Source organism: Cricetulus griseus, chromosome 2, assembly GCF_003668045.3.
Source record: "Cricetulus griseus strain 17A/GY chromosome 2, alternate assembly CriGri-PICRH-1.0, whole genome shotgun sequence".
NCBI lineage: Eukaryota > Metazoa > Chordata > Mammalia > Rodentia > Cricetidae > Cricetulus > Cricetulus griseus.
In genome coordinates, this window is record NC_048595.1 from 428,879,892 (window position 1) to 428,951,980 (window position 72,089).

Genomic DNA, 72,089 nt, shown 5'->3' on the forward strand with positions numbered 1-72,089 from the left:
CACTGACAAGGACCATTCGTTAGGTGGGATGCATGTCCGAGCTCCGCTTATCGGCTCCGCATGTGGCGGGAGATGGAAAAGCTGACTGGTGGTAGAATGAAACCCGGGCACCGGAGAAAATCCAGGCCTAATCCTCTCCCATAAAACAAAGTGGAAGATAAGTGGAAGGTTAAAATCTGAAAGCAGATGGCTGAGTTCCTCCATGTGGGGCTGTAAGGGGAGGACCTTTGTGACAGAGTATTTATGGATTTGGGGGAAACAGACAAGGTGTTACTGTAAATGCCAAACAGTCCACTGACTTTCGGATGGGAGCCTGTCTCATAATAACTGCAGCTGGTTTAGGTAAAGATTCCCACGTCGTTCGTGTGTGTGTGTGTGTGTGTGTGTGTGTGTGTGTGTGTGTGTGTGTGTGTGTGTGTGTTTCATGAATGCATTTGGGAGCTTCGAGACTGGTTCCTACTGTCATGAGCAAGACTACCATGGTGGACGGAGGCCAGGGCTGCTAAGTGAAATCCTTGTAAGGGCTTCCCCTAGGAACAAACTGGCCTTTTAGTCACAGAGGGGCTCTGTGTGGAGCTAGGAATGGGGTGACAGGGAGTTGGTACTCAGTACATTTTCCCTAAAGAGATGTGTCCTCCTTTTCGCCATCCCTCCCCCAAAGAAAATCAGGTCTATAGAATTGCTGAAGGAAGCAGGCCATTCCTGTTCCAACAGGATCCTCTACTGTGTGAGGCTTAATCCTTTGCACGACGATGCCTTGTATTGCAGGGCTGCCCCCTTTACAGACACCAGTCAGTAGCTGACATCTTTCAGCGGACAATCGACATTCCCGATCTTCTAAGGTTCTAGCTCATCTTTGTCTGACCCATAGAATACTTTGATGGATAAAAAGAATTCCTTAGCATACAAAGGCATAGCTAACTGGACCTTTGAAAGCTGTTCTCTCTGAGGAAAAAAAAAGTACCATATGGGCTATTTAGAAATCCATTTTTAAAACCCAAAGAGCCCTTTCTAATTGCAGTTTTGAAACAGTCCTGCAGAGCCATGTGCTTTGGGGGGAGGGGTAGGCTTTTGTCTCCAACTCTGAAGCACACGTGCTCCCTGTTTTAAAGTGGACAAATCAAGCAGGAAGATTTTCAATTGTAGTTTAAGCTGAGTGGACCCTTCGGATTTTCCTGGAGCTTGTCGGAATTCTATTTCTGGGAGGTTGCATTGTGATTGAGTAAGACAAAGTGGGAGGGCAGGGGAGAAGATTCAGAATGAGAAACATGTGAAGAGAAAACAGATGTCTCCATGTCACAGGCAGAGTGCTCGTTTGTGCTGTTCCAGAGTTTGGAGGACCAGCTTTGGACGTGAACAGTAAACATAAACAAGAAGGAGTGGTGGCCCTGGAGTCCCATTGTGGGACTGTCCCACATCTGTAGAGTCTAGCTTCTGAGAGCTCCTGCAGGTTACCTGGGAAGGAGCCAAGAGTATACCCTCCCTTGGGGCAACTGCGAAAGACCCTCTTGAATTCCAGCTGATTCTAAGTCTGACGTATGTCTTTCCCTTCGGTTTGGGAACAGGATAGATGGTGCCAAAGACACATACCTTCTTCCAGGTTGCCCTTTGCTGGTGTCCACGATTGAAATTCCCAGCTCTGGTTTCCTGTGATCTGTTTTCTGGTGATCTGTTAGTTCAATGAGACTTTCATTGTCTATTTGTGTAAACAATGAGTAGGTCTCAAACATGTGGTCCCCAGATCAAAGGCGTCAGAATTATCTGGAGACTTATAGAGATGGAAACTCTTCTAGGCTGAGGACTCTGGGAGGGACCCAGGTCCATGTGATTTACAGTCTTGGATGTTTCTGGCTGAATCCCCAGACTGGCCTCTATGAGACTGCCCTGGGTAGAGTTCAGCCATAGACAGCATTGAATTTCTCCACCTGACCTTGGAGTTGAGCAGCAGATTAGTGGGAGGGGTGTAGTTGAAGAGAAACCTGGCTCCCCTTTTGTCCCCCTATATGGATCTCTATTTTGTTTGATTTACTCTGTGGCCACTGCTAATGGAGTTGGCCTAGGGTAGTGACGCTAAGTGATGCTGGTCCACCATGGACCTTGTCAGTGTCTCTTTTCAGTCACATGGTTTAGATGTGTCCTCGGGGCTGTCTTCTTTGGAGTTGTCCTAAATGTATAGTACATACATACATGCATACATACATACATACATATGGACAGACAGACAGACATGATCAAAGGCTTGGAGAGCTTCTTTCATGCTTTCACTTTCTTTTCTCTTGGGAAATGAGCCCGAGAGAGGAAGGCAGCAGAAACTCTTTGATGAAAACTTGGTTACATGTTACTCATGGAATTGCTTTCCACATGTTTCGGCTATAGAAGCTTCGACTGCAGATTAAATAGTTCATGTGTCTACTGAGATTAACCCCTCCTTACCTTCCATCTTTGAGTCAGTTGTACTGTGTCCATGATTCCTCCCCATGAGCTTCATAAATGCTAATGTATACTTCATTGTTAGCACAGTGGACACCTCCTCCTTGGGTCTTAGGGCTAGAGTTTGTGTGTGTGTGTGTGTGTGTGTGTGTATGCAAAATATCTTTTGGGTTGCCCACACATCTGTGGCCTTCTTATGACTATAACAGGAGGAAGCCAGCTATACTCTCCCTATTCCTTTTCCTCTTCTTGGCAAGAGGACAAAATTTAATCCTGACCTTTCCTGAACAATCCATTATGGTATGTAAGGGGCAGCCATTAAAATATAAGAGTTTCTTCCTCCTGTGTTTGGCCTCTGAGACGGAGCCAGGAATCATATTGAGAGGAAGTCATACTGCATTTCCTTTTGGATGATGTTGGAAAGATTAAGTTATTAAAAGCTTGAACTGGTCCTTGCCTGTGTTATGATTCTCTTTTGTAGTGTGTCCTAATTTTTCAGTAAAGAACTTCCCAAGTCTTTTCTGAGCTTGGTGTAGAGGTTTTGGGGAGAGTGAAGAGACTGAGTATAAAATGATAGAGGGGATTTCCCAGCTCCTATTCTTTGATAACCTCGGTGGGACATGGGAATGGTGACCACCGCTTGAGTTCTCCCTGGTGTGGGCTAGAGAAGCATCACAGGTGAGGGGAGAGATACTGGCTGGGGAACTAGACACAGGCTGTTGCACACAGGCTGGTGACCTGATGCGTTGTTACATACAGTTTGGTAATCAAGTGGACAGTGCATTGGAATTCAGGCAGAAGCAATGGGCCAAGCTGTAAGATGCACAGGACCAGAGATGGAGCCAGAACCTTGAAGGTGGTATTGGGGAGCAGAAGAGTCTGTGAGCTTGGGTCTGTATTCAGCCATCTCATGGAGATTTCTGTTCTGGTCACCTCTTGTTGCTCTCTCTACTAATCCATCTTCTCCAGTGCCCCCACTTGCCTGCTCACCTGACCCTCTAGATCTACCTCCCTCCTTCAACTGCCTTGTTTTGTCCCCAAGAAGATTAACCCTGTGGGAAAAAAGCAATGATACGTAAACTGAGCTTGTTAGTTTGCCAGAGAAATCAAACCCTTAATAGGAGATTAAACCTACTGCTTTTAGGGGGAGGGAGGAGAAGATAAGAAAGTTTTTTTAAGAGTTTTTTTTTCAAATAAAAGCACCTTTTCTAAATACCAATAATGAACTAAAGAAGAAGTTATAAAGAAAATTCTAGTTATAGTAGCTGGAAAAAATAAAATGTACAAATGCATCAAACAGAATATGAGATGGCCTCTACAAAAGATCTACAAACACCAGAAAAAGAAACCTGGATGACCACTGAAATGGGGAAGGACCTCTGAAGCTTGAGGATTGATTGAGTCAACATTCTTTCTTTTATTACTTTCTTTTTCTTCTTTTCCCCTCCCTCCTCTCCTCCCATTCTCTCCCCCCCCAACTCCCCTCATGTCCCCAACCCCACCCCCAGTCCACTCCTCTGTTTCTGTTCAGAAAGGGGCAGGCCTCCTGTGGGTGTCAACAAAGCATGGCATTGTTTTGTAACACTTAGAGAGTTTCAGTGTGGTTATAGCAACTAAGGGTGAATCACTAAGATGCTTGATGGGTTTGTTCTATTGGTTAAAACAAGCCCCACTGCCTATTGGCTTGAGAAGGGAAGCACTAGCTAGGAAAGACAGATTGGGCCTTTCCAAGGTCATGGTGGGTTATTGATTTTACCTCATCGGGAGGACATTCCTTTTCTACTTGTGTGGGTTGCCCACTGGCTCTGGTTCCCTTTGCTTAGTGGAGGCAGGGCAGGGACTAAGGGGGCCAAGGAAGGTGAGGCTGATAGCGTGCTCTCCCAGCTCCTTCCTTCGGGTGCGCAGTGGGTCACCTGAAGCCCCCTCCCCCAGGACAGTTGACTCCATTCAGCGTATCTCTCCTGGTTCTGGAGTCCTCCTTCCCCATCGGGAGCAGGGGTGGTAATCACACCTGATGCTCTTTGCAGTTTCCCTAAGTCTTATCCCAGCTTTGGAAACAGTCACTTTGTGCAAACATTCTCAGATTTCTGTTTTGAGTGTGGCGTCCCTTGCCTTTTAGGAGCTGGACAGGGAAGTCTGACAGAGATGACCAGCACTGGCAAAAATTGCCACCGCCTTTTTATTCATAACATTCGCCCCCTCTCAGCTTTATCTTGAACATGGCCCGTTATAATCTCATTTGCTACATCACAACTTTGCAGCCTCAGCTCCCAAAATGGCACGCCACTATCTCTCTGCATTTCTAATTAAAAATTTTCAGTGAGTATCAGATGAACTCATCTTACTTCTAGACCATATCATAAATGATGAAAACTCTTTTTTTTTTTTTTTACATGTTAACTAGTTTATTATATGGGCCCGGCAGAGTAAGGAGACTAAGAGAGAAGAGGAACAGGGGCAATGGCTGACCGCCATGGCCAGTCGCCATAGAGAGGCAGAGAGTGCATAGGTGGGAGAAGAGAAGAGCAGAGAAGGAGTGAGCAGAGAGAGAACGGCGTAAAGAGAGGAAGCAGAGAGACTCTGAAAACTCTTAAACTGTATCATTTGTTCAAATACTCTTTTTTCCACGTCCAGTGACTTTGGCTTCAAGTAATCACATAGTACAGAATATTTATGGCAGGCTGTGACTGGGGGTAGTTCCCTTAGATGGGGAATAGCCATTGTAGGTGTTCTAACTGACATGAGATTTTATTTATTCATTGTGTATATGTCATTTATGCCTGTTTATGTTTGCGTGTATGTGTGGGTGTGCCCCCACATCTTTGTGGGACAGATGTCAACTTTGGCATCTTTCTCTACTGCTCTCTACCATATTTTTTGAGGCATTGTCCCCCACTGAACCTGGATCTCTCAGATTAGACCAGACTAACTGGCCAATGAGCCCCTGGGATGCTCCTCTCTCTGTTTCATGCCCAGCAGTGGGGTTACAGGTGAGTACCACCACGCCCTACTTTAATGTGAGTCCTGCAGATGCAAACTCAGGTGCTGGCTCAGCAAATCCTTTCCCCACAGAACCATCTCAACAGCCTGTAGTTGTAATTCATAATGGGGTGTTTTGCTGTAAGTACACATTATGAAATAATTAAATCAAGCCAATGGACATAGCTGCCACCCCACAGACTTAACGTATTTGTGGTGAGAATGTTGAAGATTTACTTGCTTAGCAATCTGGCAATGATATTTCACAATAGATCCCCAAACCTCATACCCTTTGTCACATCCGAAGCTCCTCTGTGCCTCCAGTCCCTGATAGCGGCCCCTGGACTCTCTGCTTCTTTTGAGTTTAGCATCTGTAGATTCCACATGCAGTTGCAATCTTGTGGTATTTGGCTTTCTGTGCCAGGCTTGTTTCACTGAGCACAACATGCCCTGTGTTTATCTATGTTCTTTTGGATGGCAAGGATCCTTCAAATGGTCAGTAGTGTTCCATTGTCTATACCACATTCTCTGTCAATGGACACATTTTGGCTAGTGTGAATAGTGCAGCCATGAACGTAGGAATATAGAAATCTCTTTCACATACTGATTTTATATATGCCCAACAGTGAGATTCATGGGCCAAATATTGGTTCTCTTTTTAACCACTTGAGGAAACTTTGTATTATTTTTCTCACAATGGCTGTACCTTTTTGTATCCCTACTAACAACATTTTTGTCAAAATTTGTCCTTTTAACTTTTTAATTAGTTGATTTTTACTTTATGTGCATGGGTGTTTTGCCTCTATGTATGTCTGTGCGATGAGCATGCAGTGCCTATGGGACCAGAAGAAGGCATTGGGTTTTCTGGAACTGGAACAATAGATACTTGTTAGTCACCAAGTGGTTACTGGGATAAAAAAATATAAAAACAAAAACAAAAACCTGGGTCCTCTGGAAGTTCAGCCAGTGAGCTTAACCACTGAGCCATCTCTTCAGGCCCTGTTTTAACTTTCTGAAAAAATTGTTGGCTTAATGGGGATGGGATGATTTCTTGTGGTTTTGATTTGCATTTCTCTAATGTTAGTGAGGCTGGGTTTTTTCCTCCTAAATAATTGTTGGTCATTTGTATGCATCCTTTAGAGAAGTGTCTATGTAGGCCATCCATTTTCAATGGGGTTATTTTCTTTCTTGCTGTTGTGCTGTTTAAATTTTGTATTTTGAATAGTAACGCTTTATCAGTTTTATTATTTGGAAACATTTCTCATTTTGTAGGCTGTCTTTCACTCATTTTTTTCCCTTGATGGCAGACATTTTTTACTCTGATGAAATTCCCTGCTCTACCATTTGTCTATTTCTGGTGCTTTGGGAATCCTATTTTAAAAATATTAAAACATTGCCCAGATAAATCAGAAGATTGCCCCTCTGTTTCCTCTGAGTAGTTTTACAGATTCAGGCCTTGTATCTAATCTTGTAGTGTATGTTGATTTTAGTACAGTGTGAAGCCAAAAAGGGAGCGATTTCATTATCTGACTACAGAAACCTAGCTTTCCCAATACTTGCTATTGATAACTGTCTTCTCCATTTTGTGTTCTTGCTACCTTTGTCAATGATCCATTTACTGCGAATATGTAGATTCATTTTCTGAATCTTCTGTTATGTTTTCTTGGTCTGTATGTCTGTTTTTGTGCCTGTACTTGGCTATGTTGAGTGCTGTTGCTCTGTAATGTCAGGTGGAATAGGAGTGTGGTGCCTACATGAACGGTTTTCAGTCTAATCATTTTACATGTCTAGTGGTATTTGACATGCTCACATTGTGCAGTCACTATAAATGTTAATTCAGAACTTTAAAAAAATTACTCCAAACAGAAACTCTGTGCTTTTAATGAATTTAATGCAGTGATTTCCAAATATCCCTTCTCCTAACCCTGGTAACCTCGATTCTACTTTTTATTTGTATGGGTTTGCCTCTTTATTGATACCTCATGCATGTGAAGTCATATAATATTGTCCCTTTGTGTCTGCCTTATTTCCCTTAACATAATGTCCTCAAGGATACCCACGGTTATCATATATCGGAATTTCATTGTTTCTTTGGACTAGTAAAATATTTCATAGATTGTATATATCATATTTCATTTATCCATTTATTCATTGAGGAGCATTTGGGATGCTTTCTATGCTTTGGTTATTGTTGCACAAGATGTATAACTTTGAAATCAAGTCTGTCTCCTCTCCCTGAAGTCTTTGGACCCTTCAAAATGTAGATCCCAGTTCTTTCCTCTGGGCTATTCAGGGAGCCTGGCTGAGCGAGGGGCCCCATTATGAGACCCTTCCCTCCACTGAGAGTCAGCAGGCTGCCTAGTTCAGTTTACGGAGGAGGAGAAATGGCCTTGGAAACTACCTAGTCACATTATCTTTTCAATTTCAGAAATACCTCAATCATCTTTCCCAGGGTTGGATCCAATTTCTCCCTCTCTGAAGCAATTCTGTTTTCACTCAGGCCCACATCAGGGAGCAGGTGAGCTGGCAGGACCTGGGTAGGCTGGAAACTTTGCCTTCTTTGTGTCTAGATGCTGTTGCAGTAGATACCAAAGGGGCAGTAGTTAAATGCTGGTTTGCTCTGAGCCAGCTTTGAGCCCCTGCCAAACCTTTATGAAAACAGAAGTAGCTGACTCAGTTGTGGGTGCTTTTCCAGCACTCTGCCTAATATCTCTCTTTTGATTTTCTCTTAAACCCCGTGATGCCAGTGTTGTTGCCTCCATTTTACAGATGGAGAAACTGAGGCTTACACAAGTACCTTGCTCAAATCGAGTAGCATGATTGGGACTTGGGCTCTTGACCAAGCTGTTTTCATGTCCACTGGGTCACATGGTGAACTTTGATATGGGGAATAGCACCATCCCATTGGTGACTGCTTCTCTACTCCCATCTTCTAGGGGACCTGGAGGAGTTCCCAGGGCCTGCCACCTGGGCTTCACTGGATGGTTTGGATAACTTTAGAGAAGGTCTGTCTAGTCACTTTTCTGTTGCTGTGATAAGATACGATGGTCAAGGCAACTTATAGAAGAAAAAGTTTACTTGGGGCTCATAGTTTCAGAGGGTTTGAGCATATGACCATTATGGTAGGCAGCATGGTAACAGGATGGTAGGCAAGCATGGTGTAGGGGCAATAGCTAAGAACTTACATCCTGAGACACAACCACAAGGCAGAGAGAGCTAACTAGGAACAGTGTGGGTTTTTGAAACCAAAAATCCACCCCCAGTGACATACCTCCCAAACAGTTCTAATCCACTGGGAATCATATTTTCAAATATATGAACTTATGAGGGCTAATTTCATCCAAACTACCATAGGGACCTATGACATGCATTTTTTCTTTTCTTTTCTTTTCTTTTCTTTTCTTTTCTTTTCTTCTTCTTCTCCTTTTTTTTTTTTTTTTGGTTTTTTTGAGACAGGGTTCCTCTGTGGCTTTGGAGGCTGTTCTGGAACTAGCTCTTGTAGACCAGGCTGGTCTCGAACTCACAGAGATCTGCCTGCCTCTGCCTCCCGAGTGCTGGGATTAAAGGCATGTGCCACCAATGCCCGGCCACATTTTTTTTTCTATACATCATGCAGTGCTTTGCACATAAGAGGTGTTCTATACCTTTACAGACAGTTGAGCTGCAAATGGACCAGTTGGAAATAGTTTGGATCAGATTATTTCTTTTTAGGAGAGCAGAGTAGAGGGGGGGGATGTCTATAAAATAATTTACATGCCTATCATCCCAACATTGTTCCTCATGCTTTGTGTGTGTGTGTGTGTGTGTGTGTGTGTGTGTGTGTGTGTGTGTGTGTGTGTATCTTATAGGAGTAGACATTTGATGGTCCCCATAAGCTAGAATCCAATTGAAACACTGCAAAACCCTGCCTTTTGTGTACTTTCTGAAAACCATAATTTTGAGAATTGCTTTCTTGATTGGCTATTGTGGATGGGTAAGGAGAGGCCAGTGCTCAGGTAGGGCAGCAGAACTCTTCCTGGAATTCCAATGGAACTTATTCATGAGAAATCTTTCATATGGAATCACACTTCCTTGCAAATGAAAATATTTATAGATGATAGTATTCATGCCATTTGGAAAAAAATTGCAACTTTCACTGACTTCCCTTTCCTCTGTGCCTGGCATCCCAGAATACTTTCATTCCTCTCCCAGTATTAATAAAAAAGAAATCAAACTTTTGCAGGCTTCACTTAGTTCCTGACTTTCAATCAGATAGCTCTGTGAGCTGCGTATTTCCTTCTTTTCTTTCAGTATTCATGAGGGATTGTTTGTGGCTGGGCTGGTGGGTTTTAGCATTTGTCTACATCAGGAAAGGCAGGTTTATTCTTTGGGAGTCGTGTGTAACTTACAACCTATATATTTCTTGTCCCCTCCCATGCCTTTCCCATCTTTTCCCCTCTTTGTTTGAATTTAGAAGACTTCATTCCCTACCCTCCCACCTCCGTTTGCTGTTAGTACAAAGTTAAGGAATTATGGCTTAAAATATCGATCCTGCTTCTCTACGGAGACTTTGGTATCTGAGTTCTGCATTTTGATATGGCTGATTGAAAGTGGTCTGGGTTAAATTTGCTTAATAGGATGTTGCACTCCCCTCCTGAGTCAATTTTTATCCATTTTATCAAGTTACTTATTGATTACAGCTCTCGCCACACTCACATTAGTTTTCTGGGAAACTTAAAAGAAATATTACGTTCCTTGCTTTGAGCAGGGTAGGGATGTCATAGAATCTAGCTCATCAGGGACTCTCCAGAGATCTCAATACTTTAAAGTGACTCCATTTCCTCATAGGCACTTGGCTCAGCATCATGAGGACTGTATTGGCTATTTTGAATAGAATCCACATCAGAAGTTTGGCCCTCTTTTCCTCCATTAGCTTTATTTTATGGGAATATGTAGAGGCAATCTCGTGTTTGAATGATAGGAGTCCAAAGGGAGAGTGTGACAGGCATTTTGGTTTCCCCCAGAAAAACAAGTCTGGTTAAGTCATCAGGCAAAGGAGAGGGTGGCAGCTGCTCTCCTGTATGAGCACCAAGGATGGGGCAGGCGGGTGGAGGTGGAGAGAATGTGCTTATGCTGTCACGACCTAGCCAAACTTTCAGGCGTGTCCATTCTCCTTGATTTGCAATCAGATATGGAAAAGTCCAGTATGAGGGTAGAGGACTGTAATGATTGTGAGTCAGCCCCTTAGATGGTCATGTTTCTCTAGCCTCCTATTCTGTTATTGGGATCCTCTGAGACACTGAACAAAGAAGAAATGTCTGCCTTGCTGCTGAGTTGCAGTTTTGTCTGTGCTAACAGTTACTTCTAGAGCCAAGTCCAAGTTGTGACACTAGGCATATATATGTATCTTCACACACACACACACACACACACACACACACACACACACACACACTGAAAATGCTTTATGCTATATGTAGTTTTTTAATTTCTACTTTTGAGACTGGGTCTCCTGTAGCCAAGGCTAGCCTTAGAGTCATTATATGTCTGAGGAGGCCTTGAGCTCTCTATTCTCCTCCTTCCACCTCCATTGCATAACTTATTATTTTATTTCTTTTTCAACTGTACCACCACATCTACCTTATTTGGTCCTGGGTATTGAACCCAGGGCTTGATATGTGCTTGGCAAGCACTTTTTCCAATTGAGCTAAATTCCAAGTCTGTTTTTACTTTATAGAAGTACCAACAGAGTAGAAAGCAAACCAGGTGTCTAGGACCCGAAGTGGATGTTAAAGAACTGGGCTGCCTAGTCTCCTTGTTTTGAAGAGACCTACATTTAGCTGCCAGCCTCTAACAGCCACCTTTGATCCTTGGCCTCTGTCTTGAATCCCGTGTGTAATCCCTTCCCGTGTTGTGTCTGGATTTTTCTAGGTGACCAATAGGAAATACAGAAGTGAGAGTATATGATTATGAGGCTAAGCCACAAGGAGATTCTACGCTTTCCGGGGGCTGCACTGTCCTGCAAAATCCCTGTTTGGGGGGAATTCAGGGGAGGAGCCAGCAGCCATGCTGTGAGCACACTTAAGCAGGTAGATGGAGAGGTCTATGTGATGAGGAACAGAGGGGATGAAGGATGGAGCGTTTATTGCGCAGCCTGTTTCTTTTTCTGAATCTATTGATCTAACTTGCTCCCGGAGGAGTTTATTGCCTTGTAGTGCAGGGCATGGAAGTTAGCATCTTATTCAAGTCTAGGAGACAAAGTGTTGCTCAGGAGAGGAAAGAAGCAGTTGAGATGGTACAAGGAGGAGCCCTGGTGGGGTTTTGTATTGCTAATGCACCAGCTCTGATGTATAAATTACTTACTCTCTGTGGGCTCTACTTGTTCCCCATTGGATCAGGACAGTAATAGACAAGGATCACTGTCCAAGCTTGCCACCCCATCCAAGTTCTTTATGGTCTGTGTCCTGATCCATGGAGTAAGGAAGCTGGGATTCTCATAAGTGTCAGTGTTATTGTTGTGCTCCCGCTTTCTAGAAGGCAGGTGCAAGAAGGGTCCTACCTTAAAGGGTCTTGCGTGGTTCTGTCATATAATAGTCATGTGACGTGACCTTGGTAAGTCATTCAGTTTCTTCAGGGTTTAGTTCTGTCAACTTTGAAATGGAAATCTAACATCAAGTCCACCTAGTGTAGTGAGGAAGAATGTACACACACTGATCCATGGGTGGGCATGTAGTAGGAACTTCATATATATTAGTGTACAATTTTATGGTGCTTTGAAGGTAAATGTTTTATGATAGTCCAATATATTTAAATATTAGAAACTAACTGAATTTATGCATAAATAACTTCTTTGTGAGGGACTAGTGGACAGAATGAAAACTAGGAGTTTAAGGCTGTGTATGTAGAAAGTAAACTTTTTTTTTATTAGTTTTTTTTTTTTGAGACAGGGTTTCTCTGTGGCTTTGGAGGCTGTCCTGCAACTAGCTCTTGTAGACCAGGCTGGTCTCGAACTCACAGAGATCCGCCTGCCTCTGCCTCCCGAGTCCTGGGATTAAAGGCGTGCGCCACCACCACCCGGCAAAAGCAAACATTTTTAACTAATGATAAGGGCCAACCTAGAATGCACCATGCTGATTTGCTAATTTCTGTCTATAAAATTGACCCTTATGAAGGGAAATTGCTTGATAGTGATTTCTGGCATGTCTATGCTGGGAAGACTTGATTTAGAACCATTTGGGTGTTAGCTTTTGAGAAATATCTATTTGGATCATTTGCTCAGTTTTTATTTATTTATTTTTTTTTGGTGAATTTCTTCTAGTCCCTCCTATGTCCTGGACATTAGGTTATTAGCCTTCTTCTTGAAGGACCAAAATAAATAGTTTATTCAGGAGTCAAATATGAGTGAACTTGGCCAAGAAACAGATTTAGGTTTCCCCAAATTCCATGTTCCAACATGATCACAGTTCTGCTATGTGTTTATAGTAATAGAACAAAGAAAATCACAAATCAAGACCCTTTTCAAATACATTTGTGTGTGCATCAGGTTACAGGAAACTGGGGAAATCTCATCTGTAGGCCTCAGATGCTAATCTGATGGCATCCTTAGCCTTCCGGTTGGTGGAAACTAGGGGTCTGATCATACATTCCAAGGGATTTACCAAACCATCCAATCATCACAAAGATCTTTGGCCATATAGAGAGGAGAGCAATAAATAGTCTTTAAGGATGCTGAAAAAGGGCCCAAGTTATTTGGCTCTCAACTTGGAATACTTTAACCTCTCCATGTTACTGAAGGGCTAATCTGTCAGTCATCCTTTGTAATCACAGCTTCTTCCAGGGATTCTCGTTATCATCCCTTTGTTGGATGAACAATTTGAAAATAGATTTTTTTAAAGAAATTCTGCAAGGTTATCTTTTCACTCTGTGTTGTTTTTTAACCAGCCAAATACTATGTCATGATGCACAGGTTGTATTTCGTTTCTTAGCACTTACCCTTGTAGCTGTTTCTCCAGCATTCCTCAGTTCTACAAGACATCTAAAATCTCCTAAATAAACTTATTTTCTGTTTAATCATCCAATGGCAGCTTCTAGTGCTTGCAGTTAATGACCATGACATAGCTGGACCCTGATGATCTGCACCGGTCCTGTGTTTGGTTGTGCACTCCTCCACACTTGACTCAGCCTGCAGCTGACGGAAGGATGGTGTCCTTAGGGCATTTAGTTGCCTCAGATGATTCATTGTCTCCCCTCAGACCACAGGCTCCGTCTTTAGTAACATCCTTTCTATGTCGTCCAGAATTGAGTCTCCATTTTGTACTTCAAGTTCATACCTGGCTCTATGTCTTCCTCATCCCTGAATCTTTCCCCTTATAACTCAAGGAGGATTTATAAAGAAGTAGAATTATAACTCATATAAACATAATTCCACCCAGCACTCATCTCACCTGGTCTAGTAATGCTGGCACAGAATTACATTCTGAGGAGCACACTCCAGTAACTGGAAGCAATTAAGTTATATTAAAACTGCCAGAGTCCCCGGGAAGAACATTAGGGGAAGTAAATATATATTTTAAATGAACAGTAAGACTTGTTAAACTCCCCACCTAAGATAGTGTGTATACATTCCATGCCTGACCTCACCAGATAATCTCTTCTCCACTTACCTTCTAAACAGGACCCCACCCCCAATCACCTGCCCTTGTGGACCCCTTGCCTATTCCTCTCCCAACTTTTTTTTTCATTTTTTTATTTGAATTAGAAATAAGATTGAATTACATGACAATCCCAGTTCCCTTCTCCCTCCCCTCCCCTACCATCCCCCAACTAAAACCCTACCTATCCCATATCCTTTCTTCTAATCTACACCTGACTCAACCTTTCTGCTCCCTCATGGCCTCTGCATCCTTCCTCTTCTTCCCTTCTCATTCTCATAGCTCCCTCCTCCCTCTTCCTGTGTTCTCAATTTGCTCAGGGGATGGTGACCCTTTCTCCTTCTCCAGGGGCAAAGTTTGTCTCTTTTAGGGTCCTCCTTGTTTACTAGTTTCTCTGGCAGTGTGGATTGCAGGCTGGTAATCCTTTACTCTATGTCTAAAATCCACATATCATGTTTGTCTTTTTGTGATTGGGTGACCTCGCTCAGAATGGTTTCTTCAAGTTCCATCCATTTTCCTGCAAATTTCAAGATTCCATTGTTTGTTTTCTGCTGAGTAGTACTCCATTGTGTAAATGTACCACATTTTCTCTATCCTTCGGTTGAGGGACATCTAGGCTGCTTCCAGTTTCTGGCTATTACAAATAGTGCTGCTATGAACATCATTGAACAGATGTCCTTGCTGTATGAATGTGCTTCTTTTGGGTATATGCCTAGGAGTGGAATTGCTGGATCTTGTGGTAGACTCATTCTCATTTTCTTGAGGAGTTGCCACACTGATTTCCAAAGTGGCTGTACAAGTTGGCACTCCCACCAGCAGTGGAGAAGTATTTCCCTTTCTCCAGATCCTCTCCAGCATAAACTGTCATTGGTGTTTTTGATTTTAGCTATTCTGACAGGAGTAAGATAATATCTGAGTTGTTTTGATTTGCATTTCCCTGATGGCCATGGATGTTGAACACTTTCTTATGTGTCTTTCAGCCATTTTAGATTCCTCAATTGAGAATTATCTATTTAGTTCTGTACCCCACTTTTTAATTGGATTGTTTGGTGTTTTGGAAAATAGCTTCTTGAGTTCTTTGTATATTTTGGAGATCAGCCCTCTGTCAGATGTGGGGTTGGTGAATATCTTTTCACAGTCTGTGGGCTGCCGTTTTGTCTTACTGACTGTGTCCTTTGTCTTACAGAAGCTTCTCAGTTTCAGGAAGTCCCATTTATCAATTGTTGACCTCAGTGTCTGTGCTACTGGTGCTATGTTCAGGAAGCAGTCTCCTGTACCAATTAATTCAAGGGTATTTCCCACTTTATCTTCTAATAGGTTCAGTGTGGCTGGGTTTATGTTGAGGTCTTTGATCCATTTTGACTTAAGTTTGTGCAGGGCGAAAGACTTGGGTTTATCTGTAGTCTTCTACATGTTTGCATCCAGTTATGCCAGCACCATTTGTTGAAGATGTTCTCTTTGTTCCAGCATATATATTTGGATTGTTTGTCAAAAAATCAGGTGTTCGTAGGGGTGTGTGGGTTAGTATCAGGGTTTTCAACACTTTTCTATTGGTCTACCTGTCTATTTTTGTGACAATACCAAGATGTTTTCGGGACTATAGCTCTGTAATAGAGCTTGAAGTCAGGGATGGTGATGCCTCCAGAAGTTCCTCTACTGTACAGGGTTTTTTTGGCTATCCTGGGTCTTTTGTTTCTCCATATAAAGTTGAGAATTGTTCTTTCAAGATCAGTGAAGAATTGTGTTGGGATTTTTGATGGGGATTGCATTGAATCTGTAGATTGCTTTTGGCAAGATTGCCATTTTTACTATGTTGATCGTGCCTATTCAAGAGCATGGAAGATCTTTCCATTTTCTGGTATCTTCTTTAATTTCTTTCTTTAGAGACTAAAAGTTCTTACGGTACAGGTCTTTCACTTTTTTGGTTGGTATTACCCCAAGGTATTTTATGTTGTTTGTGGCAATTGTAAAGGGTGATGTTTCTCTGATTTCTTTCTCCACAAATGTGTCATCGGTATATAGTAGGGCTACAGATTTTTTTGAGTTAATCTTGTATCCTGCCATTTTGCTGAAGGTGTTTATCAGCTGTAGGAGTTCTCTGGTAGAGGTTTTTGGGTCACTTATGTAGACTATCATATCATCAGCAAATAGTGAGAGTTTGACTTCTTCCTTTCCGATTTGTGTTCCCTTGATCTCCTTTTGTTGTCTTATTGCTCTAGCTAGAACTTCAAGGACCATATTGAAGAGGTATGGAGAGAGTGGGCAACTTTGTCTTGTCCCTGAATTTAGAGGAATTGCATTGAGTTTCTCTCCATTTAATTTGGTGTTGGTTTTTGGCTTGCTTGCTGTATATTCTTTTATTATGTTGAAGTATGTTCCTGTTATCCCTGATTTCTCCAAGACCTTTATCATGAAGGGGTGTTGGATTTTGTCACAGGCTTTTTCAGCATCTAATGAGATGATCATGTGTTTTTTTTTTTTCCTCAGTCGGTTTATATGGTGGATCACATTGATGGATTTTCGTATGTTGAACCATCCTTGCATCCCTGGGATGAAGCCTACTTGATCATGGTGGATGATTTCTCTGATGTGTTCTTGGATTGGATTTGCCAGTATTTTATTGAGAATTTTTGCATCAATGTTCATGAGGGATATTGGTCTGCAGTTCTCTTTCTTAGTTGTGTCTTTGTGTGGCTTGGGTATCAAGGCTATTGAAGCCTCATAAAAAGAGTTTGGCAATGACCCTTCTGCTTCTATTGTGTGGAATACTTTGAGGAGAATTGGTATTAGCTGTACCTTGAATTTCTGCATTGAAGCCATCTGGCCCTGGGCTTTTTTTTGGTTGGAAGACTTCTGATAACTGCTTCAATTTCATTAGGGGTTATAGGTCTATTTAAGTTGCTTATCTGTTCTTGATTTAATTTTGGTAAGTGAAATCTGTCCAGAAAATTGTCCATTTCCTTTAGATTTTTGAGTTTTGAGGAATATAGGTTTTCGAAGTATGACCTGATGATTCTCTAGATTTCCTCTGTGTCTGTTGTTTTTTCCCCCTTTTCATTCCTGATTTTATTAATTTGCATGTTCACTCTTTGCTGTTTGGTAAGTTTGGATAAAGGTTTTTCTATCTTGTTGATTTTCTCGAAGAACCAACTCTTCGTTATATTGATTCTTTGTATTGTTCTCCTAGTTTCCATTTTATTGATTTCAGCCCTCAATTTGATTATTTCCTGGCGTCTGCTCCTCCGGGGTGTATTGGCTTCTTTGTTTTCTGAAGCTTTCAGTTGTGCTGTTAATTCTCTAGTGTGATTAGTGTGATTATTCTTCTGTTTCTTCATGTGGGCACTTAGCTCTATGAACTTTCCTCTTAGCACTGCTTTCAGAGTATCCCATAGGTTTGGATATGTTGTGTCCGCATTCTCATTGAATTCTAGGAAATCTTTAATTTCTTTTTTTATTTCTTCATGGACCCATGAATTGTGCAATTGGGTGTTACTTAATTTCCATGAGATTTTAGGTTTTCTGTAATTCGTGTTGTTGCTGAATTCTAACTATAAAGCATGGTGGTCTGATAAGATACAGGGGCTTATTTCAATTTTTTTGTACCTGTTGAGGTTTGCTATGTTGCCAAGTATGTGGTCAATTTTAGAGAAGGTTCCATGTGGCGCTGAGAAGAAGGTAAATTGTTTTGTATTTGGATGGAATGTTCTATAGATATCTGTTAAGTCACTTGCGCCATAACTTCTATTAGTTCTTTTGTTTCTTTGTTAAGTTTCTGTCTGGTGTTCCTGTCCAGTGGTGAGAGTGGGGTGTTGAAGTCTCCCACTATAAGTATGTGTGGTTTTATGTGTGATTTGAGATTTAGTAATGTTTCTTTTACAAACGTGGATGCCTTTGTATTTGGGGCATAAATGTTCAGAATTGAGACTTCATCCTGATGGATTTCTCCTGTGATGAGTAGGAAGTGACCTTCTTCATCTCCTTTGATTTTAGTTTAATGTCCAATTTGTTTTGATAATAAGATTGCTACCCCCACTTGTTTCATGGGTCCATTTGATTGGAAAATCTTTCCCCAACCTTTAATTCTTAGGTACCATCTGCCTTTGAAGTTGAGGTGTGTTTCTTGTATGCAGAAGAAGGAAGGATTCTGTCTTCTTATCCGTTCTGCCAATCTGTCTTTTTATAGGGGAGTTAAGACCATTAATGTTGATGGATATTAATGACCATTGATTGTTCATTCTTGTTTGTTTTTGATTTGGTGATGGTGGTGAGATTCTGTGTGGGATTCCATCCCTTTTTCCTTTTGGCTGTTGGTAGAGTGGGGTTATCTAATGCCTATATTTTTCTGGTTGTAGTTAACTTCCTTGGGTTGCAGTTTTCCTTCCAGAACTTTCTATAGGGCTGGATTGGTGGATATGTATTGTTTGAATCTGGTTTTGTCATGGAATATCTTGTTTTCTCCATCTATATTGATTGAAAGCTTTGCTGGGTATAGTAGTCTGGGCTGGCATCCATGGTCTCTTAGTGTAGGTAGAATAGCTGTCCAGGACCTTCTGGCTGTCAGAGTTTCCATGGAAAAGTCAGGTGTGATTCTGATAGGTTTGCCTTTATAGGTTACTTGACCTTTTTCCTTTGCTGCTCTTAATATTTTCTCTTTGTTCTGTATGTTTTGTGTTTTGATTATTATGTGGCGAGGAGATCTTTTTGTTGTTGTTGTTCAGTCTATTTGGTGTTCTGTAGGCTTCTTGTATTTTCATTGGCATGTCTTTCGTTAGGTTGGGAAAGTTTTCTTCTGTGATTTTGTTGAATATGTTTTCTGTGCCTTTGAGTTGGATTTCTTCACCTTCTTCCATACCTATTATTCTTAGGTTTGGTCTTTTCACAGTATCCCATATTTCCTGGATATTTTGTGTTAGGGATTTGTTGGACTTAAGATTTTCTTTGGTTGATGAATCTATTTCCGCTAGTGTGTCTTCAACTCCTGAGATTCTCTCTTCCATCTCTTGTATTCTGTTGGTTATGCTTACATCTGCAGTTCCTGATCATTTACCCAGCTTTTCTATGTCCAGCATTCCCTCAGATTGTGCTTTCTTTATTATCTCTATTTCAGTTTTTAGGTCTTGAACTGTTTCCTTGAGAGATTTGTTGATATCTTGTATTTTTTGGTTTGTTTTTTCTTCCATTTATTTAAGGGATTTTTCTCATGTCCTCTTTGTGGTCCTCTTTCATTTTCCTGAAGATGTCTTTAAGGTTGTTCTCTTCTGGTTCATCTGTGTTCATTGTGATGTTCAGGTCTTGCTGGTATATGGTTCCTAGTCTCCGGTGGTGTCATACTGGGTTTTCTGTTGTTGAATGTGCTTTTACCTTGTCCTCTTCTCATCCTTTCTTCTGGTGGGTGTAGCAGGAGTCTCTTGCTCTCCTGGTGGGTATGGGACCAAGGTTTCCTTTGGTAGATGCAAACAGATCCAATACTCTGATGTCTGTCCTATTCTGGTAGATGGAGGTGGCACTGTTACGAGGGCCTCGGCAGTGTTCATGTGAGTTGGGTCCCGCTGGGCCAGCAGATGGAGGCAGAACTGCCACCGGGGCCTTGGTGTTTTGGATCCTACTGCCGAATTCGGATCCGGCGCGCAGATCGCTGGCATCAGATGACTCTCCGTCTCCCAACTTTTGAATCTACATTGATGAGTTTTTATTTTTGACACATATCATTTGCTGATAATCAGGGCTACTCAATGATCAGATCAACTATAGATGGAGTTTTCTTTGGGCTGCCTGCCCACAAAACATGACACAGAGACTTATTACTTATGAAAGCTGAGCCTATAGCTTAGACCTGTCCCATTAGCTCTTAGAACTTAAAACAACACATTTCTGTTTACCTACATGCTGCCATGTGGCTTGTGGCTTATACCTCTCCTCCTACATGTCTTGCTTCCTCAGGCTGGTGACCCACCTTTTTTCCTCCCAGAGCTTTCTCTGTCCAGAAGTTTCTGCTCTATCTCCTGCTATTGGCTGTTTAGCTTTTTATTAAATCAATCACTGTGACGTATCTTTATACCGTGTAATCAAATGTCTTGCAACAATCAACTCCCTTGTTAGGCAGTGATTCTCCTGCCTCTGTGATAGTTCAGGGATGTTGACAATAGGTTCTGATGATGTTGAATCAGATGAAATACTCTTGCCATATATGTAACATCCTAGGCTTACATTTGCATTTCTGCTTTAAACTGTGCTATGACACCAGAGTGTTTGCCCCTCTTTAGAAATTGCTGCATTAATGATGGGGCCTGAGTTAGATTTGACTTTGGCCTTTGCTTTAATGTGTTTGACAGGAGTTGCCTCAGTGGTCTTTTCAGCACCCCCATATTTTCCATAGTGAGGACAGATGGCCCAAATTCTCCATGCACCAGCTCTATGTATCAAGCTTTGTTCTATGATTCTGTGGACGTCTCTTTGATGGGATGAGTTGTCACCAGCTGATGTAGGAGTGGTGGGAATTAGCAGCCAGGTATGTAGACTTCCCAAATAATGGATGCAGTAGGGAAAAGTCTGGCAAGGCCCACCTTGCTCCAGGGAAGCAGAGGTAAAAGACGGAGAGTAAACACATGTGGGTTGGTGGATATGAACCAGGGGCTGACACACAAGGAATATTAGTCAGGAATTTTTGTTATGCAGGTGTCGTGAAATGTAAAGTATGGGAGACGGGAGACAGACAGACAGACAGACAGACAGACAGACAGACACACACGCACGCACGCACGCACGCACGCGCGCGCGCACACACACACACACACACCGAGAGAGAGAGAGAGAGAGAGAGAGAGAGAGAGAGAGAGAGAGAGAGAGAGAGAGAGAGAGATTTGTGAAGATTGCCCAAGGTAATGAGTCACCATTATGCCATTATGCCACTTCCTCCCCAGGCATCCACCTAGCCCTGCTGGAGAACAGGAACAGCCAGGATGCTCACTGTACCTTTGCCTGCCTCCGGCAGCCATTCCAGATTCAGTGGTTCGCCTTGGTGACAGCTCTCCCTGCCGGGCCTCTTTCCTCTCCCACCCCACTCAACCTTTGCCTACTCTTTCTGTTTTCCCACCCTTAGTTTCTCCATCTTCTGTTACTTTCTGTTCAATCTCGGTGGAAAGAATTCTTTCCGAATCTTCGACAGATTTTCCAGAGTGAAATTTCATTGACCTAGATGAGGTCACATGTTCACCCCTAAATCTGGCTAGGGGCTGAACTATGCAGATAGGCTAGAAGAGTGTTTTCTCGAAGGACAAGTGTAGTTTTGTTACTAAGGAAGAGGTTGCTGTCCAACAAACCCACTCAGGTCCATGTTGTTGTAATGCAGTCCCATGATGCCTCTGAGTTCAGTGTCTTCATGGGTAAAATGGCTACTTCGTAGAGTTGCTGTGCAAACTGTAAATAATGAATGCCAGCACCTGGCAGGTACCAGGCCTTCAGCAATTAGCAGCAATTCTTACTGTTAGATGCAGAGAACCAGATGGTGGGAGGAGAATTTTACCTAGTGGGAAGATGTGTGTGTGTGTGTGTGTGTGAGTGTGAGTGTGTGTGTGTGTGTGTGTGTGTGTGTGTGTGAGTGTGTGTGTGTGTGTGTGTGTAAGTGTGTGTGTGTGTGTGTGTGTGTGTGTGTGGTTGTGTGTATGTGAATGTGGAGGCCAGAGGTCGACTTCAGGCATTTTCTTTTAGTGTATGCAAGCTTTCCCCCCTTTCTGTGTTAAATGGCTTTTTTCTTTGCATTTTTATTTTAAATTTAAATAATCTTCTTTATTCTTGAGAATATCACACACGTCCCCCCTCCAGTTCCTTTCACATCACCCCCACATGTCCCACCTCCAACTCTGTGTCTTCTCCTTTTGATTAACCCACTAAATCCCATTTGCGTTGCCCATGTGTGCATGTGCGTGGGGCTATCCACTCTGATCAGGGGAAGCCTATCACTGGCCCCGCCCTAAACGAGAATGGTTTTTCCTCTCCTGTAGCTATCTACTGCCAACATTCCTCAGTAGGGGTGGGGCCTGGAGAGCACCTCCTTCAACTGCATCAGTTTTGGGCTGGCTTGGTCTTATATAGATCCTGTGCTGTAGGGAGTTCACCAGTGTGAAACCCAATGTGCTGTCCAGAAGGCAGCTTCCTGCGGCACTTCTCCCCATCCTGTGTCCTTGTCTCTGCCTCCACTTCTGAGATGTTTCCTGAACCTTGACCACCTTATTTCTGTGACAGGGCCTCCCACTGAACCCAGAATTTGTCAATTTGGCTAGGCTGGCTGGCCAGGGAACTTCAGGGATCTGCCCATCCTGCCCCTCCAGCACTGGTGTTATAGACACGTACTTCCACACCTGCCTTCTATGTGTATAGAACTCAGGTTTTCCTGCTGACATCGCAGGCACTTTACTGACTGGGCCATCAATATAGTTTCACTGAAGGCTCATTAGGGGAAAACTGCTTCTGGTCAAGCGAATAGAATCTGTGGCCTGGGTAGACCAGATTTAAAATTCCATTTGGGCATGTCAGGCACTTGTCCTAGAGACCACTCCTCTGGAAGGCAGGTTTACCTTAATCCATGAGAAAGAGACAGGAGGAAGGAGAAGTATATTATCTAAAGGGTTAATTGCCTTTAAGGAGATGATATAGAGTAATTTAGAAAAGCAGGCAGACTTACAAAGCTACATGCATGTTGCTCTGAAAGAGAGTGCACTAATTAAGGGAAAATGTAATTTCCCCCCTTTTCTCTATCTCCGTCCTAAGCATGTTTTCCCTAACACTTAGGGCTTCACTCTTTCTCTAAAGTCTGTCTCCTGTGGTGGTGGTGTATTTTTTGAGGCTGGGTTTCTCTGTGTAGCCCTGGCTATCTTTGAACTCACCTTGTAGACCAGGGCTGCCTCAAACTTGAACTCACAGAGACCTGCTGCGTGCCTCTGCCTCCTGAATGCTGGGATTAAGTGTGTGTACCACCGTGTGCTTGCCTTTTCCATGTGGTTCTTGTATGGCACGTGACTGTCCTCCATGTTTAACTCAAGTATCACAGCTCTCTCTCTCGTCCTCTTGTTCCCCTTCTCTGGGCAGCTGCTGAGACTTACAGCTTGCTTTGGAGTCTTTCTTTTCAAATCTAATAAGATTGTTTTTCTTTTTCTTGTTTTTTCTTTTTTTTTTTTTTTGAGTCTGTTCTTCAATGCTTTTACAAACTAGACCAAGACCCCAAGGAGGAGCCCTGGTTTCCCTGGTGAAATGTCATGACTCCACTGGGATTCCCCCAAGTTCCCAAGAGCACCATCCCCTCAGTCTCCCCTTTTCATTTATTTTTGCCTTCACATTTCCTCTAGTTTCAAATTGTTGTCCCCTCTCATTCTCCCCCTCCTCCTCCTCCTCCCATTCACTATCTAATATACACATACGTGCATATTGTTAAAATGCAGTATTTCTTATTGTTTGTGGCATGAATTGAATTTATGACATTTTTCTGTCATGACTTAAAAATGATTTGAATTATCCTCCATGATATGTGCAGCAGAACAATATAAACAGCCGCATAAATCAGGATGGATAGAATAAATACGAGAAAGTTGAATTAGAAAACAAATGTATGTTACCTGTCTCATGTGGTTGCCAGAGGTGGGATCTGTTTACTGGAAAGAAAGCCTCACATTCCTATTCTTAATTTAAAAACCAAGCCAGTCGAATATTTTCTATTTTCTCCAAAACAAGCCAAGCAATGAAGTTAGTGGTACATGCCTGAGCACGTGTGGCCCTTGATCTTCACCATGGGGCAGCGACTCCCACTAAAATGGTTCCACCCAGCTTTATTGGGACCAGAGAAGGTGTTAAAAACAAAGCAAGGTGGGGGAAACGATGGGCCCCCAGGCAGACGGGAGTCAGGAAACAGGGCATCACTCCTCTGAGGAGTCCATGGACTGTAAAGAGGAAGAGATGGCTACAACGGAGAAGCATAAATAAAGACGAAATAGAAAATCTGCCTTGACCTTTACCCCCAAAGAATTAGACATATGGATTTGCTTCTATGCTGGGCCCATCTGTAGCCACAGGCTGTCTCTTTTCTGGCTTCGTACTTTTGGGAAATGTTATTGTTGCTGGGGAAGGTGGGTCCATGCCTGAGCAGTTAGTGGAATGTGGTGGCCATCTGGACAGCTCTGTATAAACCATTCTCTTTTATACTGTCCATATACATGGCCACCTGTCCTTTCTCCTTTGAAGGGACACGGGCAGCGCTGAGAAGATGGGCAGCATGGGAGCACATGATGCGAGAGATGAAGAATTCTTCCCTGTTTCATGTGCAGAGTGGAGAAGCGCTGTTCTGCTGAGGGATGCTTGTTGAACTTGGGATGATGGGGAGGGAATGTGCTCCAAAAGAAAGGGCAGGTTTGGGTGCCAAGAGTTGTGAAGCTGTAAGATTGCAAGAGGCCTTGGCTGGACTCTAACACAGTGCCAGAACTGGCCAGAACACATGAAGATGTGGCCTTTGATCTCCTCTAATGCCATCAGAGAGCAGTGAAAGCAGGTTGGCCCCATCTCAAAATGTATCCAGTCCCTGGAGCTCTGGCTGAGTCTAGGGGAATGTCTGTGGGCTCCACCCTCCTCCTCTGTGAGTCGGGACTCTAATCTGTGTCTTATATCCTTCCTGGGACCATTGTGGGGATTCCCTCACTCGGAAAGAATTCATGGAGCCCCGACCACACATTCAGTACTGGGTGGGACACTTTGGGGAATAGGGAACACAGTTAATTCTCAGCATTATCCTTAAAGAACTTACAGATGTGGAGGGAGTTTAAAGAGCCGTTAGGGGTGCTTTAGATGAGTTATGCAGACTGAGGTAGGTTAACCAGCTCAACCCAGCCTGGGGCTCAGTTCTACTCTGCCTCTCCCTGGTTGAGGCTGGGTACCACCTCTGTAGACCTCACCTACAAAACAACTGGGAGAGAATACTTTCTCTAAGGGAGTCTTTTCTAGATCTGGACAAAACAAATCTCCTGACCATTCAAACCCTTCTCTTTTGTGGATCAGAGTAGCAACAAATGTGGACACCTCTAAGGCAGGTTCCTATCTATGGCAAAGTTGGGGGAGGTCATATCTCCACAGCCCCAAATTTCAGGTCCTCAAAGTACAATGACTTGCCAAGTTCAAATAGTGTGAAAGTAAGACTCTCACAAGAACTTCAACGAAGGAGATGCTGGGTCTGTGCTGGGGAGGGAGGGGCAGGAGCCAGGCCTTCTGGAGGTTAGCCTCTTCACTCTTGTCATGGGGAGGAAGTCCTCAATGTGCTCCCGCTTTTATAAACTTTTCTTTAAGGGTCTGACTGTGACAGCTAGAGGCTGGCAGAGCCTTTCTCCAATCAAATATTTTCAGGTTTGTTTGTTTGTTTGTTTTTTCCAGTTTTCTTCTTGGCCAGATTCTTGATGCTGTCACTCAACAGCCACGACAAGCTTGAATTCCAAAGCATTCTGCTTCTTCCACGAGTCTAGTCCATAGGCAGTCTAAGCAGACAGTTGAGGCTATTCCCCAAACTGGAATCCACATTGCTACCAACCAGGGGCAAATTCTGGACCTCTGTGCTCCTGTCTCTGCTGTCTGGTGAAGACAGAAGCTCCACAGGCCTCCTCGATTTAAGACAGTATAAAGCAAAACAGGTGCCCTCTGGTCTAGCCATATCCCCCATAAAACAGTCGGGCTCTCTACTTTTTGTGGGAAAACAGTAGAGGGGGGTTGGACTAATTAGTTTCCTCCTAGGAATGTGATTAAGGGAAGGTTGAGTGGGGTGGGAGAGGAAAGAGGCCCGGCAGGGAGAGCTGTCACCAAGGCGAGTCACTGAATCCAGAATGGCTGCCGGAGGCAGGCAAAGGTACAGTGAGCATCCTGGCTGTTCCTGTTCTCCAGCTGGGCTAGGTGGATGCCTGGGGAGGAAGTGGCACAATGGTGACTCATGACCTTGGGCAGAAATTACAGGAGAGAACCCCAGGGTTTGCCTTGACCCTCAAAGTGCCGTACAAAACTGAAATATAAGAGAGAGGATGGCTTTCCCTCCAACCCCCAAATCTGTAGTTTGCTGAATGGGTACCAAGATTTTGACTTTTTTAAAAGTATCTTTACTCTTTTGGTTTTTTTAAAACATCTTTAAACTGTGGTAAAAATGCACATAGTGTACAATTTGTCCTTTTCATCATCTTAAGTGAGCAGAGAAGTGGCATTAGGGTATCTCCACATGTTTGTCTCCATCCATGAGCCTGCTCATCACTATCACCCGGTCTAGGGGCCGGAAAGATGGCTAAGTGGGTAAGAGCCCTTCCTCTGCAAGCACGAGGACCTGCATTCAAATCTTCAGAATCCGTGTAAAACGCTGAGCATGTTTGTACTGTGGGAAGATTTGACAGGGGATCGCTGGTGCTTGTTGGTCACCAGACTGGCTTCAGGCTCAGCGAGAAGCTTTGTCCTAGGCGAACAAGGGGAGGAGCGATGGGGAGCGTTCCTGTCCTCCTCTTGCCTCCACATGCATACACGGATTCACACACCTGCACATGTATCCTACATATGTAGCCAGTAAATATACCCAGTAAATAATAGCTCCCTCCTTCCAGGCCTTGACAATGATAATTTCACTTCTGTTTATATAATTCTTTTTACTACTCTAGGTGCCTCATATTAGTGGAATTATATAGTATTTGTTCTTGTGTGACTGGCTTATTCTACTTGGCACGCTTTCTCCCACAGTCACCGTGTTGTGACATGTGTCAGGGCTTCTTTGCAAAGGCTCAGTAGAGTTGCATTGCGAGTGTGCAGCACATTGTACTTACCCCTTTGTTGGTGGACATTTGGACTGCACCTGCTTCTTGGCTACTGTGGACAATGCTAAAATGGGCACAGGTATAAAAATAGCCATTTGACTCCCCACTTGCAGATCTTTGGGCGTATTCCTAGAATCACTGGACCATGCTGAGGTTCTGAGCTAAAGTTTTAAAGGCACCACTATACCATTTTCTATATCAGCTGTACCATTTCTTTTTAGTGTATGATATGTGTGTGTGTGTACGTTCATGGGTGTGTGTGTGTTCACATGCATGCATAGCTCACATGTGGCAATCAGAAGATAACCTTGGGTATCTGTCTTCAGGTACCTTCACTTTTTTTTGAGACAGGGTCTCTCATTGGTCTAGAACACTTCTTGGCAGCCCACAAGCTTATTGGGATCATAGGTGTGTACTGTGATACCCAGCTTCCCCCCCACCCATGGTTACTGGGCACCAGAACTCAGGTCCTCACACATGTGAGGCAAGCCTTCATATAGTTATTGTCTAGGTGCCTCATATTAGTGGAATTATGTAGTATTTGTTCTTATGTGAGCTTTACCAACCAAGTGATCTCCCCAGCCCTAGTTGTCTCATTCATATTATCCCAGCAATGCACAAAGTTCCGGTGCCTTCTTTTCAGTCCCTTGACACTCACTGGGAGCCTGATGAGAAATGTGCCATTGCACTCGTGTCCGCTAGGATCACCCGAAGAGAGAAGGGGTGTCCCTTCCATCTAGTCTCCAACTGCAGGAGATTGAACTATAAATAACCTAGGAGGTGCCTAAGAGGCAAAGACAGAAGAGCAGGGATGTGGGTCTTTGTTCTGGTTTTAAATCATAGGGCTGAAGCAGTGTCCCTGGATCTCGAGGGCAAATTTGCTCAATTCACAGGCAGGCAGCAGCGCTGGTGTTTCTTTCCCTCTCTCGATTGCCTCGACAGAACCAAAGGCATCTTTAGCACCCACTATTTATGGAGCACCTGCTATGTGTCAGACATTGTGTGGGTACCATACACTCAATTCACATAACTCTCCTTTAACGTCTGGAAGATGCGTGCTTTCCCTGGAGTCACCAGATTAAAAAAAATATATCATTAGCAGATGCTGTACTTCAACTGTGTCCCAACAAGCTTGTGTGTTGGAAACTTAAGCTGTGGTACAAAAGTGCTGGCAAGAACAGGCCAATGACTATGTGGGCTCTGCCCATGGATTCACTTTGTTATCATGGTGGTGTGTCTGACAGCTTGAGGATGAGTTATGGGTTCAACCTGCAGTCTTCTCTTGTTCCTGTCCCTTCCCCTTCTGACACAGGGTTTAGTAAAAATTCCCTCAGCAGATGCGCACACCTTGAAGGTGGACTTTCTAATCCCCAGACCCATTAGGAATAAATTTCAATTGTTAAAAAAAAATTGTCAGGCTTTGGAAATCTTTTACAGGAACGTAAAACAGACTAAGACAATCACCGAATGCCTTTTCCATAAACGCAATAGGATATGGCCAAAAGTGCAAGGGAGCAATGAGGATCTTCCACAAGAGCTTCTGAGAGTGTAACATTAGTGGGACAACAAGAAGATTTAGATGCTGGGCTCTAGGCTCTGACCCTAGAGTTTCACCTTTTTTTTTTTTTATTATTGCTTAAAGAATTTGTATTAGTTGTGGCTAGAGAGCTGATTAAAAAGTTTGGCGGTTAAAAGCACTAGGTGCTCGTCCAGAGGACTTGAGTTCAGTTCCCAGCACCCATACTGGGTGGCTCACAGTCACCTCTAATTCCAGCTCCAGGACATTTAATGCTCTCTTCTGGCCTCCATGGGCAACTGCACACATGTACACATGCTGATGATAGTCACACCAACACACACACACACACACACACACACACACACACACACACCACACACGCACAGAGAGAGAGAGAGAGAGAGAGAGAGAGAGAGAGAGAGAGAGAGAGAGAGAGAGAGAGAGAGAGAGAGAGACCTTGTTCCTGCAGGGACTCAAAGACATATCCATTAACTATTATCTGGCTGGTCTTCTGTCTAGCTGTCAGCTCAGAACAAAACGTGCTTCTTCCCTGAGTCCTAAGAAGACCTGGAGCCTCCCTTACAGGCACAGAGACTTCGTGACTCAGTGGATGCTCTTACCACTTCTTTCCTAGCGTTATCTTTTTGACTGGCTCACACAAGGGCACCCACCTAGCTTCATATTCCTCTTGTCTACTTCTTTGTTCTCAGTCATCAGAGTCATCCTGGCTTCTCTTCAGTCCAGAGCTCACCTCTTCCTCTCTTGGTCTATCCCTCTCAGAACACGCTGGCAATTCTGTCTCTGCAATCTGACCTTGAGCCATTGACACAGCCAAGCCTCCCATGGAGTCCAGGCTCTGATCACCTCTCATGCTGGCTTCCACAGCAGCCTTCTTCCTGGCGGGCACTTCCACCTGCAGCCTCATCCCTCTTTGTACGCTCCATACCCAACGGCTAGGCTAATTTTCTCAGAGTGCTATTTTGATTTTGTCATTCGTCCATTCAGAAATCGGCAGGAGCTCCCATTTGCCTCCCACCTTTAATCTAAACTCCCCAGCATGAGTTTCAAGTCCTTGGCAAACTCACATTTAACTACCCTCATCTTCTGCAACCTTCTGACTTTTCATCTTAGCTCTGGCCTGATACGAGCGGCCTAAGTTGCTAGCTTTGGGGCAGTGCTCTGCTCTTGCCTCTCTGAGTCGTGTCTATATCAAGACAAAGCAAAGATGCATGAGCAGGGACCTCGCCGGATATCTTTTGGACGTTATATCTCTACTTTGCCTGAGATGGCTGCCACACAAGAAGTGCTCAATAAATATTTGTCAAAGGGCTGCTAAAGAACCTTCTCTTTAAAGATCTTTTCTTGGGTTAATCAACCAACATATAAAAGACTTCAGGCGTTTAGGCTACACAATGAATTAGCTTCTGCTCAGGGAGTGCACTGTTCAGTCTAGACCTGAAAGTCTGCACCATATTTGCTTGATCATAATACAGACTGGTCATAAGATGTTAAGTCAATTGGGAGGAGTGGGGGGAACGCTATCATGTCAGTTACACACAGTGCATGTTGAACTTCAGAAACTTTGGAATGGGAAAAATATATGTAACACAGAATAGCAATAAATCTCAGGTATTAGATGCTACCATAGAGCACGGGTCCTTTAGACTCCATGGGGACTGGGACTCAGTTGGATTTAGTGACTTCCCGTGCATCTTTCATCTCTCTGTGTTAGGATCTGAACCTTGCACTTGGGTTTGGACCGTTTTCACCCTGTGATGCCATATGCAGCTTGGGGAGCAGTTTGCTGGGTTTTAGTCCTGGCCTCCAGCTGCCAACCTGGACTTCTTTTTTTGTTTGTTTTTGTTTTTGTTTTTCGAGACAGGGTTTTTCTGTGTAGCTTTGGAGCCTATCCTGGCACTCGCTCTGGAGACCAGGCTGGCCTCGAACTCACAGAGATCCCCCTGCCTCTGCCTCCCGAGTGCTGGGATTAAAGGCGTGCACCACCAACACCCGGCTCAACCTGGACTTCTTGAGCAAACCACACATTCACTCCCTTCATGTCCCACCTTTTCCATTTGTCAATGAGAATGATCAGAGCATCTGCCCCCAGGGCTGATGGGGTTATTAAAGGATCCTGTACCTGGCACATAGTTAGGTATACAGTATAGACTTATAGTTACTGCTGTTTCCATTATCAGTGCTCATGGAGAGAATGGTGTACATAGGGGCAACTATAGAGATGAGGCGACTTCCTCTCAGAGAGGGTTTAGAAGCCTTGGCAGAGGCAGTAGGGGGCTGGGAGTGGAGAGAGGCAAGCAGATTGCTACTGTGGAGTACATTTTGCTGTTTGCTCCCTCTCTCTTCCCCTTTGGGGTCCTGTTGCCATCCCTCTGGGGTCCCTGACCTTGACTGGCATGCCAGTGAAACCCCTCATGGCTATGGTATGGCATAGAGTTCTTCTAACCCAACTCTTCTCTCTTTTTGGATGTCAGGGGCATCTGCTTGCAGGATTTTCAGCACTCCTGGGATCACACAGCAATGGGGTCTCATGAACGCACGGTCCTTCCGTTCCTACATCCAAAGACGATTTACCTAACAGATGGGCTCTTTTGAATATTTATGTCTGGGCACATCTGTTCTGGACTTGAAAGTTTAATAAAGCTTTTCATTTTCTGAAGCGCTGGTGAAGCCTGTCTGTGGTGAGCTGACAGCCCCCTGGGGTCAGCTTCTCCATGGTGACTCTGGGGCATATGGGGTTGGACTTGGGTCACTCTGTTTGGCAGGCAGCCATACTCTTCAAATTCCTACTCCCCATAGCAATGGAGAGAATGACCATGAGGCCAGAAGCAGATGGGGGATGCTCACTATGTGGACCAGTTGACCATGTTTACAGAGAGGTAAATAGCAACAGCTGTTTGCAAGCCGGAAAATGCTCTCTTATACTCTATTCCCCTCCCCACTGGGGGAGACTGGGCACTCTGGGTAAAGGACAGGACAGTCTAGACTAAGCTAGGTCTTTACTCCATAGCACACTGTGGCTTTGGGGAGATTGTAGATAACCTAATTGTTAACTTTTCTCTTTGATGTAGCACAATATCTGAGAAAAGCAGATGAAGAAAGGAAAGGTTTTCTTTGGCCCACAGTTTGGGAATACAGTCCACCATGATGGGGGAAGGAATGGGGTCACACTGCAGGAGCCATCAGGAGCAGAGAGCGGTGGATCCTGGTGCTTGCCTTACTTTCTCCTTTTCATTCAGTCCGGGACTCCAGCTCACAGAGTAGTTGCTGCCCACAGTTAGGATGAGTTTTAATTCATCCAGTCTCGAAACTTTCTCACTGACGTGACTGGAGGTCGGAGGTTTGTCCTCTAGGCGATTCTAGATCCTGTCAAGTTGACAGCCGTGTTCACCAGCACAGCATGGGTGTGCAGGGAGAGTGCCTGGGTAGTAATAGCTCCAAAGTGACAATGTTGGAGGAATTGGGGTTGAGCATATTCAGCTTTAACATGGTTTGGGTGCTGTTTGTGCCTCAGGAGTTCATGTGCTGGAGGTTTGGTTGTCAAAGCAGTAGCACTGAGGCTTAGTAGAGATTTGAAGAGGGTGCCTAATGCAAGGTACTTAGGTCCTGGTGGCACTTTCCTCAGAAGGAATTATTGCTGGTCTTGAAGAGTAAGGTAGTTATTGAGAGAGAAAACTGTTGTAAGAGAGTGGCCCTGCTCTGGTCTTTGGCTTTTTGTCACAGAGTGTGATTTCTTCCGTTCCTGCCTGATGTCCTCTGCTTTGAGACCTTCACCAGAGACATCACCAATGGTGCCATCTAACCTTGAATGTTCCTCCATTAAAATGAAGTGAATAACCTTCTGTCTTTATAAAGTCTCTAGGAGCAGATATTTAGTTATAGCAACTGAAATGGGCTACTCCAGGCTTTTTAGCTCTTGCTTCCATTTCCCTCTTGTCCAACCTTGATGGCATTCTCTAGTGTCCACTCACTTAGGCTCTGGTTTAGACAATAACAAGTTGTAGAATGAACATCTTCCAACACACACATTGAGTTTCTTACACGTGCCAAGAGTTCTTATACATGCCAAGAACCATGCTATCATTTTTTTCTCTTGTCTTCATCATGTCTAATTATCTCCATAATACCCAGTCAAAAACTTTTATTTCTATTTTCCAGATAAAGGAATTGAGGTACAGAGAGTTTATTTAATTAACTTGGCAAGTAGAGAAGTCAGGGTTTGAACCGAAGCTCTTTCACCTCAGACTCTAAACTCTTACTCCTGTCTTGCCAGCTGATTGGAAAATGTCAACCAGAATTTCCCAAAATGTGTTGTTTTGGAGCCTGTCCTGATAGGAGTCAAACAACTCCAAATGTCACTTCCCCTGAGTCAATGTAAAACACACATCAGCTTCATGGAGGTTCTTAGGAGTCCTGTAATAAAGAAACGGTTTTCCAAAGTTCCTTAAAACCACAAAATTTCCCTTTCTATAGATCTGTTCACAAACGTCTCCTGAATCTCATACACTGAGGGTTATTTGAGAAACCTTACTGAGAATGAACGTTGGCTCAAAGAGTCAGCCCTCCCTGGGACACGTGTCCTTAACAAAGCTCCTCGCTGAGGGCAGCAGAATGGGAGAATGGAGATGTCACATTGGTAGAATTTCTAGCTACCATTAGAGAGGCTTTTCCTAAGAAGAGAAACATTAGAAAGCCCTGGATTACTGTCTACATGAAATATTTTAAAATTATTTCCAACTCACAGAATTCTGTAAAGATAATACAAAGCTCTCCCGTCCTCCTCTCTCCACTCTGGGACCCCACTCAAATATTCCTAGTATCCCAGTGACTTCCTTTTCCGCAGTGGGTCTCATTTGGGGTCACAATTAGTATCCATTGTCATGTCCCACTAGGCATTTTCATCCTGAAACTGTTTGGCTTTCTTTGATTTTTATATAGGTCAGTAACTTTGTCGGATGTCTTTCAATTTACATCCAATACATAACGATTAGGTCGTCTATACAGGGGCTTGCCTTGCACCTCAGACATTTGTCAATCCCTGTGTTGGAATCAAAGTCCTGCATCCTTTGTTGTGTTTTCTTTGAGTGCACTCTTTTCTGGCATCATACACTGTCCCAGACACATTTACTTCTTCTTAGAACCTCCCATTTCTCCAGGGATCTCTGCTCTTTTACTGTGAATTACATACAGAAGCCAAGATTTGAGTGACAGATGTGTCCGTTGATGGCGGGATGTCGCTCCTTGGGCCTCATCAATGGATAGAACTGGGAGTCATGTGGCAGTACATGCCTGTAATCCTTGTAATGCAAGAATTTGAACAACCAGGAGTTTAAGACCAGCCTCAGCTATATAAGGAATTTGAGGCTAGCCTGGACTAAACAAAACCCTGTTTAAACAAACAAATGAAAGAACAGGAACTACTTGGAAACCACACATTGATTTCATATACTAGAGAGATAACCTATTTCTGGGCACTGAAACCCTTGATGGAGTCTTCCAATTTCAACCGAGCATCATGGGGCACATTCTCCCTTTCTAGAATTGTGCCTTCTCTTATGACTGTGGAGGTCTGGCTCATCTTACCCCATCCCCTTTTACGTAACAGAGCTTAGGACTCCTATTCCTACAATTCCTGACATGAATGTTGGCCTGTCTTCCTTGAGGCTGCTATCTCATTTGGGCCTGCTTAGTGATATTTTTTGTGAATGAAGGAAAAAGGAAGGGAGAATAGAGGAGGGATGTAGAGAAGGGGGCTGGGGCTGGTGGATATGTTTGGGATAGGGAAGAGGAAAAGGAAGGGAAGAAAGTGAGCTCTCTGCATTTCACAACCTGGTTTTCATACTCAAAATGAGATTTGAAAGTTTGTAGAAAACAGTATCATTTCATCTATTATGATATTAAATTACTGTGTTGTTAGTATTCCTATTAAGACCAGTAAGTAGGAATTGCATGGTATCTTTTCTCCTTTTTTCATCCCTTCCTCCCCCCTCCCTTTCTTGATGAGAAAGACTCTATGGGTCCCATGCTGCCCTTAAGATCTTCCTGTCTCAGCCTCCTGAGTGCTGGGATTCTTGTCGCCATGCCTGGCTTGGGGGCATCTTTCATCTCATTATTTTAAAAAAAATCTCTTCCATTCAGAGGCTCTTTTTGATAGAGAACCATCTTGGTTCCAGGGAAATGAATCCTGGGCAATTGACAGGCAGATTTCTAGGTTTTTGGACTGACTGGGAAAGAATTCTCTTGCATGGGAAGAGGATTTGGATTGAATGTCTAGTGTTCCATAATGCCTTGGTGATAGTGGAATCACTGAAGCCTGAATTTGATCAGACTTCCATTGAGCTGTGACCCCAAAGCAACCCCCATGTGGCTGAGGATTGGACAGTGCTTCAGGGGGACAATGTCAGCAGTCAGAAGGCTCCCAGGGGCATCCGAGGATGCACCATATGTAGGCTTCTAAGCATTTGTGTGACGAATTAGCATCTCTAGATAAAACATCATGTGGGCTGAGACAGCCCTTAGTTCTAGTGCCAGCCATCCAATGTTGGCTTCAAAGGAGAAACTAAAAATGTTCTGCTTGGATCAGGTTCTGACCCTTGGAGTTCTTTTATTGTTCCCAAATGGACCACATAGTGGGGAGACTTTGTGATGGCCTGACAACAGAAACTGTCACACATAACGAGCAAGTCTCTCACTGGGTCTCTGTCCAGGATCAGCTTCAATGCCAAGGTTTTCTGTGCTTCAGTGTCTTCATTTTTGAAGCTGCTGCTTGACCAAACCTTTCTCAGAACTTTACCCAAAAGGAAGCAGAGTTTTAATCTTTCCAAATCCTGAAGCAAACTTAAGTTTTAGAATTACATATAATGCCAGAAAGCATGGCTTCAGCTGCCTGAGACCAGTGACAATTTGGAAACATTCATTGTGCCGGCTCTTTGAGTCAGCTCTGAGCTACACAGCCATCTAGGGAGGCGTCTGAGATTCCCTTGTCTCTGGTAACCACATTGAGGTAGAAACAAAGCAAGAACAAACTTTAGGGCTGGGCCGTCTCCCCTCCTATTTCCCATGGAGGGGAGTGGCTGCCGTGGTGTCTAGAGGAATGGGATGTGGCTCACTCACCTTCCTTTAGTGGCTTTGAGTGACGGCTTTCATGACTGCCTCATTTTTTTCATGAAGGTGCTCAAATTCAGAACTGTTTTGGATCAGCAATCACCTCTTCATGGTACCCTGCATCTGGAAACTTCCCGAACACTGTCTCAACAGCCTGATGCTTTAGTGGATGGCTGTGTTCATGTAAATAGTTTTGTGCATTTGTGTTTTTCAGTATGAGGGGTGTATTAGTTACTCTCTGTTGCTGTGACAAAATGTCCTGAGGAAAAGCAAGTTAAGGAAAAAAGAGTTTATTTCGGCTTATGGTTCCAGAGGGATTACGCCCAATATGACCTTAAAGACGTGACAACAGGCAAGGAAAGCATGACCGGAAAGCATGACCGTAGAAACAGGAAGATGGCTGGTCACACTTTCTTCTACACACAGGAGGCCGGGGGTCGGGAGGGGAGATCAGAAAGTAGAAGTGAGGCTATAAACCTTTAAAATCTGATTGCCCTGATGAACCTCCTCCAGCAAAGCTGTACATCCTTAAAGTTCCATAACCTTTTAGGTTCCCCCACACTGCAGACCTAGTGTTCGCATACAGGAACCTGTGGGGGATGTTCTCATTGAAACTCACAGGGTGTTTGTGTTTTGAGTGTGTCTTCTGTAGGTAAACCAGTTAGTCATCACAGCTGGGTCCTTACAGACTAGGAATCACACGGCAGTGACTATTTGGAGATCAGTTTGTTATGTTCTCCCCTTACACGCACTACTTCCTCCAGTCTCTGTATGGTGGGGGGGGGATGGTTAATGTGCTGAGGAAACTGAGCACAGTTGTCATGTTTTGTCATCCAAAACACTGCAACCACAGAGAAGCAAAGTTAAGGCTTTAAGCTCAGAATTATCCCATCCTGAAGAAGCAATGTCCACCCTGCTATGTTGACTCTTAGAGACCACTTCTCTTTAAGCCAGGAAGGCAAACATTGGGTGGGAGCTACATAAGGCAGCACTGGGCCTGAAGACATAGATCTTATGAGCTAAAAACATTTCTACAAGGTAAGATTTTCATGTGTCTCTTTTCCCAAGGCCAGAGTTCAGATTTATGGCAATGGAATATTCATGAGTTTCTGTAGTATGCACTGTCACAGCACTATGAAGGAAGGCTTTCTACAATGGAAATTAACCCAAGGTGAGGGAGGGCTCTTTCTGAGTGGAGGTTCACACATGGCAGATGTGATTAAGGCAGTATACATACTGATTGGAAGACAGTAAATTGATATCCATCCACACATTTATCATTTCATCCATCCATCCAAATCTATCTGCTTATCTATCTATCCACTTATCTATCTACATATCAATCAATCAATCATCTATCCAGTTATCCACCTTCTCACCCACATATCCATCCATCTAATCCACATACCTTTTCATATATCCATCAGCAACTAAACCAAACCAAATAAAATCGTTGTGTTGTATTTTGGATCCTGATGTTCTTCAAAGGCCATGTGTTGGAGTCTGGATTCTTAGTCTGTAGTATTATTGGAAAGTGGCAGGAATTTAGGTTGTGATGCCTCGTAGGAACAGTTATGCTGTTGAGGCTGTGCCTTTGAAGGATATGCTGGGATCCCATCCTGAAGGATATGTTGCTTCTCTCTCCTAGATTTTCCATTGTGAAGTGAACAGGTCTGCTCCTGCCACCATGATCCATGCTGCCGTGCTGCCACAGGTCCAAAGTGCCAGTGCCAAGCAACTGTGGACCAAGACCACTCACTGTGAGTAGAAACGAACTTTTTTTCTGAATATGTCACTTCAGGTATTTTGTCAGAGCAAGAAAAAGCTGACTAATAAAGCTGTTAAGTGACATGGTGGGGGGGGGTGAGGGGTGCTGGGAAGAGTTAGGCTTGGATTAAAATAGACCACAGAGTAAAGCCATCTTGGATTGTTAAAATGAGCACTGCAGAGAGTGGTGTTTTGCAAAGGCCTAGATGAGGGAGGCCTTTAGGACATGGGGTGGCTACTTTGGCTGTTGCGGTTGTCACCAGGGATGATGGTGGGACAAGCCAGGAATCCAATTAGTCTCAGTCTTGATACTTGAGCTGAAAAATTGGATTATGGTCTGCCCGCTACTGAGATATAGTTTAGGTCTCTTTAGCTGTATGGAAATGGGATGTCACTTTAATCTTGAATCCCAGTGTGATTTCCCTATAGGATTGAAAGAAGATGAAACCATCAGGGATTCATTTGAGGAAGGCTCCTAGGCCTTCATCCCCTAGTTTCACTCTCACTAAGGAGAGATGGTGTGTCCAATCCTGGAAACTCAGTCATTCAGTCAGCAATCCAGCAGCAGGTTCCTTTGGCTTTTATGACCTCAGAGGCTATAAAGCTGACAGTAGGGGACCCAGACACTGAGGGGCCCTGAATGTGGGGTGCAGAAGTATGTGACATAATTAGGCAGCCTTTATGAGGAAAGCATGGAGAAGTCATTAAGGCTGAAGCTTCACAAAGGGAACTTCCTGCTCTGGCTGCCTGTTAAAGAGCTGCTTTTCAAGTACCCTGCACTTCTTTGATCCCCTGGGCCCTGATGCTTTGCTCACATCCTGTCATGATGTTTAAAGATGCCTTCCACGTGCAGTAAGAGCACAGCCTGACTTAGCATTGTTTGGGGAAGGCAGTCACATGACAGGTTTTGATGCGGTGTCTCACACAGCAAGGTTAGCGAGGCAGCTATTTGGGTGCCAGCAAGAGACCTGATGTCACTTGGCAGTGAAACGGGCTGAAAAGAATGATGGGAGAGACCCAACCAGTGCCAAGTGCTTTGGCATAAGCTTTGTTTACTATGGGATCCACAGCATCAGCTGGCTCACTGCTTGGGGAGAGGGGGGAGGAAGAAAGAATTTGGTCCTGAGTAATCTTTCAAAAGGCTAGAGAACGTTTCTTAGGAATAGATTTTCTTCCTACTTCACCCATGATCACACTCATGAACAGCTTCTAAAAGGAAGATTCATTAGTCCTTAGGGATTACCAGCCCTTAGCAGATCCAGGAATCCCACAAAATTGTTGATTGACTGTATTCCCCCATCTGCTTAAAGACAGAAGGAGGCGCTCTCTCCCTGGGCTGCAGAGCCCTCGTGGCTGCAGGGATGGTTGCAGGCTCTCTCTTGCCTCTTTGAGCCAGAGGTTGGCTCTTGGTAACAGGCTGCCCCTTGTCAAAGTTTATCAGAAACTCGGGGGTGCTTGCTACTGTCCTTGCCATGTTCTGGTTTCTATATGTCTGCCTTGTGTTCCTTCTTGGAGAATGCAGATGGGAGAGCACCAGTGGTTCTCGGAGCACTGGTTAACTCTGCCTTGGCCACTTGCATAGGTGCCAATCCCCGGTCTCTGAAATGGGTCTGTAGTCTCTGTATATGAAGTCAGTTTCCTAGGAGATTTCAGAATGAATCCGAGTTCATATTCCAACTGTTGGCATGTAGATATTGCTTCCCCTCTGACTATTTGGATTTAAGCATTCCAAGGGGATAATTGCTTGCACTGCTCTCTTTGGAGATTTCACTCAGAGAACCAAATGACTCTTCCCCGTGGAGGGAAGGAAAGCATCCCAGCTGCCTCTCAGTGGATGCTTCTCCATCCCTGCACTTAGTTCCGTCTGTCACTGCCACTGTCACTTCAGGCTTCAGTTACGGTGGGAGCTCCTGAGTGACCTCAACTATGCTTGTTTCTACCCCTTTCTGGTAAGTTCTCTACACAGCCCCCACAGTATATTCTTAATTAACATTTTTCATTTGTCTTATATACAGACCACAGTTTCTGCTCCCTCCTCTCCTCCTATTCCTACCCCCCTATCTACACTCCCCTCCATCCACCCCTCCATTTAGAAAGGAGCAGACCTCCCATGGGCTTGAACAAAGCATGTCACATCAAGTGGAGGCAGGACAATAGTTAGGGACCCTGCATGGGACCGACACAAGATCAGGACCTGTCCCTGGCACTTAATTGGCTTTTGGGACCCTGTTCCCCATGCTGGATTACCTCGCCCAGCCTTGCTGCAGCGGGAGGAGCTAAGTCTTGACCCACAGTATCTTCTTCATCTTTGCTCTAAATAGAGATGGCTAAAAAAAAAAAAAATAAAAAAACAAAAAACAAAAAAACAAAAAAAACCAGTTCGTGATCTCTCACTACACGTTTGCTAAAACCCAGACCTTATCTTGACCTTCAAGGATCTGGAAGATCTGACCCTGGTTTTGGTCTCCAGGGACATTTTATGCTATTTTTTCCCAAAACAATACTGTATCCATACTAGTTACCTTTCAGGTCCTTGGACACACTGGCTCTTTCTCCTGAGCTAGACTTTTACATAGGATTCTTTTTGCCTAAAATGCCCCTTCCTCACACACCTACTCTTTGCTTGGCTGGCTCCTTTTTATCGTCAGAACCTACATATCTATTTAATTTTAATTAATTAACTAATTGATTAATTTTAAAAGAGTGGGTGTTTTGCCTGCATGTATGGCAGGCTACTGCAGAGGCCAGAAGAGAATATGGGATCCTCTGGGACTGGATTTATAGTTGTGAGCTGCCATATGGATGCTGGGAATTAAACCGAACTCATCTGGAAGAGCAGCCAGTGCTCCTAACCACTGAGCCATCTCTGGGACCCTTAGACCTTCCATATTCAGACGTTTATGCTAGTTTCTCTTTGCTGTGAAAAGCAGCTTTAAAAGGAAGGGTTTATTTTGGCTTATGGTTTGAGGAGATATAGTTCATTATGGCAGCAGCTGGGTCATGGTGCATCTGCAGCTTGGCAATAGACCGAAGAACTGAACTATTGCACTCAGCTGGTGTTCTTCTATTGAATTGAATCTGGGACCCTCACCCATGGGACAGTGCCACTACCATTCAGGGCAGTCCTCAGTTATGCTCTCTGGAAACATCATCACTGGTACCTTCAAGTTATTTCTCACAAATGCCCTAGGCATTCCTAATCCCACAAACTGACAATAGAAATTAAGCATTGGCCATAGAGAGGAGCTCCGGTACCCCCAGGTCTCTGTGGCCATTGTCAGATCTTGCATTCTCTTACAGGTCTGAGCATAACTTATAATTACATATTTGTTTGTTACTTGGTTACTCTATACCTCCCTTTGTTTTCCCTGTCTCCATATAGTAACTCCAATCAGGCCATATTGTCTACCCCTGTCCCCAGGAGATGTGTTGAGTGACGAAGACTCAACGTTCACCTGATGAATGAATAATTGGGGAGGGGATGTGGTCCAGTTAGTAGACTGCTTGCCCAGCATGCACAAAGCCCTGGGTTTTCCTCCCAGTACCAGGTCAACTGGATGTGGTGCTACATATCTGTAACCCCTGCAGGAGTTTTTCAGGGTCACCGTGGATTATATAACATAGTCCAGGATAGCCTAGAGTACATGAAACTCTTTTTTAAAAAGGGGTAGCCTAAATGAGTAGGCAGATGGATGCCCGGGTGCAGTAGCTTATTTGTCTCTAGCTGTCTGTCAGCTTAAATACAAGATTCATCCTTGAGTTGTATGCATCATGTTTTAGGATACATTTGAAAGATAAAACAATCTTGCTGAAATAAGCATCCTTTTGCTTTCTTTGTTCTCCAACAAGATGAAATTTTTACAGAGTTTAACCGCAGAGCAAATGAAAGTTCCAACTGCTCTGCCAAACTGCAGATCTTCCTTTTACATTTGTATTGCTTTTATTTTTGATAGATGGGAAATATTATTATTTTTTTTACATTTTACTTTGTATGTGCATGCAGGCATGCATGCGTGAAGGGGGAATAATTTGTGGAGGTTGGTACTCTCTTTTTATCATCCGGGTCAAAAGGATTAAACTTAGGTGACAAGTACCTTTACTGGCTGAACCATCACGCTAGCCCTGAATTTTTTTGTAAGTTCCAAGACTGTTTTATTAGAATTTAAGAGAAAAACCACAGCAGGGCATGGGACTGGAGAGAGATGGCTCAGCAGGTAAGAGTATTAATTTGAAGAAGCTAGGTGTGGTCTTGAACACCGGTAACCCCAGTGCTTTGGGAGTGGAGACAGGAGGAACACTGGGGCTTTCTGGTTGCAAGCCTAGCCCCAGGCTCAGTGACAGACTGAGCTTTTAGTATTCAGTGTCTACATGGAAGCTCACAACAGAATAAAACAGAGTGATAGAGCAAAACACCCAATGTCCTTCTCTGGCCTTTCCATGGGTATGTATAGACACACATATCCCTGCATGAGCCTGGGCAAGAGCGTGCATGCACATACTTAACATGGACCCATGGCTTCCATACTTCCATAGGCACATACATGCACATGCATACACACACACGCACGCACGCACGCACGCACGCACTAAACTCTGGCTTCTAGCAATGGTTTGTACACAGTGTATTTTCTAATTTAGAATTCCTTTCATACTCTGGGAATTGGTTCTTTAGGCCACTGCAGAGGTTTGAATGGGTAATGTTTCCTGTCAGCTCCTGCATTTGAACACTTTCCCCAGTCGGTGATATTTGGGAAGGTTATAGAGCCTTTAGGAGAAGGAATTGTGTCACTGGAGTGGGGCTTTGAGGAGTCATAGCTTTATTCCTCGTCCTCCTCTCTCCTTCTGCTTCTTGTGAGTGCATGAAAATGTGACCGGCTAGCTTCTTGCTCCTGCCACCATGCCATGCCTCTCCCACCAGGATGGACTCTAACCCTCTGAAACTGTGAGCCAGAATAAGCCTTCTTCCTAACTTGCTTCTGACTATGACATTTTATTATAGCAACAGAAAAGTAAATAACACAACCACATGGCTTAATCTAGTCTGAATAATGATTAAAGTGCTTTGTGGTGGTGAGCTTTTGTTGTTGTTGTTGTTTGGAAAATAAGATATTCTCTGTTTAGATCTACAGTCCATTTGTAAAATTGGGTTATTTAGTTTCCCCATTCTTTTTGTTTCTAGAGTTCTTTATATATTCTGGATGGAATCCTCTGTTAGATGTATAGCCAGCAAAGACTCCTACTCCATGGGTTACTTCACTCAATTAATTTCATTAGCTGTGTAAAAGCTTTTAATTTGATGAGGTCCACTTGTCACTCGTTGGCCTCAATTCCCAGGCAAATAGAGTCCTGTTCAGGAAGTTCTTCCCTACACTTACATCTTGCAGGGTACTGCCTACGTTTTCTCCTTGAAGTTCCAGCATTTCATGTTTCAGATTGAAGTCTGATTTGTCTGGAGTTATATTTTTGTGCAGGGGGATAGTTAGGGGCCCCATTTCGTTCTTCTGCACATGGACATCCCATTTCCTCCGCACTGTTTTCAGCGATGCTGTCTCTTCTCCAGTTTGTAGTTTTGGATTGATGTCCAGTATCCAAGGGTGGTAGTAGGACCACAAATGTTTGTTCCATTGATCTTCATGTTTGTTTTCATGCCAGTGCCATACTGTTTTTACTGCTGTAGCTCTAGAGTATGTCTTGAAATCCGGAATTGTTCTGCTCAGGGTTGCTTTGGCTCTCCTGGGCCTTTTGTGGTGCCATTAGGATTTTAAGAGACTTTTTTCTTTCTATTTTGTGAAGAATGTGGGGATTTTGCTTAGGATTGCATTGTGCATCACATTTGTTGTTGTCCTGCTAATTATATCTATCTGTCACAATTACATTTGTTGGTGATCAATAATAACTACTCAAGCTTTCATTAATTAAAATTATGCCTTTCTCAATTTTGTCTCTGACTGGAAAGGCTAGTAACATTTGATACTCCTGTAGTGGACACAGTCTCACTGGTAGCAGCCAAGGTTGCCATGGTTATCTGGTCACAGAGCAGTGGTCCTTCATGGTGTTCTATGCCAACACAACCCAGGACACACGCACGGCACATGAGTACACCCATATTTTTACAGAATTTAAATCATTTTGAAGCAAAGTGAAGCCAATTGAATCACAACCATTTCTTTGTTCTCATTCTTTTGTTGGGGGGAGGGGTGGATAGCGTGAGGGATTTGATATTCATGAGAGCATTTTACAAGCATGTGAATAATGAACTCCGTCTTTTAAAGATGTAATGTATTTTGCAGGTTTTCTTAATCTGTCCTTGCTTTCCTTCTTCCTTATAAAAAATTTAGTGATGATTAAATTAAAATGAAAACGGAAGTCATATTAAAAACTCACAAGCACCATGATAATCTGTAATTGCCACAAATATTAATAGGACGTTCACTACTCCTGTGGCCTGCAAAGGACAGAATACGAGTGCCTGTAAATTCCTTATACTTGCTGGCTATGCCAACCCCTCCTTTCCCATTCAAGAGAATATTTGGAAGACATATAACTGGAGAACTAGAAATAATCCATTCTTAAACTGTAAAGTTAAAACCTCATCATTACATGGCCAGCTTGACAGTCCTTTAACAATGAACTTGCACCAGTCTCTTGCCTACTGCACCTCATAATTGTATGATGGCTGCCGCAGCTCTCTGCATAAGACTTCCAAGCATGAGGGTGTTCAGTTGGGAGAGTCCTTCCGCCATCTGTCTTCTCCTTCTCTTAAAGCAAGAAACCTTTTCTAAGAGTACCCAGAAAGACTAGAAAAGATTAGATTTAGAGAATATGCAATGATAATTCTGTTTACAAATCTCAGAACATCCAGGTAAAAATGACCTAGAAATAATGAGGATGCCATCATCTTAAATAAATTATAGTGGGTTGTCCCAGAGTTGGCAGATTCAGTGGCCCAAGGAAGTCAAGATCCTATTGGCTCCTTCATGGTTTTCTTGTCATTATCCATGATTGGGTTTACCTGTAGCTGCCATAGTTCAAAGTCTTGTAACATATAATGCAGGAATGTGGCAAGGTCCTTGACTCCTGATCCTTTTCTGGATGCTGGAGACTTTCCTAAGTCCACACCGGTCTTAGCATTGACACTTGGAGTGAGGGGGTACAAGGAGATCCTTGACTGAAGGCACATGGATGAATAAGGGAGAGTTGCTGCAAACATCTGGGGAATGATAGGCATCTGTTGACAAGGAAAGGAAGTGCTGAATAGAGAGCCACACATCAGAGCATTTCTCTACTGGGAAGTGTGAAACCATGCATATCATATTCAGGTTGTTCGTCACTGATTGGAAAATATTAAGGACCATGGATTTCTCAGTGAGGAATATAGCATCTATCTCTAATGGATGGCAGTAACAAGCAGAAATACTTTTAAAATGTTTTCTTTATCTCTGATCTAGAAGCACAGAGGAATGAGAATTGTTGTAGAATATTATTTTAAGATGAGTTACATTTGTTTACAGTGTAGAACATTTGTTTAATGATGCAAAGATGTGTTACATTCTCTTTTTTTAAGATTTTTATTTATTTATTATGTATACAACATTCTGCTTCCATGTATATCTGCACACCAGAAGAGGGAACCAGATCTCATTACAGATGGTTGTGAGCCACCATGTGGTTGCTGGGAATTGAACTCAGGACCTCTGGAAGAGTAGTCAGTGCTCTTAACCTTTGAGCCATCTTGCCAGCCTGTGTGTTACATTCTTTTATGTTGCATTTGTTTAACTCTTTGAAGTTACCTTACCTTTCCTGTCTAAAACACATGATTGGTCTAATAAAGAGCTAAATGGCTAGTAGCAAGGCAGGAGAAAGGATAGGCCAGGATGGCAGGCAGAGAGAATAAATAGAAGAACAGAGAGAGAGAGGGAGAGAGAGAGAGAGAGAGAGAGAGAGAGAGAGAGAGAGAGAGAGAGATTTAGGAGTGAGAAAAGAAGGGGCCAACCACACAGCCACACAGCCAACTAAAGAGTGAAAGAGGCAAAAGGTAGGTGGAATAATTTGTTAAGAAAAGCTGGTTAGAAATAAGTCAAGTTAAGGCCCAGCATTTATAAGTAATAGTAAGACTTCATGTGATTTATTTGGCAGTTGGGTGGGAAGGACCCCACCTCCAAAAAAAGAGTAAAGAGAGAATACTTTAGAAAACATAAGAGCTAGCAAGAGTTCCCCCAGTAGACCTCTGGCTTGAAGAGGCAGGAAAGGGCACTGCCCTGTCCCCCTAGCCCAGCTTCCTGATTTTCAGGGTGGAAGGGCAGTTCATCCTTGTCTACAATGCTCCTGGTACAGGAGCCTCTCCTTTCCCATTCCCACTGAATTGTCTAGAAATATCTAAGATGTGCAGGACTCTCAGGCATTTCTGTGTGAAGTGTAATGTATAACATTAGAGTTTATATTAGTATTTAAGATTGGAATAAAAGAACCATTGATCGCCAGTGGCCTCATTTGCCAAGTGAACTCAGTAATACATGGTGAATTTAATGCTATTCAATAAATTCTGACATTGTGGAAAGCCACAGACATGTCTGTCTATGTTTCTGATATGGTATACTTGTGGTACAAAGCAAATGGAATTGTTGTTTATTACAGCTTTTTATCAGTAAATGAAATAGTTACATGTATTTTTCTGCAACAGAGAAATTGTAAGGCAACCAATTGACTCTGTTTCCTGAAGCCTTCTGAAGATAGGCTAACTGAGTCGGATGGCACAAACTGACAAGAAACAGATTGATAGGCCAAACGGTATGCAATCTTATTATGTGTATGTAGTATCCCAGGAAAGAGAGTACCCAATATCCAAATGAAATTTAGAAGCATAGAGATGCGTCTTCCTAGGGAACAGGGAAGTAGGGACTGTAGACAACTCTACTAAATGATTTTTAGGGGAACAGAATGCACTTAAAGAACAGACAATAACGGGTGAAGAGAGAACTCGAACAGCAGGGCTCTTGCATCCAAATAGGCAGACATGAATTTGAATCTCCAACATTCAGGTAAAAAGCCAAGAGCCCCAATGCTGGGGGAGGTGATGATAGGATTGCTGGGACGTGCCAGTCAGCCAGTCTAGGTGAATTAGCAGGGTCCAGGTTCAGTGTGAGACTGCCTCAAATAGGCAAGGCTGAGAGTGATTGAATAAACGTCTGATGCCAACCTACTGCACACACACACACACACACACACACACACACACACACACACACACTGATCTAGAACAAAGTTCTTCTGGGCTCTGAGTATGATGTGATCTCTCGATTTCTTCCCTATTGGAGAGGTTACATTCAACACAATGGCATGTATCCATGTGGAGGAACATCCTTTAGTTAGAAAACAGAACATGAGAGAAAACTCTTCCTGAGGGACCATAGCAGGAGGTGGAAAGGTGAGGTATGGCAGTAGGACAGGGAGACAGACCCTGGTGTTATGATCGCCCTTCAATTCAAAGCTGTCTCCATATCAAAGTTGTCTCCTTGCTTTGAACTGTTGTTTTCTGAGTCCCCACATCACACCCTACATCCAGAAGTAAAACCTAACTTGGCTTTGCCAGCTTCTTCACTGTCTGGCCTGTGTGCTGAAGCAGGGTAAAACCTTACCACTCTTCACAGTCTCTTTACAACCAGGGGATCTAAATTTCTTGTCTCTGAAATCGGAACAAGCATCCCAGGCTTGATAAAAGCAACGTGTGCCGTGGTCTCCCGGAGCAAGAATCTTCCTTTTCTCTCCTCTGAGGCTTTGCCCTGCTTTCCGTGTTCTCCAGTCTGTTTGCTTGTTTGGTCAGTTGTTTACTTATTTATTTTATGGCAGTGTAAGCTGGACCTTGTCACCTGTCACCTGATGGCCAAGTTAAAAAACAACTCCTCTCTGGGCTCCTCATTAATATTCATCCAGCACAATGCAAATGGCTCTGGAGGGCTCTCCTCCCTGGGATGCTTTAATATGGCAGTTATGAAAGCAGCTCAGACCAAGCTCGATTAGCATAATAATGAAGCTTCGGCTGCAGTGTTATCATCCTCAAAGGAAATCTCTGGAGTGGTCACGGAGCCTTTAACAAGTACCGCTTTCCGATAAAGAAGGGCAGAGTGGGAAGGATGGATGGCAAATATGGGATATGGGAGGAAAGAGTCCTGGGGCTGGGCTGGGGGCTAGCAGGAGCTCCAATGTGGGGCTGGCTTGTGCCTCATTCCTTGTATCATGTGTGAATACAGAATTTCTATTAGTAATGGCCCTTTAGTGATCTGTGTTTCCAGAAAAATCTAATGCTAGTGTCTCCTCTGGCTGTAGGAGAAAAAGTAAGTTGTCTGTCATACACTAGGCTGTGTTTAATGACCCCTCAAGTAGTCTTGATGGAGACCATTATGTCTCTTTACAAATGAGTGTCCATCCATGCAGTCACCCATCCACTCATCTTCTGTCTTACTCAGGAAGTGAGTTAAGGTAGTTTTCCTATCATAGTTTCAAAGCTAGGGCAAGGCCAGGTTAATGCTTGAACTTGGCTCTCCTGTTACTCTCCACTGACTTTGTGACCCTCATAATCACTTCAGAAATCCAGTGCATTGTCAAGAACAGGTTCAGTTGGACTCTTGTGGTGTGTCCACATTGCTGCTTTCCTCTCATGTTTGCATATTCCGTACTACGGGGGTTCTCACCCCTACATGGAGTGCACCTCCACAGGGCCACTTAATTGGCCATTTATCCAATTTATGCCAGTATAACAACTTCAGTTGTCACTTATAAGTTATTGGATATTTTCCTTGGTTTTGGAACACCGGACAACAGCTGTTCTCTTGCCACATAGACACATGAAACAGCAGGAAAGCCACAGCACTCTGCATTCTCCAGCCACAGAAAGCAAGAAGGTTCAATCTGGATCATTCTGGAAGCTCTCATTAGGCCCTTCCCTCTCCTTTATTGACATGGGAGCCTAGATCCGGAAGAAAGGAAATCTACAGCAAGCAAGGAGAGGCAGCTGGGATGTCATGCCAAGCCAGTTGCATTTCACCTCAAGGGAAAGAGCTGTGTTCATGGACCCACCCTAGGGGCCTGTGTGGTGTGAAACGTGATGCCTCCACACCCTCAGCTCTAGTGGATGATTGGAAAGCTAGGAGAGAGAAAGAGAGAGAGAGAGAGAGAGAGAGAGAGAGAGAGAGAGAGAGAGAGAGAGAGATCCCAAGTGGCTCCCTACACAGAATGAGTACAGGGCAATGTACTGAGAGACAGTGATGGGGAGACAGAAGCTCTGAGATAGGGGATTTCTGAGAGAGACAGGCATTCAACTGATGGGGCCCCCAGGCTGGAAAGAACCTAGGAGTTGCAGTTTGAATGTGTCTATGGTGCTGCGATGTCTTCCAACCTTTAGGAAAAGCCCACCTCTGTCCACAGCTTCAGTGTGGCTGACATTGTAGGAAGCTGATTAGAAAGGGCTCATTCATGCTGGTGCAGGACAGAAAGCAGTCTGATCACAGAAGAGGACATGTGACAGTCTGTGAGACTTGAGTAAGGGGTGCCAACCCCAAACATTTTAGTACATGAGATTCCTTCCCAGATTTAAAAGCGACAGGACTCCAGAGGTTCCCTAGGGAAAATGTATTTATCTCCTTGAAGCTCAGATAGAAGTCTGAATTTGGATGATAACTCCTTCAGACCTCCCCGCATCGTTCTTCAGAGTCTGTGGTCCAAGGTGAATGGCCAGAGACATCCCATTCATTTGTTTATGTACCAAATGAGAACTTTGAACTATTTCATTTTACCTTCACAGTCATTTTGGAAGGGAGCTGAAAACAGAAGTTACTCTGGGGCCAATTGACTAAGTCTATGGCGGTTGACTTAGCTTGCTCTCACAAAATGGCTTCCTTTGTGCTGTAGCATTGTTCTAAAATGCTTTCCCACAGACTGATGGGGGAAGTACTTCTGTGTATGTTTATCTTATTGTTAAATAAAATACTGTTTGGCCAATGAGACAGCAAGTAGACGGGACTAGGAGTCAAAGAGAATTCTGGGAAATGTAGTAGAGAAGTATGATCCAGGCAGGAAGTGACATAGCAAGGAGACTCATATTTAAGCGAAGGAGAAACAGGAACCGTCCCTTTTTCCCGTTAGCATCCTCCAGCAGCCGGATGTGAGCCACCGGCAAGGAGGAACGCCAATAAGGCATCCAATAAGATAAGTCTTATATAACATATATAGATTTTTGATAGTTAAGACTGAGCTAGCAGATGAGAATCCTAGTCATTGGCCAAGCAGCATTGTACCTAATACAAGTTTCTGTGTATTCATTTGGGCCCTAACTCAGGCGGGCGGTTGGCGAAAAGCTCACACGTGGCGGTGGGGCTCAGGCAGCTTATGGTGGAAAGATTTATTGTAACAACAGACCCATGAGTTGAAGGCTTGGTCTCCAAGCTGGTCTGTAATGCATAACAGGTGACATGGCGAAGAGGTAGAAGTTAGTTAGGTCTTTGGGTACGTGTCGTTGAAAGGTTATTGAGAACCTGGCCACTTTTAGCTCGCTCTGTCTCTCTCTCTCATTCGTTCTCTTTGCAGGTCTCTCACCCCTCCCTTATCTACCTCTTTCTCTATGAACAGCTTCCTTTGCCCTATGCTTGAGTTATGATCTACTATGTCACCACACCACCAAGCAACCACGGATTGAAACAGTGATTCAAAGTAAACCTTTCTTCCTCTGAAGATGATTATTTTAGGCATTTTGTCACAGCAACAGAAATCCTAATCCAAAGTCTAGACAGAGAAGAATATATTAGCATCATGGGGCCCTTGGAGAGGAGGAAAGGGCTAGAGATAGGAGTGACAGACCAGTTTCTCTTCCCATATCTTTGAGAATTTACCATTTTCTCTTCAAGTTGTTTGATGTATTTTAAGTAGAAGCTAAGAGGTGAAAGGTTCAGGCATTAATGCTGCCCTGCTCTACCTCTTTAAGAGACAGACCCCGCCCCCTGACAACAGGTGGGGCACGCACGGTGATGTGCCCTGTCATCGCCATGTCACCTGTTATGCATTACAGACCGGACCTGCATGAGGACACTGCGAATGTGTGAAGCCTCAGTGCACATGCTCGGCTTTCCCTTTAAAGCTCCTACCTGTCTCTCTTACTCTCTTTCCCATTAACTCTATCTCTCTTCTCTCTTACTCTCTGTCCTGCTCTGTTGTTCTATTTCTCGCTTGCTCTCCTGTGATATAATAAACTATCGTTAATGTATCTCTTGTTCTCACGTCTCATCTTGTGCCTCTTTTATCTTTTTCTAATTTAAGCAGAAATCTAACCAGAAGGATTAACACATGCAGCCCCACTGAAGCTGTGGCCACATATGGTCCAGAAGCTACTTTCCAGGCAAAGAGGTAACCATGGAACCAAAAGTCAGCTTCACAATACTTGTGGTTGTTTTACCTTTACAGACACCATGTCCTAGTCACTGTTGTACTGCTGTGAAGAGATACCATGGCATGGCTACTTCTTTGTAAGAAAACATTTAATTAGGGCCTTGCTTACAGTTTCAGAGGGTTAGTGTGTTGGTTTTTGATGCTGCATTATCAGCCTGCCTCTCCCGCCAAAGCAGTTTCGTCATCACCTGGCACCAGGCGCCTTTCTACTGGCAGCTACTGGACATGTGCACCCTTTAAAAGTGCCCTCCAGGCACAGTTCCTCCCACAAAGCCACACCTCCTAATCTTTCTGATCCTTCTCACTTAGTTCCACTTCCTGGTGAGTAAGCACTCAAATACATGACCCTATGGGGGCATTCTCATTCAAACCACCGTACACCATGAATTAGATTCCAAGTCCATAGCAGCACTGTTCACCTTCTAATTTGATAGATTCTTTCACATTCTCCTGTTTCTCCAGAGTGCCTCTCCTTTATATTGTCTGAAACTGCCCATCCGGACTATTGAAGACTCCTATTGCTTCTATCTTTGTCTATTTCCCTTTCCTGTTTCCAGTCTGATTTTTCAAAAGCCCCCAGACACATACCCAGCAAAGGCAGAGTCTCTCTTAAAAAGAAAGGGTGTGTGTCGGGGGTGGCAGCAACTGAACCCAGGAACCTAGAATATGTTTTTGAGGTGATGGGAAGAGAAAGCCCAGTAATATTAATAACTTTGCCCCATTACATTTATATAAACATTTCAGGGTTGTAATAAATAAATGTTAAAATTTAATCTAGCAATAATATTCATGATTATTATTTTGTTGTATATTAATTAGGTAATAAATGGTAATGGTTTATGCAAATGATGGTGGTCATATTTATTTCTAACACGAAAATTGTGTTTTTATAGCTGTACTTTTTCTGTTTTTGCAAACTCAATGCTTTTAAATAATAGCAATCTTTTTTGGTGTGTGTGTGTGTGTGTGTGTGTGTGTGCACTTGTGTGCATATGTATGGAGGCTAGAGGTCAACCTTTGATATCTTTTCTTAGCTGTTTTCTATCTTGTTTCTTTCCTCAGGTTCCTCATGTGCCATCTTCTCAGGCCCCCCAAATAGTTAGCTTGTTACTTCTTTGCCTGCCACGTGGAACTAGCTCAAGTCTCATCTCAGGAATCCCAAACCAAGCACATAATTAGTTAAAAGATAGCTCTGCAATCAAATTCCTTAGTGATATCAGTTCTGGTGATTCTACTAATCCTTCATGATCACAGGCTATCGGGTCCTTTGCACACATTTATTTAACTTCCAGAATATCTCAAAATAATCAAATCTGGCTTGTCTTCCAGGTTGGCTTTATAAACTGGATGTGGTTGCACATGCCTTGATTCTAGCATTCGAGAAACGGAGGCAGGAGGCTTATGAGTTTGAGGCCAGTCTAGGCTCTGTGATGAGTTTCAGACCAGACTATAGATAGGGAACTTTGGTCTAAACAAACAAACGAGACAAAGCCAGCCCACAGTGATCTGCAGGCATGATGTTATTTGAGGGAGAGAATGAACCTTCTTTTCTCTGTACTATCAGCCCCTATTTGATAAAATTATTTCACTTGTCTACACAGTTGTTCTCTGAACTCAAAGGGAGGTAGCATTTTGAAGTCATTCTTATGTTCCAAAAATGAGCTATGGAGGGAGGCCGTTTAGATGCCAAAAGGGCGACCCTTTTCAGTTTTTAGGGAACTGTGCACTGGCACAGTCATGCCTGGCTTCCTAGGAATGGAGAGTCCTCGATTTTGCCAACTCTCAACAACAGATCTCTGCAGCCTGGGTAGTGTATTCGGTCTGATAAGAGACAGGTTTCAGAATGTAGGTGGGGCCTGCTGGAGAGGAATTTAGGAACTGATGTGGGTGTCATGCAGGCCTGGTGACTGTCCTTTCAACCTCACTCTAGGGAGATTTCAGTCCCCTTCCAGGTAAAGGGGCACTGTCCATCTCACATGACGTGGGGCTTTGGGTCTGTAGTCGTTTTCAACAGGCAGATAACCAAAGGGAAGGTAAAACTGTTGAAAGCCTTCCCAGAGCCCAATTTGGCTGTGATGTCCTTGTTCTCTTTTCTATCTTTAGCTCTTCTTTTGTTTCTGTAGGTGATTCAAGGCTACTTTTCTCCCCCATCTCCTTTGTCTCCTAAGTTATCATTTAAAGTCCAAGGGCTTCCGGACACTTCCTCCCTGCCTCTGAGCTGCAGGAAGGGCAGTCAGGGATCATGAGGGCAGGTGCTCACTGTCACTCTTCTGGACAAGGTTGGGCAGGCTTTCTCCTCCAAAGCCTTCGAGCAGAGGCTGATCAGCAGCGTGTCAACTGTTTTCTGCCAGAATGGCCTTTGATTCTCCCTGCAGTGAGAAGTATGCACCTTAGGTGGGTACCAGGTTGAGGAGGCACGGGAGGGGAAACTGCTATGTTGCGCTAGTCAATTAATTAACATCATATATAATCAAGGGGAGGGGGGAGCTTTTGAACTTGATATGCAAACTTATGCAAAATCATATGTAGATTACTCTGGGTTCAGAATGAAGATTACTAGAGGTCTGGTGCTTTTCTTCAATAGGAATTCAGTGCTGATGAGCCACAAGTAGGGCAGAGAGAAATATTTTGCATTGAATGGTTATGTCCTCTTTAATTCAGCTCTACACTAGCACCTGCTACTTATAATTTGGTGACTCTAGGCAGCTCGGGCTCCATTTACTTGTACAGCTGTGTCATTCTGTTCTCCAGAAATTTCTATCTTGAGGGCTCCAACTGATCTCTCAGCCACTAAAGTATATTTGGTATATCCAGCCGCCATGATTTTTTTTACTGAGGCCTTTTATGGCATCCCAAGTAGCCATGCAGTATGTTACTTGGTGAGCTTGAGTTTGAATCCTGATTCTGGGCAACATTACACAGTCTTAGTGAGTTTTGGTTTTCTCTTCTGCAAAATGGAGACCCCAGTACCAACCCTATGAGAATTCTTGCTGTTGTCTAAGGAGGCACATTATCTGAAGCACAGGATGCTGGTGACCACACATAGCTCCGGTGATTATTACTCACATGTGAGGCTCAGTTTGATTCCAGCTTCCTTCATGGAAGTTTTCATATCCACCACAGCTTGAAGTCATCTATCCATTCTCTTGCGGTATTAGCTGGGCCATTCATCTGGAAATTAAAGCCACATTTCTTCACGGCTTGTCTTTTGTTGTTGTTTTATTAACTAACCCTGTGTTGTTAGTTAATTAACTCTTCCAGTCCCTCCCATTTTTCCAATTTGGCTTGAAGTCTTTGAGGATGGCAACTATGGCTTTTAGCTTCTCAAGATGTCTGGAATGTATCTTTGCAACAAATACTTGATCACACACACTCCTGTCTAAGATCAGGAAGCTCAATGTGCCATTAGTACCTAGAAGTGGCCATCTAGACCCCAGAATCTGTTGCTTCTCCCAAAAGCATCTGCTCCAGCATGAAGCTACTCTCTCATTTGTACTCCCATCCTTGTTTACAGTCTCCTGTGATTTTTCCTTGTTTTTAAACAAGGACCAATGAAGCCAGTGTTAGCCCACAGAGTCAAACAGAAGTTAACAGCAGCAGGGACAATGTTTCTTCAAAAGCAAATGAAGATGTGGAAATTTCCCTTAATTAGACTCTGCTTATTGTAAGGTATGCTGTCAGGATAGATAGAATTTAGTGCCCTTTATTCCCCCTCCCCTATCTTATGAAGCCCTGCAGAGCAAGCTATGGCCCAGCCACTGCAGCTGTCTCTGGGATCTTGATCCCCAGGTTTTAGGGATGGGCACTGTCTCAGGGAGAGTACTACGTTTTCCTTACCTAAAGATGGGGACATTATTTACCGAGTGAAATGCCTTGATATGCTGCTTGGTGTTCTGGAAAAAAAATCTTAGCAGATTAAAAAATGTTTATGTAAAATTGGTTAGCATTTTAGCGCCCGCCCCCACAACACACATGTTGACATGCATCCCTTTACTGACATAATGAAAAGCAAGGCTATCTTGTAGTTAAAATGATACTGACTATATTTAGGGGCATTTTTTACTGGGCAGGCATCTTATTTTCTTTATGGGTTCCAACACGAGACCACGGAATATGAATAATTATGACAGTTTCCAAGAGTTTCCCATTTCTCCCATGTTCATTGTGAGGATGAATGAAATGTGCTGGAAAGTCAGTTTTATATTTTTGGTAGGGGAACTTAATGAAAAGTGGGCCCAGATAATGCTTTTGAATGCATATTTAATTGTAAATACTCTGAGCACATTAGTTGTATTTGTATGTAAGTCAAATGGAGTATGCTGAGGATAGATTATACTCAGGAATTCAGCTCAAGCAACAATGGCTTATTAGCAAACCCACTGTCCTCCATACCTTGCCCTTGGTTGGTTGTCCCCTGCCCTCTAATCCTGGCTGGTGGCTGGCACTCCCTCCCAGGCTATTATTGTCCAGAGAATTCATTTTTCTCTATCTTCTTTTTCTTCCACCTTCCTTTATTTTGTTTTTTTTCTTGATTCTCCTCTTCTATATTGTCATTTATTTCTGACCTTCTGTCCATCCTGCCTCCTTTTGGGTCATTCTTTTCTTTGACTTTTTCACCTAACAGTAGAAAATCTAGTAAGTGATATACTGGCTGTTTGTTGTTTAAAATTATTCTCTGGGGATCTGGGATGTAGCTCAAAGGTAGAGCAATTTGTAGCAAACCCAAAGAAAAACAATAAATGAAAACAACTATAATAAAAAGATTACCTTGTTGGGCAGATTTAGTGGTGTTTCTCAAATGCTTTTTCAGCTAGGAGTCACTGCATTGCCTATGTGTATATGGATGGGGTAGGGGTGGAGTGGGGAGGGGCATGTATTTATGTGCACACAAACACGAATAGGCCAGAGGTTGATACCTCATGTTTTCCTCTAGCTCTCTCCACTTTATTTTTTTGAGACTAAGTCTCAATCTGAACCTGGAGCTCACTGGCTGCCCATCGAATGTCAGAGATCCTCTTGTCTGGACCCTCCAGCTTTGGGTTATATGTGTGTGCTGCCATACCCATCCTTTTATGTGGGCGCCGGGGATCTGAACTCAGGGCCTCCATGCACTTACCATCTTCCCTGCGCTCCACTGTTCAATGTGATCAAGGATCTTACCACCTCAGCTTGATTAGATCTCTGTTGTCCACTCTCCACCTCTTGTCACTTATTATTATTATTATTATTATTTATTGTTACTATTACTATTATTTCCATCTTTCACCATCTGACCAGGGCGATGATGATTGCCCTAGCCTACTCTCAACAAGGATCTTGTTAGTTTAGTTTAGACAGAACTCCCCTTCCTCCTGAACCCGACTCTGCATCCCTCTTCTCCTTGGCCATAAAGCCTGCTTGAGCCTAGTTCTGCCTAGAACCTCTCCCCTCTGTCACAGCAGTCCTAATTAAAATAGTCTAAACACTCTCCTCTCCAGCTCCAGTTTCCTTTGGCATCTAGAAACAAACTGTACCCATGCTTATTCCTTTTTGTAGTCAGTCGACTCCCGGTGCATAAAATCAGAGCTGTGGATGATTTTTTTTTTTGAAGACATTGAAAAATCTATGCAGCAGATCCTGCTGTTTGCCTTTGATTTTTTTTTGTAGTAGTAGTAGTTTTTCATGACTAGATCTCCTTTTAAAACAAATCCCCTGGGGTCCTAGAATGTGTGACTTGATTCCTTTCATGGATTTTGTAAGTCTCTGTCATTCCCTCAAATACCGCTCCTGCTCAATTCTCTGTCCTTGAAATATCACATAATCCGGATCTCTTTATTGTATCCTTTATATCTCTGGCTCTCAGCTCTTAGGGCTTTCATCTGTCAGCATGTGCATTTCCATTCTTCTGACCTTGTCTTTCAGGTTACGGGTTCTCATCTGCAATTCCTCAGCTATTAAACCCAACCATTGACTGCTTGGTGTCTGTAATTGTGCATTTTGGTCCTAGAATTTCCACAGAATTCTTTCTGATATAGTTTCCATTCTGTGATGAAAATGTAGCATCTTGTAGTTTAACTTTTTAAACATATTATTACTTATATTCTAGTTTAGATTGGCTATCTCCATTTTTGGATTTTCTGTGCTTGTTTTCGTTGTCTGTTCAGTTTTTTGTTTTTAATTAGATTTTGACTCCCTAGTATGCTTTTTCTTGTCTCATTCCTTTTTAAGGATTTATTTTTAAGTTATATGCATATATAGCTATCTGAGAATGGGTTTGTGCATTTGAGTGCAGTGCCTGTGGAGGCCAGAAAAGGGGGTTGGATCTCCTGGTATTAGAGTTACAGGTGGGTGTGAGCCACACAGTGGGTTCCAGGAAACAGACTCCTTCAGTCCTCTGCAATGGAAATACGTGCTTGTAACTACAGAGCCACCTCTTTAGCACCTGTCTGGTCATTTTTTTTATTACATTCTGGGCATGCTGTATGAAAAAAATGCAAAGATAATTTGTGGCTCTGGGTTGCACTTACCCTAGAGAATGCTGCCTTTTTTCTTTAAGCAACAGGTAACACCAAAGGACAGAGAATCTGAATCCATTCAGATCTTACTGACTTCAGCTCCATTCTCTGTGGAAGTTGATCCAATTCTGATTTACACTTTGTGCTCAGTGTGGCCCATCTATGTTGGTGTGCTATTCCAGTCCATTATGTGTCATTACGAAAAATATCCAGATGGTGTATTCTATAAAGAAGGGTGTTTTTTTTTAGTTCATGATTCTGGAGACTGGTGTGCCCTGAGCTGGTATTGGCTGAGCTGTGGGGAAGGAATGTATCAGGCTTTCTTAATGGGCCACCAACCAGCTCCCAAATCATGACATGGAGACTCATTATTAGTTATGAATGCTCAGCCTTATCTTATGCTTGTCCCACTAGCTTTTATAACTTTTTTTTTTTTTTTGGTTTTTTGAGACAGGTTTTCTCTGTGTAGCTTTGGAGCCTATTCTAGCACTTGCTGTGGAGACCAGGCTGGCCTCCAACTCACAGAGATCTGCCTGCCTCTGCCTCCTGAGTGCTGGGTTATAACTTATTTTAACCTGTTTCTCTTTATATTTTGCCTCTGGGCTTTTTACCTTTCATTCTGTATGTCCTACTTTTCCTGCTTCTTCCATGTCTGGCTGTCTGGCAGCTGCTTGGCTGCCTGGCCCTGGGAGTCTTCCTCTTTTTCTCCATTTTCTCTCTCTGTTCTCTCCTCTCTCTCTTGAGCCTAGATTCCCCCTCCTATCCTGCCTGCCAGCCCCACCTATCCCTCTACTGCCTAGCTATTGACTGTTCAGCTTTTTCTTAGACCAACCAGGTGCCTGAGGCAGGTAAAGCAACACATCTTTACATCATTAAACAAATGCAGTATAAACAAATGTTACACACCTTTATGTAGTTAAGGCAACATTCCTCAATATAAACAAATGTAATACATCTTTGCCTAGTTAAATAAATATTCTACAACAGGGGCTCTCTTATAAACTCTTTCTTGCAGGCACCCATTCCTGCAAGATAGCATTCATCTATGAAGGTGGAGCCTGCCATGGCATATAGGCCCCGCCTTTTAAAGGTTCTTATCACCTCAATACCAGAGGCCAAGCGCATGAATCAGTGGTTGTATTCAAATCCCAGTCCTCTGACTCTCCAACCCATGTGATTCTGGATTGCTCTTACTTTCTTGACCTAACCTGTCAACCTGTTTTTTTTTTTTTTTTTTTTCTTTCAGAGCTAGCAACTGGCACAAGGGAACAAGAGGCCATGTGATGCCAGGATCACTTATTTTAATTTATCTTATTCCCTAGATTGTGGCCCTCAATTTCTGTCTTAATAGTACCCCAATGCTGCCAAATAGATTTTTTTATTCTGGAAAAAAAATTTGTTCAATTGTTTTTCATTTGTCTCTGTGGGATTGTTGGTCCCAGATGACCCAGGCATTCATGTCTAATAATAGAACTCTCATGAACACACATGACTATCTCAGTTATCACAGCAGCTCTATCCAGAGGGTATTATTATTATTATTATTATTATTATTATTATTATTATTTTATTAATTTCCTTTTATAGGTGGAGAGAGTCTCAGAGAGAGTGAGGTCAGTGGTCAAGACCACTTGGTAGGAAGTCGTGGAGCTGAGAGACTTGAGAAGTTCTTTTTAACATGTTTAGAACATGCCTCCTCATACACTGTGCTTATCTAATTATTTATTTGCATCTGTACCATCTGCTTTATATTTTACCCTTTAGTAGCATCAGTATTGCTTCCTATCCATGATGTCTAAATGATGTACATTCTTCAGAACTAAACAAATGCCAGATAAAACAATCATTGGATTCCTATGTTTTCCCTTTAACCTTGCTCTTGTTCAGCTCATTTTCTCTCTCTCTCTCTCTCTCTCTCTCTCTCTCTCTCTCTCTCTCATTCCTTTCCATTTTTTTTACCCATTCCATCCCCTTTCTCTGTTTGCTTCTCTTCCAATATTCATTGACTTTAATTCTAGAGGTACAAATCAAGTAAGTATTGGGGATTGTGTTACTTTTTCTATTGATATAATAAAATATCCTAACGAAAGCAATTTAAGGATGATGGAGCTCATTTGGGCTCACACAGTTAAGGGTGCAGTCTACTATTATGGGGGAAGTCATGGCGGCAAGAACTTGAGGCACATTGTACCCACAGTGAGGATGCAGACAGTAACTACTCCTTACAAGCTTGACTTTCTCCTTTTTATGTATCCCCTCCATCTATGGAATAATCCCACCTACATTTAAGGATGGTTCTTCTTACCCCAATCAACCTAAACTACATAAACCCTCACAGACACACTTAGAGGTTTGTCTCCTAAGAGAATCTAGAGCCTGTCAATTTGACGATCGAATTCACCACTACAGGGGTTAATGTTTGTCTGGATCAGAAAGATATTGGTTCAGCCTTCCTATTTCTGAGGGATTTTAAAAAAATATTTTATTTATTTATTATGAATACAACATTCTGCTTCCATGTATATCTGCACACTAGAAGAGGGCACCAGATCTCATAACAAATAACCATTGGTTATTCCCAACCATGTGGTTGCTGGGAATTGAACTCAGGACCTCTGAAAGAGCAGTCAGTACTCTTAACCCCTGAGCCATCTCTCCAGCCCAGGGACTTTTTTTTTTTAATTCTCAAAGGGCTTGTGTTCTTGTGTTGGCTTCTCACCCCGATTTCCTGTTCTTGCTGGAACTCTGGTTCCAACAAATGTCTAGCCATCTTTATGTAAGTTTTCCCTCTGTCCCACAGCATCTTGAATGTTGCAAGCGCCCTCTATTCCAATTCACAAGCTTCCAGCTATGGAAAGATCTCACATACAGCAGATGTTACCAAAGGGCTAGGATCACATTTCAAATTACAGACACCATTTTACTGACTGTTAAACCCATCTTGGCCTTTCTAGCATGGAAATTGCTCTCCAGCTTTGGTCCCATTGCCTCATCTCCTCTATTCAGGTCCCTGCCCTCTTTCTTATTTGTCTCCTTTCCCTCAGATCTCTTCCTTTAGTGATGCTTAGCCACCAATAAATTTCTTCAACCCTGGTATTTCCCTTGCTAAAGCAATTTACTTCTTTGTTTAAGGTAGTTCCATGCGCTCCATCCTTCCAAAATAAAAATATTTTGATACCTATTTTTTTAAAAAAATTATAACCAAGAGAAAAAAGTTTTCTATGAGAACCCTGCCTGCCTTCTAAGTTTCCTGGCTCAAAATACACTTTGCTCATAAAAATAATAGTTTCTTCCTTCCTGTTACATCATCTATTTGAGACTCATACCCTTGCTATATCTTTTTATTTTATTTCCTGTTGGCCTCTGGAAGTAAAATGACACAGAGCATAAACTTCTCACATTAGTTCAGTTGGCATTTAACCCTTCTTTGTGTAAAGAGCTGCTCTAACTGTAACAGAACAAATGAATAAAATCACCTTTACCTCTTTTTTATCTGGGTGTAGAGGGTGACATAGACTGTCATTCTTCAGTTATTTTCCACCTGAATTTTTGAGACAGGGTCTCCCACTGGTCTTACAGTCCCCCAATTAGGTGGCCATTGAGTCCCAGGAATCCTCCCGCTTCTGTCTCCCTAGTGATGAGGTTACCACTGTGACAAACTTTTGCACAGATCCTAGGGACAGAATCAAGGTCCTCATGCTTGAAAGATGGGTACTTTATTAACTGAGCCATCTCCTGAATCTACAAATAAGACACTTTATTTGTGATTATTAAAAGTTTGAATTATAAATGGATCTTAGACTAATGGTTCACTCCCATTGGTTTGTCATAGTTTTAGGACCTATTTTGTTTCCAGTAGCTTTTCCAGAATGGCCACTTTCCATCATGAAGCTGCATGGAGGCTTGAAGTTCTAAGGCCAGCTTCTTCAGCATCAGGAAGATGAACAGGCCGCCTAGCTATTGTTCTGTCTTTCCCAGTGCTGTCAGAAATCAGTTTACTGACCGCTTCTTTCAAGTCATCTCTCAGTGCCTCTCAAGTCATGACTTCCTCCTGCCATCATCTTGTAAACTTGGGTAGCCTCCCTGGTACTTAGTGGAGGAATTATTTTAGGATCTTAGCGTACTCTCAGTATATTGAATTTTGTACTAAACCCAACATGGAACAGATACAGCAAATAACCATAGGGAGTCTTGACATCAACATGAGCTTCAATCATGGTCTGCTGTTCTTTGATCACAATTTTGGCATGGACAGGATTCATGGCATGAAAGTAGTCATGTGGTTTCTTCCCTGAACACCTTTAGTAATCAACTTGAGTTTTCTAAATGTGGTGTCACCCAGGGTTGTAGAGCGCTTTCCTCCAAGCAAAACAACCTCCATCAGATCTCTTAATCAGATCACCTGTGCTGCTTGCAAGAGGCCATCACAGTTAGCCTGTTGACTGTTCACCTTCCAGAGTAGAAGGATAGCATACAGAGTGTCACCCAAGATTCTAGTCACCCTTCCAAGCTGTTAGTATGCTGTTTCCCTGGAATTGTACACAGCTCTAGAGGTGCTAGAGTGTACAGGCTGGGGAAGGTTAACAGGAAGGGCTCATCTATGTGGCTATAGAGAAGCGATCATCCATGCTGAGTGAAGATGGTCCAGTGTGGCTGCCTTGGAGTCACTCACTCTTCAGCTATAATCCCTTCTCATCCATGCTCTGTAAGTAAGTCCCATGGACTCACTGATTCCCTAGGGTGAACCTCAGGGTTAGGGTTTCAAGTAGGGATCTTATGAAGAAGGGGTGGGTATTTATATCTCCCCAGGGAAGGAATTCCCAGAATAGCAAGACTCACTTCAAACACACAAACCTCAAAGGCTCACATGCAACTTCGGTCCTTTGAATTCTTGCAACTTGTGCTTTCCCAATATTTTTTTTTCATTGAAGGCTTGCTGCATTTATACCATACTAATCTTTCTTAGAAAAAGAATCAACCACCATCTTCTTGCCTTCTTTTTGCTGCCTTTATGAGATGTTAGTTTTTGCCAATTAGCAAGTTCAGAAATCAAGACCATTAAACTAACAGATGAATAACTCCCAGAGGAAACTCTGAACTAAAAGATCAATTGGAAGCCACCTCATCCAGCAGCCGCTCTCTATTGATGTTCCCTTGAGTGTGGAAGAGGTTTCATGGCTCCCTAAAATACAGTTACCCGATTATACACTCAAACAGAGTAAACACTGCAGACATTACTTCCTCATCGTTTGGTTGTTCGGTTCATGTGGATGGATACTTGGAGAACAGCTGGAATCTTCCCCCTCTGCTCTCCTGGCTCCTCTTCCATTTTCTTCTGCCATTTTCAAGTTCCCTCTCACCCCCAGGGTCTTGGCATCATCTTGGTTCTCCAGAAGACCTCCATTTTGGCAGGTTACTCATGGCTCAGTCCTTGAGCACTGGCTCTATATAGTCTACGAAGAGGAGAAGGAAAATGCACCAGGTAGTGATAAGGGAGATTTCTCCTAGACCTGCAACCATTCCTACGCAATATGGGTTTGCAGAGGGGCCATGCTGGGCAATAGAAAAGGTGACACTCAAGCCAAGGTCTGGCATTAAAGGGCTTTTGTCAGCAGGAGGAGCTCACGGTCTTGTATGTGTTGAGAACACTTATTTTGGAGTTATGTGGAGTAGAGATTCTTTGCATTTGCTGGGGTGTTTGCATTCATCAAGCTGCGATTTTTGTACCATCCTAACACATTTCCTCTCTCGGCTGGTAATTACTGTGTAGGGTCCTAATTTTGCCTGTTGTCCATACTGGCTTCTCCCCTTGGGCAGTGTCTATGTTTGCTGTAATTGGATGATGCCACACAACCCACTACCGTTGCCAGATTTCATTATGACTTGGCGTCTTCTGTATTAATTTCCCCACTTTGGGGCTGTTTTGAAGCAAGTGAGGCCAATTTCCTTTTCAATAGCGCAAATCTGGAGGTCCAATTTGAGCTGGGAGCTAAGTGTGTGCATTTGTTCAGCTCTGATTGACTGACAGTGTTCGCTTTGTTTAATTTGATTTTTTTTTTTTTTTTGAGAGCTTGATCTTGAGAGGCAGCTGGCACTCATTGGAAGCCAAAGGAGTCATCCTTGGAAAGTCCAGGGAGACATTTGGACAGCTGGCTTTATCTAGAAAAAAAAAATTTCTTTTGACTCAAATTGTTGGGGAATGGGACCAAATGCCTGCAGTTCTCACTACTGTTTCTTGGTAGTTCCCACCCCCACCCTGACTCCTCCCAGAGGCCCTGAGGGTCTGGCCATGAAGGAATTCAGAATCAGAAGTCTGGAAAGGCCATGGATAGCTCTATCAGAAACAATATCAGATTCCCTGTTAAATTTGAACTCCAAATGGATGACAAATAATGCCGTGACCAGTGGATCTCATAAGGTTGTGGTTATTAGAAAAGGCAAAGAAAACAAAGGAACCAATCCCAAACGTAAAGGGGGAAGAAGAATAAAATGGATCATTCTAAACAGAGGAGCATGCCAATGGAAAACTCATTTAATTGGCACCAAAATAAAAATAAAAACATATCTCCTGGGAACAAGGTTTGCTATTCTAAGCTCCCTAGCAACAGGAAGATGTAGAAAGTTAGTTTCTTAAAGATTCATGTCCCCATTAGACACTGGAGATGCTGGGAAATGAGAGCAGATCAAGCATTTCTGGTGTGGGTTACACAGAGCCAGTTTTTAAAACTGGGTGTGCATCACAGGTACCCGGAGGCTTTGTTAATGCACCAGTTGCCAGCCACACACCCAGTTGGATTCAGTTGTTCTGATGTGGCCCCTTACATTTTGCATTTCTAATAAGTCCCCCAAAGGCCAGCCTTGGACTATTTCCCCTGGAAAGAAAAGGCCTATGTTACCTATTTTGGTGACTTTTAGTGCTTGGAATATGGTTGGACCAAACAGAAATGTGCCATGAGTACAAATGCATAGGAGGTTTTGAAGATTCCCTATAGAAAAAAAAGGAATGTAGAATATTTCTGTATTCTGAGAATATTGGTTATATGTGGAAATGACATATATTCAGTGAAGCAAAATATGTTTTAATATAAATTCCATCTCTTTCTCTTAAAAAAAATATGATCACGATGGAAGACTAGGGATGTAGCTCAGTTGGTAGTGTCTAACATGCACAAAGCTCTGGATTCTATCCCTAGGGCCACACAAACTGGCAGAGGCAATGCATGCCAGTAGTCTTGGCACTCAGGAGGTACAGAAAGGGAGATCAGAAGTTCAAGGTCACCCTTGGCTAGGTAGTGATCGCAACGTTAACCTGTGCTACGTGAGACCTTATCGCTAAGAGAAATATGGTCACTAGAAAAGATGAAGTTATACATGTGACTCATGTTTGTGATTTAATCAGATGGCCAAAAAAACTGGGCTCATGCTATGTGTCTACAGCAGTGGGGGTATCGTTCAAGAACATTATTTGGGTCTGGATTTGGGCACCCATGAACTACTGAGGGGCAAGGTCAAAATCTTTAGTTTTTGTGGTATCTTCTGCTTTGGATTTATTGTTATTTTAAAATTATGTGTAGCCAGGCATGGTGGGGCATGCCTTTGATCACAGAACTTGGGAGGTAGAGGCAGGTGGATCTCTTGAGTTTGATACCAACCTGGTCTACAAAGTGAGTTCTAGGACAGTCAAAGCTATAAAGAGAAACCTTGTTTCAAAAAACCAAACCAAACCAAACAAACAAACAAAAAAATTATGTGCATGTGTGTGTGGGTGTGTGCACTTGAGTTCAGGGGCCCACAGAGGCCAGCAGGAGCTAGCCCTCCTGTACCTGGAGTTGCAGGCAGTTCTGAGGCCCCTGATGTGGATGCTGGGAACTGAACTTGAGTCTTCTGCAAGAACACTATGTGGTCTTTACCACTGAGCCATCCCTCCAGCCCCATGTGATAAGTTCTTGAATATAGTGTCCCTTCTGATATTTAAACAATTTTCCTCGGGTGGGTGTGTCTTTTGCAACTTGAAAGAATATCCCAAATCCCTGGTGTTGAGCAGAAGTAGGATTTGGGCTGAGCCCCTGGTGGGACGGTGAGCCATGACAGCAAGGTCTTTGGCTGCAGAGATGCAGAAGTGACTTTACATGTGTCTCCAGCATTGGGGCCTCTGTGATCTCTGTGCAGGGGGTGGTGTGGTGGAATCCTAAAGTCAGCTGCTTCTGTCTCAAGGATTGCCTCCTTACTGTGTCAACTCTCTTGTCACCTAGGTGAAAGTGCTGGTGCCAGGCCCTGTAAATAGCCTTGAGACATACCACCGCGCTGAGAGCCCCCCTCCCTCTTCTCCCCTGCATCCAAAGCTCAGCAAGAAGCCTGGGCCCAGGTCCGTGTTCCACAGCTAATGAGGACATGTAGAGCATGGGCAAGGTTAGAAAGAAAGCCCCAAAGAAGGGTAAAGTGTCCGAAAATAGAATTTCTGACAAGAGGCCAACCTCGGCCTGTTTCCTCTAGAGGAGAAAAGCCTTCAGCATCTGAGAGGGTACTCTCTAGAAGCTTGTGGATAATTGTTCTGCCTGCACCATGAGTAAAACTGGTGGGGAAAACATTTAAACTGCCATGGGGGCGGGGTGGGGTTCAGGCAAAGGAGAATTTTCTGACATTGAAAATACTTTCTTGTTGGAAGACACTCTGCTGTTATTGTTTATCCAACCCCTCCCACAATGTTTTTCTAGACTTCACTGCCATTCCCTTGTTTGGGGGGTCCGAACTCATGCTCTGAGATGTCGAAAAGGCTCAGAGGCATTGCCGTTTGGAGAAATTGCTTAAAAGCTGATAACCGTCTATGGAGCCTGCCTGGTGGTCTTGCCCAAGCCTTGGCTTCCAACCTGTGTATTCATCTTCCTTCTTGGAGGCTGCTGTTCAATGCTCAAGCTTTTGATTTAACATTCTAACTTAGCTTATGTAGAAAAGGGCTTCATTTTTATGTGTTTTTTAAATGTGTGTATGCACACACGTATGTGTGCAGGTGTACATGTGTGTGAGGATGTATGTGTGTGAGTATGGTGAAGGCAAGGTTGGCATTTTGTGTCTCCCTTGATCATTCTCCACCTTTATTTATTGATTTGTTTGTTGGTTTTTATTTATTTAGACAAAGGGTCCTTTTCTGGGCCTGGAGCTCACTGACTCAGCTACCCTGGCTAGCCAGTGACTTCTAGGGATCCTCTCACCTTCTCTTGCCCATCACTAGCCTTACAGTCATATGCTTCTGCACCCAGAGTTTTACATGGGTGCCATGGTTTGAACTCACTTTACCAGGTGAGCCAAGTCTCCAGCCCCTGGCAAAAGAATCCATTAACAACTATTCAGCAGCTGTAGACTGGGACAGTTATTAAAGTTGCAGGTCCTTTGAGAACTGGCTGGTGTCAATGTTGGTGGCTTGAACTCACTGGGGATAGGAGTATTTACACCAGGGGCATGGGCAAGCATTCCAGTTTGAGCCTATTGTGCCAGCTTCCTCTCAGAGAACCAGTTGCTAACATCAGCCCGCATACAGCTGGAGAGAAGTTGGGAAGCACGGCAGATGTGTTTGTACTCATCTTCCACCCCCAGGGGCACCTCTAACTTTAGTGGTGGTTGTCCCCTTGCATAAGGATTGCATCCTGCCCTAACAGTCTTATCTCTGTATCTCCTTTTCTGACTTAGGGCTTATCCAGAAGCCCCAAAGTTTTCCCAGTTCTTTCACAGGGTAGCTGTCCTGGAAGGACTAGGCAGTTAATGCTGTCAGATTATCTTAAACAGATTGGGGCTAGATGCTCGAATTCTTGTCTTTTTAATTTAATTTTTAAGAAATGTATTATTCTCATATATCACATTCCAGCCACAGCTTCCCCCCCACTCCACCCTCCAAGTCCTTCCCCCATTCACGTCTCCATTTCCCTTCAAAAAAGGGCAGGCCTCCCAGTGGTATCTACCAATCATGGCATAACAATTTACAACAAGACTAGGCATAATCCCTCATATCAAGGCTGGATAAGGCAACCCAGTAGCAGGCAAAGGGTCCCAAGAGCAGGTGAAAGAGTGAGATACACATGTGAAACAAGCTTGTTCCCTAACTGGAACTAATAAAAAAAAAAAAAAAGAGTGAGATACACCCCCACTCCCACTGTTGAGTCCCTCCCCAAACACCAAGCTATCAACTATAACATGTGCAGATTACCTATCACAGATCCATACAGGATCCGTGGTTGTTGCTTCAGTCTCTGTAAACCCCTATGAGCCTGCTTAGTTGATTCTGTGGGCCATGTTATCATGGCATCCCCAACCTCTCTAGCTCCTACATTCAAGTGGAGTCTCTGGGCTTGGTTTTGAGGACTCCTCAGTGGGTTCTCAGGAGGTCTGAGCCCCAGTTGCTCATAGTCATTCGCTCTTCTTTCTTTTCTTCCTCACCTCTTGACTTCCTAACTCTGTGTTTTGGTCTCTGCTTCTGGGGGTACTCAATGAGGGATGGAAGGCCACATACCCAGAAGGAATACTTCTAAGTCATCTCTAGAGGTGGTTCCTTGGCAACATCATTGCCACTTGTGTAGGGCTACAATGTCACTCACTCCTGACCTCGGGTATTAGAGACCTCAAGATCCTTTGAAACCATCCCTTGGAAACCAGACATGGTCACCTCTCGTCTTCATAGATGCTCCTTCGAGTCACTGGTTTTTGTTAGACTCTGAAGTGAAGGTGTCTAATTGCTGGGCCTTGGATCACAAGCTTATTTTTGTTCATTTGTTTTCTATCTATGATGAAGTTTGAAGGAAAGTGTTGTGTTTTTTTTCTTACCTCCCATTTATTGCTATATAATAAAGTACCTCAAAGTACAGTGGCTTAAAACAGCTAGCCTTATGTTGCATAACGACATTTTGTCAGCAACAGCCCACACATAACACAGTGGCCTTTTAAGAAGATTATAACGGAACTGGAACCATCCTAGTCTCCATCTTAACGTCTTAGCATTCTACCTTACTTGTGTGCTTGTGGTGAGGCTGGTGTAAATAATCCCCTCAAGTCACTGTATGAAAGTATAATATGGGCATTTGAGTTCATTGTGCAGAACTGATAAGGATTGCATCCTGCCCTAACAGGGAAAAGCACCATGCTACTGGTTTCTATATTTAGTATGCTTTGCTTTTAACTATTATTTTAGAAATTAGTCCTTCCACGTACATGAAACAAAGTTTATAGTGAGACAATTTGCTGTGTTATGCCAGCAGCAGCCTCGTACAGCTTGTGTTTACCCTGTCTCTTGATTGCATGGAGAGGCCACCTTGCATAATCTAGCTACCATCTAGGTTTGTACAAATGCACCGGGTGATATTTTTATAGCAAGGAACTTGCCTGAAGCCCTCCCTTCACACACAGCCTCAGCTAACTGGCTGTTGTGCTTTGTGGCCTGTGTGGCTACTTTAGATGGGCCTATAGGGTCTGTGTGGCCTCACTTAGGTGACAGGTAATTGGTCTTTCTGGCTTTCCCCACTCTTTACAAGGCCTCCTTTTCAGGGAGCCTCACAAGATGTTCCCACAAGATAGCACAAGTTCCAAGATGGCAATAGTAGAAGTTGTCACTTCTCTCCATGCCTCCTCTCTGAGTCCCCAGACATGACTCCATGGTGGCAAATAGGCTCTGGCTCCTGTGGGGAGGATCAGAGAGCAATGTAGCTGGCAACCTGAAGGGAGAAGTGTGTGATGACTGTGGGGGTGGGGTTCCTCAGTTGGGGAATTCCTCAGATATAGAGGTGTTTGAAGGTGCTGGAAGAGACAAAGAGACACATTCCCTTGGTCAGCTTGTTCCTGAGTTGGACTGAGGTAGCTCATGCATTCGCATTCCCAGGCTCCTGCAGGCTGTTGCCCTCCTGTGAATTCTGTTTAGCTCCTAGCTTTATGGACACACACCCAGGAGGAGACTATGTCTGACTGTGTGGCCAAGTTACCCTGACTGAAAATACCACAGACACCAAACAGCACTGAGGCCTGAGGATAGCTTCATTTTGTCAGATCCAGTGAGAGTCCTTGTTAGGCACTGTTTGGAAGACACAATGATTGGAATACACACAATGTTTAAGAATGCAGATAATTTTGAATATAGAACTATCTATTCTTGAAATCTGATCAGGTCCCGAGGCAATGACCAATCTTGGTTAAATGATGGTTTTTTCCCCTCCCCTAACACTATACTGGTTAGACCAAAAGAGGACAGAAACCAGAGGGCAGGGATGGCAAATGCTTACTGAGGGCCAAGGTTGAGCACTGACTCACACACGTACATGCTCACCTATGGGACAGGGAAAGCATGGCTCAGAAAGTTTCAGCAACTTGACCAAGATCACACAACTAATAAAAACCCAGTGATTTCTGTGCCTACTGGCTTTTTGATTCAGACATAAAACTTTAGGGTTTGTCCAAGATTTTCCCAAAGAGGTGGAGACCTATAGTAGTGTTTGTTATTCAAGACTTCGAGCTCTGCTTATACCTTTAACCCCTAGTATTCCCTAGATGATGAGGGTAGTTGATGGCTATTGGGGGATTGGAGGGAAAGAGTCAGTTTTCTCTAGGAATAAAACCCCCTGTAAGTTACCCATGCTCCAGTGGATAGCCCCATTCAATTGCACGTGGGGGTACTAATTGGCCTGGGTGGGTTATAAAAAAGAAAAAAAGGGCATGATGATAAGAGGAAGATGTCTTGGGGAGGAGCTAGAGTGGGAGGGAGTTGAGGTGGGTATGATCAAAGTATCAAAATACATATATATATGGCATTTTCAAAGAATAATAACAATATTATTTTTTAAATGGGTTCATATCATATTCCTGGGCCAGAATGGACTTCTAAATCCTGATTCTGTTACTTGGAAACTCTGATCCTATTTTCCTAGACCCTCAGTTTCCTCATCTGGAGAAAAGGGATAATAATAATAACTTTTGACAAGGTTACAGAGTCCTTAGAGTGGTTCTCAAAGCTAGTAACTTAGAACAATGCCAATTGTTATTGTTAATAAAGACTGTTAGTAATTCGCTCTTACTGGAGAGTATGTTTTATGTTCTATCTAGATCGTTCAGCCAAACTGGAAAAAAAAAGCTAGCTTTTCAGAGTCATTGTGAGTGCTGACGATGATACGATTGATGGAGTTACTGCATAGACAAACTAATTTGGTTACTAGGTACTTAGATTCTTGTTGAAATGAATTGTGGGAAAGAGCTGAAAGTACCACGTTGGCGGTTTAATGATATGTTTAGTAGCTTTGTGATAATGGCTGAATTGGATTAATTATGGGGTCCTTCAGTGGATTGTGTAGACATGAATGTACAGATATGTTTCAGCTGAGTCCACGTGTTCAATGAATGGTTTGAATTTCAAGCCTACCTGGAGAGATGGAACAGGTCACTTCTGAATAGGCACTTGTGGAAGGGACATCCTTACAGTCACAGAGAGGTGAGGGCAGAGATGGGTTTCACTGACTGACATTAATTTCTGTGTCTACAAAATTCAACATAATCATCTTCCAGTGTCTTTTGCTGCTTACTGGTTTCCATGAACTGTGCTAAGTACTTTGTCTGTATATTTCCTATGTATATATTTTCTTTACAGTTAACTGATGTCAGGACACACTATTGGTTTGTCCAGTCCCACATGCGGAGAAAAGAAGGCCTGGAGAACCTAAGTTATGTCTGCATGGCTTGAAAAAGTGATGGGAGATAGACCGTGTCAGTCTACTCAAAACCTGCACATGAAAATCTTTGTTACCAGTGAGATTTCCATTGGCAGAGGGGTAGGACAGAGCACTTAGTATGTACCAGACATAGGGTAATGCTAATGCGTAAGAGGCACCTTTATTTCTGCTCTTAAGAGTGATGGATAAGAAACCAGGTGTGCTGGCTATTTGTCAATTTAACCCAAACAGAGCTGCCTACATCAGATTGGCCTGTGGGCATGTCTATGACTGCCCACAGTCTATGTCTTGACTGATGATTTATATGCGAGGACCTAGTCCACTAGGGTGGTATCAACCCAGATAGGAGGTCCTGGGTTGTCTAAGAAGGAAGGCTGAGCAAGTTATGGAGAGTAAACCAGGAAGCAGCGTTCTTCCATGGTTTCTGCTTCCATTCCTATCTCCAGGTTCCTGCCTCGAGTTTCCTCAGTGATGGATTGGGGTCTAGGAGTTGTAAGATGAAACAAACCCTTTCTTCCCAGCATTGATTTTGGTCTGTGTTTTATCACAGCAAGGGAAAGAGAATTCATATACCAGGCTTTCCTGTTAGATATCGGTGAGGACAAATGCAGCCTGATTACTGCTGGCTCTCATCCCACCAAGTAGAGGGGACCTGGCCTTAGGCTTAAGCCAATGTTCTGAGCAGCAGAGCAGGGGATGGAAAATTCCTGGGAGTGTGAGAACATTACTGGGTTGACCCAGGGGCTTGCTAAGCTTCTGGACTTCGTCTAATGCAGTTGATGTCGTTGAGCACAAACAGACTCAGCTCGTTGTCTTTCCAACATCTTTCTTTCCTCTCATTAGCCAAGCACCAATTTTGTTTAGGAAAGCTGCTGTGGGTTAGAGCCTGGTATTCCTCAGGCTCCCTGCCTCTCCCCGAGTCTCCCAGCAAATAGATCTAAATAGGAATCCCTGAAAGACATTTCTAGAACATTGTGCTTTTCTGATAAGGGCTGTGCTTCATCTTTCTTCCCGGTGCCTGGGATTCGGGTGGCTGGTGCTGGGCTACTGTACCGGTGACATGAGGGAAAAACAAGAGAACTGCAAAGACCTGAGTTTTAAGCTGCTGAGGCAATGCTGGGGAGTCTTTCCCTCTTGTTATGAAGGAAAAGAAACACGGCATTTGTTTAAGTCAGGATATAAAGGCTTTTCCTAGTCCAGAAATGGAA